This window comes from Daucus carota, chromosome 1 (genome assembly GCF_001625215.2).
Source record: "Daucus carota subsp. sativus chromosome 1, DH1 v3.0, whole genome shotgun sequence".
NCBI classification, from domain to species: domain Eukaryota; kingdom Viridiplantae; phylum Streptophyta; class Magnoliopsida; order Apiales; family Apiaceae; genus Daucus; species Daucus carota.
This window is the reverse complement of record NC_030381.2, coordinates 22,519,070-22,591,158: the sequence shown is the minus strand read 5'-3', so window position 1 is coordinate 22,591,158 and position 72,089 is coordinate 22,519,070. Positions and strand designations below refer to the sequence as shown.

At 35.9% G+C, this 72,089-nt stretch overlaps 4 protein-coding genes across 5 annotated transcripts; 3 read left to right on the top strand and 1 right to left on the bottom strand.

The window, feature by feature from the left end:
- The first annotated feature begins 40,096 nt into the window (after positions 1–40,096).
- LOC108219254 (uncharacterized) lies at positions 40,097–40,453 on the top strand. The gene has a single exon (XM_017392593.1). The coding sequence runs from the start codon at positions 40,097–40,099 to the stop codon at positions 40,451–40,453; it is 357 nt and encodes a 118-aa protein (XP_017248082.1).
- Positions 40,454–42,644: 2,191 nt separating this feature from the next.
- On the top strand, positions 42,645–51,022 carry LOC108205884 (protein TRIGALACTOSYLDIACYLGLYCEROL 3, chloroplastic). The gene is made up of 10 exons (XM_017376005.2): positions 42,645–43,178; positions 43,552–43,680; positions 45,202–45,297; positions 45,433–45,510; positions 45,619–45,680; positions 45,772–45,847; positions 47,562–47,669; positions 47,793–47,968; positions 48,081–48,165; positions 50,572–51,022. The coding sequence occupies exons 1-10, from the start codon at positions 42,972–42,974 to the stop codon at positions 50,608–50,610; spliced, it is 1,056 nt and encodes a 351-aa protein (XP_017231494.1). The 5' UTR covers positions 42,645–42,971; the 3' UTR covers positions 50,611–51,022.
- Positions 51,023–52,044: 1,022 nt separating this feature from the next.
- Positions 52,045–56,241, bottom strand: LOC108205841 (E3 ubiquitin-protein ligase At1g63170). 2 transcript variants are annotated; one of them, XM_017375976.2, is made up of 5 exons: positions 56,028–56,241; positions 54,543–55,378; positions 53,542–53,667; positions 53,170–53,458; positions 52,045–52,599 (listed from the first exon to the last, which is right to left on the bottom strand). In XM_017375976.2, the coding sequence occupies exons 2-5, from the start codon at positions 55,166–55,168 to the stop codon at positions 52,396–52,398; spliced, it is 1,245 nt and encodes a 414-aa protein (XP_017231465.1). In that variant the 5' UTR covers positions 55,169–55,378; positions 56,028–56,241; the 3' UTR covers positions 52,045–52,395. The 2 variants fall into 2 exon arrangements, with proteins under 2 accessions (XP_017231465.1, XP_063949200.1); XM_064093130.1 differs by having other exon boundaries at positions 55,857–56,064.
- Positions 56,242–69,091: 12,850 nt separating this feature from the next.
- LOC135148301 (uncharacterized) lies at positions 69,092–69,751 on the top strand. Its single transcript, XM_064082885.1, has one exon. It carries the CDS (start codon positions 69,092–69,094, stop codon positions 69,749–69,751), a length of 660 nt encoding a protein of 219 aa, XP_063938955.1.
- Positions 69,752–72,089: the final 2,338 nt, after the last annotated feature.

Sequence of the window (72,089 nt, the reverse complement as noted above, 5' to 3'; positions counted from 1 at the left end):
TTATATCTTCTGAACTCCTGGACGTGCCACAAAAGATTATTTGTGCACTGAGGCTTGAACATATTAATGAACTTCTTTCAGTGGTGTGCAGCAGCATCCTGGAATTTATCTGACATATAATTCCCATAAATCATTTGACGTTCTTCGTACGGATTCCGATGACTTGCTATCTACTGAGCTTTCTTATCTGAGTTGAGTTGTACCTCTTTAAATACAAATAGGCCGAACATATGCCTTTCAATCTCCCCCTATTTGTTTGTTAACATAACATGCAAATTTCCTAGAGGATAACTCAACTAACAGATAAGACAAAGATTTAAACATTGGAAAGTAAATAGCAAAAGTTTATGGTTTTGCATTAAACATTAAACCATGATCATTAAATAGATTACAAAAGGATGTTCCTTGAACATATCTAACAAATATCCTAATCAATCTATTTCACTCAGAACGAGTGACTTCTCCTTCTTCTATATCTGACACATGAATGATTGGAGTAGAAGGCTCATTCTGAGTAGGCTCTTCAGCTGGAGTGGATTCTCCACGCTTCTTTCTTTCACGAGCCAGAGCTAGCTGGTGAAGTACTTCCAGTTCCACAGGGTCTTCACGGAAGTCAGATGGCTGAGATTTTGTTACACCCTTCATCCTCCGAAAGTATTGAGAAATATTTCTTCGAGTGCAGTAGGATGAGATTATATCATCAGCATCAGACTTGGCTTTAGAAGCGAAGCCCTTGGTTCTTAGTAAGGTGGATGCTAGAGCCAGACGTTTGGCATGGTACTTTGGCAAAGCCTCTTCGTTTAGATAGACAGTGCAGAGGATTTCCTGGTGAACGAACTTGACACAGTATGGGTTCTTAACAACCTGAGGACTGTTGAAAACAGCACAATCCAACAGTTTGTCACGAAGAAGTTCATTCAAGTTGGAGCAACGCTTGACTTTGTTGCGAAGTACCCAAAGCTCAGATACAGAGAATGATTTGAGAAATTCGACAGATAGTCTGAATGAACCATTCCTCTGTGTGTATACAATCAGCTCCCACTCTTCTAGCAATCCCCTAACAGCAACAGTTACATATTACAGTTCTAAGGCAAAGGCATGCATAAAAACATCCTCATCAGGGTTCACCTCTCGAAGATCATAGATCAGAGATAAGAACTTCCTATCATCGAAAGTTTCCCTTTGAGGTCCATTGAATATTCTTCTTGCAATGTCCCAACCTTTTCCTTCTTTTCTTTTAATCTCAAGATTCTTCTGCTTGATAGCAGCATCATAGATTTTCTGTTTTTCAATCTTGATTTGTTCCTCTGTGATCAACTTGTCTTCCAGAAGTTTCTGATAATCACGAAGCTTACGCTTCCTGGCTTCATTTTCTGCCTTGAACTTCCGGACATTCTCCTCGTGTTCAAGATCAACAGGTTCTTCCTGAAACAAATAACTTTCGTCAAACTTACCTTCTTCTTCAGCCTGACGATAGGTAGCATCGAATACGTCATCATCATCCATGTCTTTGGGATAATCATCATAATTGTCAGTGTTGAAGACATTTTCAGATTGATGTAACTGTTCTTTGCCTTTGGACCTTTCATAGCTTTTATCAGCTTCAGAAGATTCTTTGCCACTTGCTCTTTCTCCACCCTTGTCACTCCTATCAGTATTATCATCCTTATCACTCCTATCATCAGCATCAGCATTGCTGTGATAATCTTTGTCATCCTTATCTTCCTTATCCTTCTCCCCCTTAGTTGAGGGATCCTCTGGAGTAGACTGAGCTGTTGACGGATTAAGCTTTAAGTGATGAACAACTTGAGCCAGAGTTTGCTCCAAGTTGCCAAGCTTTGTCAGACAGAGCTCCTGAGATTTATCAAACTTGTCCATCCTAGAGTGAATACCCTTGACATGAGCATCTAATTCCTGTTTGAGAGAAGAAAATGAAGGATCAACAACCTTTTCTTGTAGAGTCACCAACTCTCCACTTCTGAATCTGGCATTCTCAGCATTCAACCTTGAAATCTCAGCTTTCAGAGCAGCCAATTGTTCCTGTAACAGATCAGTGTTGGTGTGTGCACTCACCTCACGAACACTCAAAGATTTATCACTATCCTCTCGTGCATGTGTTTCGCTCGGTGTTTGCCTGATTTCACTCGTGTTTATCACACCGTCACCAGTACCTGTATATACAACCGTAGTTCCCTGAAATGGAACTGTAGGTTGTGAAGGAACAAATTGTCCTTCAGATGCCTGTGAAGGCTGATGTACTTGCAGGTTGCCAAGTAGAGCCTGATCCAAAAAGAAAGAGTGATCAGAAAGTTTTTCATATGACAATTTTTGAACATCTGTGCTCTCTCTAAGTGAAGAATTAAAAGACAAAGGTTCTACTAGCGTGAGTGCTAGTTGTGTGCTTGACTCATTACAGGATACCGCGGTCGGACGGCCAAATTCAATAAATGCATTCTGTGGAGAGAATGAATCTAGAGACTGTATATTTACCATTTCAGTGTCCAAATCCTTTTGGGAGGAAATGGATGCGGCTGCAGTTGTCTCCGGTTCTGCCACCCTTTGCTTCTTATGAGACAGAGCTGCGGGTTCTCTCGGAATTGCACTACCACTCCATTTCCGGGCTACCTTTCGAACAACTGGTGTATGAGTAGTGTCGGTTGATGTGTTTGACGAAGAATCAGTTGTTGAAATGAAAACGTCAGCTTGGTTATGAACCTGGGTGTTTACAGGTTCATTGCTGGGAGTCTGGAAATCAAATCCAATATCACAATTAAAATCTGCAATATCAATATTAAAGGTATCAGTGAGATTAGAAAGTACCTGAGCTACCTGTAAATCTGTCCTGAAGTCCTGTAGCTCTGGATTGATAGCAGAATCAGCAGGCAGAGGCTGAGAGGTGGATTGTGGTGGAGGAATGGTATGTAGATGTGTAGGTGAAGGTGTTGGTTCAGACTGAGAAGGAATGATGGAGGCTTGTTGGTCTGGGAAGAAGTTGTAATGTGGAGTGGATTGGTTTGGAGATAGTTGAGGAGAGTTGTATGATGATTGGTGAGGTAATTGTTGTGGTGAGTTGTAAGGAGGGTTGTATGGAGAGTATTGTGAGGATTGGCTGGAGGATTGGTAATCTTGTAGAAGTTGAAGTGGTTGGAAGTTTTGAGGAGGAGAGTGTTCTTGAGGTTGTTCTTCTTGAAGTTCAGGTTGAGCTGGTTGTTGTTGATCAGGTTGATATTGTTGCTGTTGTAGAGGCTGAGGAACTTGGGCAGGTTAAAGGGGAACATTAAACTGTTCCAACATGTAGGGAGTCACAACAAGAGGCACATTCTCATGCTTCTTTTGATTAGCAAGTCTTGATTGAATCTTGGTGCAAGTTCTTAGGATGGGCACCACTGCAGAATCAACGTACATGGCTCTATCTGCATCATTCATTTTGTCACTTAAGAATAGCATTAAGAATCTTGGAAAGTGACACTCAACCTTGTCATTGTCATGAATGGATCTCTGAGAGACAGAACCCATTTTTCTGATAATCTCCTTGAGTAATATCTTCCCGAAGTTAATTCGACGATTATAAGCTACAGAGAATCCAAAGATTTGTAGCATGGAAGATATATTGTGAAAATTCTGTCTTGTAGTTGGAGCAAATACCTTTGCCAAGGTATCGAATAAGACATCCCATTCAGCCTTCAATTTTCTTTTAGACATTCTAGGAAGAAAAATCTGTCCCTGGTAGTGGATGTCTTGGAAGAATTGAGTAATCTCAGGTTGGTTCCACTTGAAAGTTGTTCCTTGGAAACCCTAGAATCCGGTTCACATCATCGACAGTTATAACAATCCTTCGTCCATTTGGCAGATCACCAATCAACTTATAATTATCGAGAGTTGTAGAGTTGACGGCATTAGAGTAGAAGTCGAAGAGTGGTTGCACTTGTATGGGAATATCAGCAGTTAGTGCAGTACTGACGAGGCTTTGTTGAGTCAGGAAACGGATCCACTTCTTGAATCTATCAGAACAATCCTCGAAGTTCAGATTAGCACAATAATTGGTCTCATCAATCTCAAATTCTCCAGCCATTTTTTTTAATAATTAAAAATTGAATTAAGCAAGAAATTTACAAATAAAATGTTAATTCTCAATTATCTCGCAAAGTTCAATTATTAATTAAAATTGATTAATTAATTAATAATTCGAAATATTGGAATAATATCGAATTAAAATTTAATTAATTTAAATGGCACTCCCTAATCAAATAATCCAAACTCCAACTAATCCACACTAAGGCAAATGAGTCCTTAAGTCCAATTAATCTTCAAATATCAACAGCCAAACACAGCCTTAGTGCCAAAACCCCCAAATCGAATAAGAACCCTAATACCACCACTGCTGATTTCGTTCTTTGTTAAAACAACCGATTATAGATGATTAAACACAAAACTTGATCAAACCCAGCAGCAAACCACGAAATATGATCGAGATAGCTCAAGAACACACAAACCCAGTCAAGGAAATTCGCGACAAACGGGCAGAACTTCGACTTGTAATCGAACAAATCGAAGGTAACCAACAAGCTTAAGCTTGAAAATAAACACAGCAAGTTTAAGAAACTTGAAAACTATGGTGAACAGAGTTGGGGAAGATGAAGTGTGTGGGCAAGACAATTGAATTGTCTTGCTCGGATTGTCTTGTAAGTATATATATATGCATACAGTAAGACAAAGAGGGAGAGGAGTCTCGGTAAGACAATTTGAATTGTCTTGCCGAGATTCGTGATGGCAGACAAACGATGTGTCAGTAAGACAATTGAATTGTCTTACTGATACTTCTAGTGACTAATGGCAGACTCGGTAAGACAATGGGATTGTCTTGCCGAGTTGTTTGAAAGCAGGCAAAAGTCAGTTCAGCAAGACAATTTAATTGTCTTGCCGAGCCAAACTATAGACAATACCATTGTCTAGCCGAAAAACAAATAATAATAATAATATGATTTTTGATTAATTTAAAAGATAAAACTTTTTGCAATTAAAATCAAAAATCTATAATAAAAACAATATTATATATTACACAAATATTTTGTAAATTTCAACTTTAATTAAATATAAATACTTATGACTTTAACTTTAATTCAAATAAGATGAATTAACTTAAAATCAAATATTTATGCTTAATTAATTTTGAAAAATACAAAATAATTACAAATAATTATCTAAATGCTTAGAGAATATTACAGGGGAGTGTATGAGCACTTAGAAAATTACAGAAAAACTTACAAACATGCATAATTACTCAGAATATTATCAGATAATAAACAGAATATCATATAAAATCTAATAATAAAGATATAATTACACAGAAAATCCACAAAAAATATATAAAAATACATAATACATATGAAAAATATATACAAGAGAACTAGGTCATGTTTAACATCCCTAACTCACAAACCAACTTAGAGAAAGTGGATTCATCCAATGGTTTCGTGAAGATGTCAGCAATTTGCTCAGTCGTGGGTACAAAATGTAACACCACTGTACCATTCATGACATGTTCTCGTATGAAATGATACCTGATATCAATGTTCTTGGTTCTTGAATGTTGAACCGGATTGTTGGAAATGGCTATGGCACTTGTATTATCACAAAATATTGGAATTTTGTTTACTACAACACCATAATCATTCAGTTGATTCTTGATCCACAAGATCTGAGCACAGCAGCTACCAGCAGCTATATACTCAGCTTCAGCAGTAGAAGTAGACACAGAGTGCTGCTTCTTGCTATACCAGGAAACCAACCGACGTCCTAGAAATTGACAGCTTCCAGACGTACTCTTCCTATCAATCCTGCATCCTGCATAATCAGAGTCTGTATAGCCAGTTAAGTCTAAACCAGTATTCTTAGGGTACCAAATACCTAATCCAGGTGTACCCTTAAGATATCTAAAGATTCTTTTGACGGCTATAAGATGTGATTCTTTAGGATCAGCTTGGAACCTAGCACACAAACATGTTGCAAACAAGATATCTGGTCTACTGTTCGGTGAAATCTACACGCAAGCGCACGTGATCATAAGTAATATATTTGTTCGTTCCCACAGAGACTGGTGAATTAAGAATACGCACCTATGCAACAATGTATGATCAATTATCACTGCTAAGACAATTAACAAGGATTTGTTTCTTTTATACTAATACTAAAATTACTAATCAAATTCAGAATAGGAAAACACATGGGATTCTAATTTCATTATCGAATTCATCTAGAATTGAAATTATTGATTAACATGCGACTGTTGACCCTAATCAGACAACACGAAAGTAATACATGTCAACTCTCGTTGCACACATATCATACCAATCAAAATCCACAGTTAAGATAGAAATCTCATGGACACCAACAAAGCTCAGACCCTATATCTCTATAGCGGTAGTGTAAGCAGAGAGGTTTAATAACAAGTCGTCTATCGTGATTACACAGGGTGATAAAAATAGTTCAAGTCTACCACAAATTATGTTTCATTCACATAATCCTATGTTTACATGGCATAGTTCTAAATTCAATCATCCACTCTCGCTTCAGGAAGAATTAACAAACAACTTAGAAGTTAGCTACGCTCCTAAGAAGAATAAGCACGGCTCATGCAAAGCAATCAACATATGTCACAAAATCACGTAATTATAATCGTTACTAGACTACATCGATAAATCCATTAGAATCCCATGAAGGCGGTTAGTTCATAATCGAACTAATCGACATCATGGGTTCTAATGAAAACATGATAGATAAAACAATAAGTAATTGGAATAAAAATGCTTGTATTAATAATAATAAGGATCACACGTTACAGATTTGATGTTCACGATCTTGCTCGAAACTGTCACTTCCTCGCAAAGAACGATCCAATACAACTGATAATGTGTTTGGTTACAAAAGAAAACTAGCTATGATATTGTTCCGATCTTCTAACTACGACTATGAGGCTAGGGTTTTACACACGAGAAATTAAAATGCTTTGACTAGGTCAACCGGGCCTCTGCCGCTGCAAAAATCCATCAGAAAAGCTGTAAAAATCGGCCCGGGAAGCTTCAGTGGGGCGCCACCGCGCTACTCTAGCGCGGGCGCGCTAGTGATGCAGGCTGTAGCGCGGGCGCGCTAGTGATGCAGGCTGTAGCGCGGGCGCGCTACAGGTTAGCGCGGGCGCGCTACTGTCTGTGACGGTGGCCCCGTTTCTTCGTTTCTTGCTCGTTCTCGCATGTATGTCCTTCCTCGCTTCTAGTACCACTTCCGTAGGTGATCACGGTTGCATTTAGCACATGCAACAAGCCCTTTAAACCCCTAGATAGCTCTAGTGGACGAGTGTGCTCTCGTGAGGGTTTGTAGAAGATGTACCCACAAAATCCCAAGTCGCGGTGAATCCACAATTCTCTATTCTTGCAAATAATGCACCAAAACCAACCTAAAATGATAGAAAATCACTTCATCACCTCAACTCGTGACCTGCACAGAAAAACAATAAAAACATATCAAAAGACACTAAACACTTAAGTACAACCAACCAATTTAAGTGGAAATGAAGGCCTATAAGTGTGTATAAATACCACTTATCACACCCCCAAACTTAAACCGATGCTTGTCCTCAAGCGTCAACGACACTATACAATAATACAATGCAATGCATGAATGCAACTACGTGATGAATGAGTGAACTATGAAGTAATTGCCTTGCCAATTATAATACCTCAGATTGTGCTAATGTTCTCGAATTTCATCTCTCTCGCTACTAAGTCAATTACTCTTCTAATTACAAGTGTGGAGTGCCCTTGTGTGCAAGCATGCTCTTTTATTGAGACAAGACAAAAACTACTACTCCCACAGAATCCCCATCAAGAATCGTAAAAGTTTAAAACTAACACCCCATCACTCAAGTCCAACTAAAAGCCAAGGTCCCAAAGAATGTCCACACCCTTCTATTTTATTCACTATATTTTTTTTTTCTTTTTGTCTCTTTTTATTGGTGATTAATTGCTCGGTCTAAGGTCAGAGCGCTTCGCAGTGTAAATGCGTTACGAACACCACAAGACTTCACTCACCAATTATTCACTCTATTTTAGTGGTTTATTTAACCGTGCAATGGTTGAGATCCCTAAAGATTTATGCACTAGTACCCATGTAGCGAGCGTTGTGTCAACAATCCCAAACCACGAAGGGCTTTAGGTTGTTAGGCACAAAGTCCCCTCAGACTTAATTACTCGAGTACTAATGAGCTCAACCTAGTTAATTCTACCACTTATTTTTCTAGTGAATTTATTACTACTATTTTTTCTTTTTTTTTTTTCTTTTTTTTTTTTTTTTTTTTTTTTCGTTTAGAAAGGTATATCTACTCCTCAGTTCCCCCAAACTTAAGATTTACAGACCTAAGCTGAAGGATGCTCAATTCAATCCTAGAATTCATGGAATTTCGTCTAAATCCTATCTCAAGAACATATGTGAATTACAATTTCCAACACAAGCAATTTCCAAGTACTAACCTAGCATTGCAATTGAAACTACTAATCAAGAACTACGCACATAACTCATCATAGGCAATTAACTTGGCTTAACTTCATAATTCATGCAAATGCTCGTGATACTAACTACGACAATAAAAAAAATGAGAAAAATAAAAAAAAATGTGAGAAATAATCAAAGCAAAATAAAATAAACGTGAACTACATGAACTAACTAACACATGCAATAATAAACAAAATTACAATAACATGCTCTTCCTTAGATTACCACCCCCAAACTTAAAATTTTCAATGTCCCCATTGAAAGCGGTAAAAAGGCTAGAGCGAACACGTACCTAATCGGAGTCCTCCCCCTCCTCTGCCGGAGGTGAATCCGGTGGAGGATATTGCTTAGGTTTAAGAAATGGGGTATTCACTTTCTCAAACAAAATCTCGCCACCACAAATAAAATCAAGAGCATCAAATATTGTCTTTGTCCTGTAGAAAGTCTCCAAACAAACGTTAGTAAACTTAATTGTCACTTCAAGAAGTAACCATTGATCGACATTTATACTTTCAGAGAACTTTGTGATAAAACAACGAAAAAATTCACATCCATTAAAGGACCGAACTCCTTCGACTTTCACACAAGGTGGAGGCTCGGGTGGTGGTTTTTCAGAACTCTTCACTTTCACAGGAGTCATAAGAACTTCTTGGCCTTTCATGTCACTGAATAAAGAGATGAAATTGCTATCCTCTTTTTCCAAGAGTTGAAGTGTAAGAGCCTTTTGGACTGGATAACCCACCAGATTTTGTGTAAGATCATCTTGGACAATCATCATGTCAGCTTTAAAACATGTACTCTCAAGTATAGGGGTAGAGGTTGGATTGAAAGCCAAATTTTCAATATCAGAACATGGAGCAACCTTGATTGAGCTAATCCCCTTCAGGAAATGTAATTCAAGCACACCTGGTGTAGGAGAAACTACGATCAACTCGATATTGCTTTTTTCATGCACCTCATCATCGCCCACACGGTCCACAACAACAACTTCATCGATTTTGCCGTCAGCGACACGATCTTCCTCTTTATTAATAGGCACATCATCATCCCAGGTCGAAAAACTATCACAATCTCCATCATTTGCAAGAATGGTAGCATTTATGTCATCTTCAACTTGGGTGGCTATAAGTGGAGAAGAATCGGGTTGTTCGACAGTAAAAGAACTAGCTAACCGCTCAAGTCGAGCCTCCATCATCAGTTGTGTAGCTTTGAGTTCCTTAAGCGTCTTGTTTATGTTTACCAACATATCATATACCTCATTTGTTTGATCAGAAAGCACTTCTACAGTGGGTTGAGGAACCTGTAGATCTTGTACTTGAGGATATTGATACTGTTGAGATTGTGGTTGCTCATATTGAGGCTGATAATACTGTTGCTCAAACTGATCATATTGTTGCATTGGAGGTTCTTCATAACATTGTTGCTGAAATTTTTGTTCTTGAAATTGATGTTGACCATGATATGGGAAATCACCAAAATTGTTGTCCATGTAAGAGAAATCTGGTTGATCCATCCATTCTTGATCATAAGAATTAGAATACTGATTGTACTCATATCCTTCTTGATAATTATATCCATGTCCCGACTGAGTATTCTGAGAGTTGAAGTGGTTATAAGAGCATTCATAACTATAGTGACCCTGAACACCACAAACTTGACAGAAGCTGTATGTTGTAGGGGCAACTTGTGACATCTCATCGACACTCATCGGATACAAGGTCGGCTCTGTAGCTTTCGACGAATATGCCTCAACTATGGAAGATAGAAGTGCAAAGGTATCGACTTCTTCCATTGTAACCCTGTAACAGCACAAACACAGCCAAGAACGCAGTAAAAGCTACCTCACTTGGAACTGAAGTCCCAAGGAGGCAAAGGAAACATTATAAATAACTAAACAAAAACAATAGATACAACAACAACTAAGAAAAGTGAGAAAAGAATCCGAGTCAGTGAATTTTAATGCACACTGATGACAAGTACGTAAACTAATTAATTAACACCGAGTCCCCGGCAGCGGCGCCAAAAACTTGTTCGGTGAAATCTACACGCAAGCGCACGTGATCATAAGTAATATATTTGTTCGTTCCCACAGAGACTGGTGAATTAAGAATACGCACCTATGCAACAATGTATGATCAATTATCACTGCTAAGACAATTAACAAGGATTTGTTTCTTTTATACTAATACTAAAATTACTAATCAAATTCAGAATAGGAAAACACATGGGATTCTAATTTCATTATCGAATTCATCTAGAATTGAAATTATTGATTAACATGCGACTGTTGACCCTAATCAGACAACACGAAAGTAATACATGTCAACTCTCGTTGCACACATATCATACCAATCAAAATCCACAGTTAAGATAGAAATCTCATGGACACCAACAAAGCTCAGACCCTATATCTCTATAGCGGTAGTGTAAGCAGAGAGGTTTAATAACAAGTCGTCTATCGTGATTACACAGGGTGATAAAAATAGTTCAAGTCTACCACAAATTATGTTTCATTCACATAATCCTATGTTTACATGGCATAGTTCTAAATTCAATCATCCACTCTCGCTTCAGGAAGAATTAACAAACAACTTAGAAGTTAGCTACGCTCCTAAGAAGAATAAGCACGGCTCATGCAAAGCAATCAACATATGTCACAAAATCACGTAATTATAATCGTTACTAGACTACATCGATAAATCCATTAGAATCCCATGAAGGCGGTTAGTTCATAATCGAACTAATCGACATCATGGGTTCTAATGAAAACATGATAGATAAAACAATAAGTAATTGGAATAAAAATGCTTGTATTAATAATAATAAGGATCACACGTTACAGATTTGATGTTCACGATCTTGCTCGAAACTGTCACTTCCTCGCAAAGAACGATCCAATACAACTGATAATGTGTTTGGTTACAAAAGAAAACTAGCTATGATATTGTTCCGATCTTCTAACTACGACTATGAGGCTAGGGTTTTACACACGAGAAATTAAAATGCTTTGACTAGGTCAACCGGGCCTCTGCCGCTGCAAAAATCCATCAGAAAAGCTGTAAAAATTGGCCCGGGAAGCTTCAGTGGGGCGCCACCGCGCTACTCTAGCGCGGGCGCGCTAGTGATGCAGGCTGTAGCGCGGGCGCGCTACAGGTTAGCGCGGGCGCGCTACTGTCTGTGACGGTGGCCCCGTTTCTTCGTTTCTTGCTCGTTCTCGCATGTATGTCCTTCCTCGCTTCTAGTACCACTTCCGTAGGTGATCACGGTTGCATTTAGCACATGCAACAAGCCCTTTAAACCCCTAGATAGCTCTAGTGGACGAGTGTGCTCTCGTGAGGGTTTGTAGAAGATGTACCCACAAAATCCCAAGTCGCGGTGAATCCACAATTCTCTATTCTTGCAAATAATGCACCAAAACCAACCTAAAATGATAGAAAATCACTTCATCACCTCAACTCGTGACCTGCACAGAAAAACAATAAAAACATATCAAAAGACACTAAACACTTAAGTACAACCAACCAATTTAAGTGGAAATGAAGGCCTATAAGTGTGTATAAATACCACTTATCATCTACTTGCAGTAAGATAAAGTAAAGAGCCAATCATACCACGATAGCTTGTGATATCAACTTTCTTACCAGATTTATCCTGGTCAAGCTTTGTGGCAGTGGCCATGGGTGTCTTTGCCAGTGAAGAGTCTTCTAGATTGAACTTTCGAAGAAGATCTCTGACATACTTGGATTGGCAAATGAATATTCCATCTTCCTTTTGGCTTACTTGAAGACCAAGGAAGTAGGACAGCTCACCCATCATACTCATCTCATAATTACTCTGCATCAACTTAGCAAATCTCTTGCACAAGTTATCGTTAGTAGAACCAAATATAATATCATCAACATATATTTGAACAAATATCATATCTTTATCATGCAATTTGTAAAAGAGAGTTTTGTCTATGACACCTCTAGTAAAATTGTTTTCAATTAAAAATTCAGAGAGAGTGTCATACCATGTCCTTGGTGACTGCTTGAGTCCATAGACAGCTTTGAATAGGAAGTATACAAAATCAGCAAACTCTGGATTTTCAAAGCCAGGGGGCTGTTCCAGATATACTTCTTCTTCTAGCTTTCCATTCAGAAATGCACTTTTCACATCCATTTGATAAACCTTGAAGTTGGAGTGTGCAGCAAATGCAAGAAATATTCTGATGGCTTCAAGACGAGCAACTGGAGCATAGGTTTCATCATAATCAATTCCTTCTTCTTGTGAATAACCTTTTGCAACCAGTCTGGCTTTGTTTCTCACAACAATGCCATCACCATCTAACTTGTTACGGAAGACCCATCTAGCTCCAATGGTAGATTTTCCTTTTGGTCTTGGAACCAGGGCCCAGACTTCTTGTCTCTCAAATTGATTGAGTTCTTCTTGCATGGCAAGAACCCAATCAGGATCAGCAAGTGCTTCATCTATTTTCTTTGGTTCTAATTGTGATAGAAAACCAGAGAATAGACATTCATTTGTCGTAGCACTTCTAGTCCTTACACCAACATCAGGATCACCAATAATTAAATCAAAGGGATGATCTCTGCTCCAAATCCTTTCCCTTGGAAGATGTGTCCTTGATGATTCAGCAGTATTATCATTGAGCTGAAATGTGTGACTAGTTGATCCATCAGCTCCCCCTGAGTTGTTGCCAGGTTGACTTGATGATCCACCACTGGCACTAGTGGAATCTCCAGTGTTTCCACCATTTCCTCCACCATTGCCTGGATCATTATCATTGTTGTCATCACCTGTTACAACCTCAGGTGGTATATCATCATCTGAATCAGAATCTGGATAGTTGTCAAACTTCAGAGATTCAGATGGATCAGCAGATTGTAAACTTGGTAGTTTAGTGTCATCAAATGTTATATTGACACTAACTTTTACTGACAGAGTATCAATTACAAAAACTCTATAAGCATTATTTGTATAACCAACAAAAATTGCTTCAGATGCCTTAGGCTCAAACTTGTTCAAGTTCTCTTCACCATCCTTGAGAACATAACACTTGGCTCCAAAGACATGAAGATGTTTGACATATGGTTTCTTGTCTTTATACAAATGAAATGGAGTTTTCATATGATCCTTGTTGATCAAAGTTCTATTCTGGGTATAGCAGGCAGTAGACACAGCTTCAGCCCAAAAGTACAGAGGAAGCTTTGCTTCAGCAATCATAGTCCTTGCAGCTTCGATCAGTGTACGATTCTTTCTTTCGACGACTCCATTCTGTTGAGGAGTCCTTGGTGCTGAATAATGCCTTCTAATTCCCTTCTCAGAGTAAAAGTTGATTAGAGTTTGATTCTTGAATTCCGTTCCATTATCTGACCTTACAGCTTTCACTGGCACACCCTTTTCTAATTCAACTGACTTTATATGATCAATCACTGTCATAGGGGTTTCATCCTTAGAAGCTAGGAAGTAAACCCAGGTAAATTTCGAGAAGTCATCCACAATGACTAAGGCATATCTTCCTCCATCAATTGATGCAACATTCACAGGACCAAACAAATCCATATGCAGTAAGTGAAGTGGATTTGTAATGGTATTGATGGTCTTGCCTTTGTGAGATGCTCTCTTCGCTTTTCCTTTCTGACAAGCTTCACAAAGATCATCAGATGAGAATTCCAGGGAAGGCAAACCTCTCACTAGATCTCTCTTGACTAGAGAGTTCATGGTTTTAAAGTTGAGGTGTGAGAGTTTCTTATGCCATAACCAACTATCTTCAGCAGACGCTTTGGCGTAGAAACAGTGAACTTCGTTTCCAGGTCCTGAAGACAAATTAGCTACGAATATATTGCCTTTCCTTATGCCACATAGTGAAGGACGTTTATCCTTGATATGTTTAATAATACATATCTCCTTTTCAAAATGAACATAATATCCCTTGTCACAAAACTGACTAACACTCAGGAGATTATGTTGAAGTCCTTCCACTATAGCAATTTCTTCTATGATGATCTTTCCAATTTTGTACTTGCATATCCCACAGTACGACCTTTGCTATTATCAGCAAAGCTCACTGTTGGGCTAGCTCCTTCTCTTATGTCTTCCAGCAGGGATCTATTGCCAGTCATGTGCATTGACGCTCCACTGTCAAGCACCCAGGTAACACGAACAATTCCACTGGCACCCTGCAAAAGACAACTTGATTAAACATTCTTTGGGACCGACACTTGATTGGGTCCTGCAAACTTAAAGAATTGATTTCTATCAGGTAATACAACAGAGCCTCTTGGACTGATACTTGGTTCAGATTTGACTGAACTTACTTCCTTAACAACAGCCTTATAAACCTTGGTTTTAGGCTTTGGAACATAAGTCTCCTTCCTGACACGAGGAGGACTAGCAGTCTTTGATCTAGCATGCTTATTGTTTGTGTGTTGTCTAGGAGATGTGTTTTCATTTTTAGCATGCAAATTTCTAAAATAAGCAGACATCATATTGAAAGCACAAGTCATGTAATTATCAACACCACAACATTTATGACATGCATCAAAAGCAGGAACAACAGGAGTATCAGTCATAGTAGTAGGAACATCAATAGATTCTACTCTAACCTTGTTATCAGATTTAAAGTTCTCAGTAGAATGACATCTATTGTTCTTGTTCTTACTATTCACAAAATTATTAGGCTTGTTGAATTTAGTTCTCTCAGAGTTGACACCTAAACCAGCTTTAGGCAATCTAACATTGCCTTTCACTTTTATTGGTTTCAGTGATGTCAGGATCTCATCTCTCTTCTCATTACTCTCTTTCAATTTAAGGTCTTCCTGTTTGAGTTCATATCTAATGACAACAGGAGTCTCTAAAAGAGGTTCAGCTTCTGAGGTTTTAAACAAAGGTTTAAGGGAATCTTTTAAAACAAAAGGAATCCCTCTCTCCTCAGCACTCTTCTTAAAAGGAGTAATGTTACTAGCCTTACCTACAGATTTGTTATAGTCAAAACCTATTCCAACAGTTCTCTTGATCTCTTGTTTATCATTAAGTTCTTTGACTATCATGGAGGCATCCTTAAAGGCTTTACATTTCACTTTCTCTTCGTCTAGCTGAAGTCTTAAAGCAATCTCACCTTTCTCTAGAACTTTGACTTTAGCACATTGTAATCCTAAATCCATAGTCAATTGTTCTATTTTAGGTTTTAATACTTTCATCTCATTCATCTTATAAGCATGAATTTCTAAGACTAAAGTATCAATTTTAAGATTAGCAGCTTTCATCTTTTTAATAGCATCATCTCTTTCAAGTCCTAATTGCATAAACAGTTTAGGGCATGTAGGATCTACCTGAAAGCTTCCAGCAGGAGGAGGTGAAGATGATCCAGTATTAGCCATGAAAGCAACATTCCCTAGCTGCTCCTCTTCATCACTATCTGTATCATCCCAGCTTTTGCCTTCTGCCAGATAAGACTTGCTCTTGAAGTTTTGACTTCCAGAAGTACCATGATGCTTTCTTTCTCTTTCCTTGAACCTTGGGCTGCTTGCACTCAGTTGCAAAGTGTCCAGGTTCACCACAGTTGAAACATTTAAATTTACTTCTGTCCACCATCCCAGTCTTGTATCCTCCTTTGCTTGTTGAAGATGAATAGCCTCCCTTCTGAAACTTACTAACAATAGGTTTGTATTTATAGGAAGGGTTCTTCCGGAATCTCATGTTTCCAAACTTCTTGGCAAACAGTGATAGAGATTGATCTTCTAACTGTTCAAGCTCTTCCATTGTATAGAACTCTTCGTCACCACTGGAAGAAGCAGTCTGACCCATCTCAGGTACAACAAATTCCTGAGTAGTCTTAGAAGGAACAACAACATCCTTCTTTTCTTCCGTTGCAGGTGACTCAACAACTAGAGCTCTCGAATGGTTCTGTGTTTTACCCCAGCCATATCTCTGTTTACTCTGAACTTGCTCCAGTTCATAAGTTTTCAAAACTCCGTAGAGTCTTTCCAGAGAAATCTCATTCAGATCTCTACTTTCCCTGATGGCAGTGATTCTGTGTTCCAGATGTTCAGGAAGTGTTAAGAGAAACTTCATGTTGACCTCTTTCTTGTCATAGAATTTCCCATTCAGATTTAAATTATTTATCAAATTATTAAGTCTGATAAACACTTCTGAAATCCCTTCTCCGGGATTGGAACCAAACTGTTCATACTGAGCCATCAGTATCTCTTTCTTGTTTTCCCTAACTTCCTCTGAGCCTTCATTGATAATCTCTAATGTATCCCAGATTTGCTTGGCGTTCGTACAATTTACAACAGCATTGTACATCACTGGATTTAGAGATTCAACCAAAATTAGTTGAAGAGCGTCATCTAAGTTCATCTGTTCACTCTCTTCATCTGTGTACTCAGAAAGTTCTTTCGGAATGACCTGATGAGGTATTAACACACCATCCTCTTCGTGTGCTAATATGACATTCATCGGAGTAGTAACACCTTTGTCCAAAATCCCGATGTATTTTCTGTTTGCTGTTCGGAGGAATAGGAACATGTGCCTTTTCCATAGGCCAAAGTGTTCCTGGCTGAACGGTGGGATTTTAATGCTACTGATCTTTTGCGTACTCATTTTTTAAGAATTTAAAGTGAATAGTGTTTGGAGAGATTTGGATTTTTGAAAGAAAAATATTTTAAATCAAAATTAATTTTTGGAATAAAATTAATTCGAATAAAAAATATTTGGACGTTACAGAGTGTGTATAGGATCTGATACGGAAAATGGTATCAACCGCTCTGATGCCAATTGTTAGGTCCAGATATGATTGTAGAAGGGGGGGTTGAATACAATCGTTACAAAATAATCGCGGAAGTGAATCTGATTGAATATAACTAGTTAATCAGATTATGATTAATTAATATAACAATGTTTGAAGTCATTATATAATTAATATGGTTCAGTTTTAATGTCCACTAAAGTTCGTAGAATAAATTCGACAGGGTATATTCTAGATTTAGTGATTAAAACAACCGGGTTATCAAAGCACAGAAAACTGTGGATATAACGATCAAGCAAGTTACGAACAACTTGAAAGCTTTACAAATGCTTTGAATATCAAAGTGATGAACACTTTCTAATGAAGAAACTAAGCCATATTTATAGGCAAAGCTTTGTACATGAAAGACAATCACTAGACAAGACAATTACAAAGAGGGTATGACAATCTAGGCTTGGGCAAGACAAATCAAGGCAAGGAAAGACAATCACAGATTGTCTACCAAGCTTTAACCAAGTCAGAAAGACAATTAGAAGGGAAGGTATGACAATTTCATTGACAGAAAGACAAACACTACAATCGGCAAGACAATTGAGGATTGTCTTGCACACCTTCAAGCATTCGGCAAGACAAGACAAACAGATTGTCTTGCTGGAAGTGTGACCCTCGGCAAGACAAGACAACAGGATTGTCTTGCTGGATGTGTGACTCTCGGCAAGACAAGACAACAGGATTGTCTTGCTGCCACACTAAGTCCTTCGGCAAGACAATTCAGTTGAATTGTCTTGCACACCATTGAAACACACGGCAAGACAAGACAATTGAATTGTCTTGCGCACTGACTTCACCCCAAGTGGGCAGATCGGTAAGACAATCACTGATTGTCTTGCTGGGCTTGTTTTGGTGATAAAGAATGTAATATTGTAGAATATATAAAATAGAAAATTATTCACTTAATTAAGTTAATCATATAAATTCATAAATTAAATTAATTCGAGAGTGAATTAATTTAATAAATAAATTACATAATTAATATAATTATATGAGAAGTAAAATAATAGTCCATTAAATATTTAATCACCCAATCTTCAGTAGAACTGCTTCCTGTCTTCTATAAACTTTAATAACTTCTTCTCTATTTGTCGAACGAACGAACTACCACTTCTGCTTGACTTCAAATATTTAATTTGAATAACTGATACACAGATGTACTGTCTGGTTCATCTGTATCTAGTTAAATCAAATATTCTTCGTCATATAAACAATAAGAATTTGGATAGTTCGTCGAGTCTTTGTCTTGTACGTACTTCTTCATTAAATGGAATCTTCCGATGAAATAAAGTATAGAAACTTTATATCTTCTGAACTCCTGAACGTGCCACAAAAGATTATTTGTGCACTGAGGCTTGAACATATTAATGAACTTCTTTCAGTGGTGTGCAGCAGCATCCTGGAATTTATCTGACATATAATTCCCATAAATCATTTGACGTTCTTCGTACGGATTCCGATGACTTGCTATTTACTGAGCTTTCTTATCTGAGATGAGTGGTACCTTTTTAAATACAAATAGGCTGAACATATGCCTTTCACCCTCCCCCTCACTTCCTCCAATCACACTCCCCTCAGGTTTGTGCTTCTTAGATTTTACAACAGATGTCTTTTGGGAGGCACCTGAGGTTGGTTTGGAAGATTTGGATTTTGAAGGTTGTGCCACTTGTGTGGACTGTTGATGGGCCTCCTCAACAGCCCTGATGGCAGAAAGCAAAGAAGGTGAGGGTTGAGAAGGAGTAATAGGAAATCCATATACCCCTTTTTCTTTTCCAGCCTCCATGATTGGCAGGTAAACCACCTCTAAAGAAGGATAGGGATTCATCCTTAAGAGGTCCTTGAAGACCCTCTTTTCCCGCACAAAACTTGGAAGCTTGGCTTCCTGGTTAGATATGACTAGCTTATCATCAACATGATTAGCCAGCATCATTAGAAATCTAACATAGTAGATATTCCTAGGTCTATCTACCTTATCACCTAACTTCTCCCCAATTTCATGGATCATCAAAGTACCAAAATTATAATACTCATTAGTTAAAAACATGTAAAGCATCTGCAAAATCTGAGAGGTAATAGCATTAAAATTACTAATTTTACCAGAAAAAGATTTCACAAAAGCATCACACAAATAGCTCCACTCTCTTCTAAGACCTCTCTCTCAATTTTACCTAATGCATCAGTGGGCAAAACATAATTCATAGCATATAACATGTTAACTAACTGAATGTCAGAAGGCAAAGTTGTGACAGTATTTTCAGGAATTTTAAAACATGCATTCATAACATCACAGTTAATTACATGAACAATATTTTTGAGAGAGAAAGAGATAGTGTCATCCTCACTATTAAACTCAGCCGTAGTCCATATCTCTTCCACAACTTCATGGTAGATAGTAGAAGTTGAGAGCATGGCATGAGACAGCTAGCTTGATTTGATGAACTCCATCATCTTGTGATATTCTTTCTCCTCTACTGCCTTAGTGTCCACAAATGATGCGAAGTTGTTCTTCTCATAGATGAAGTTAGTGGGAGAAAAGTATTTCTTCATTGGCGCCATTGCAGTTATAGTAAAAAGCTTGAAGAATATGAAGGTTTTCTTTGCACAGAGAGAGAAGGTGAGTTTGTGAATTCAAAAAAGTGAAGTGAAAAGAAATGAAAATAAATTAAAACACTTAAATACTTTCTCAGAAGATTGCTGTGATTGGCTGAGAAATTACCGTTGAGAAGAATTTAACTCTACAAAAATTACACACACGATCGTGTGTATAAAGCAGGAGAGAGATGAAAGAAATTTCAACGGCTCAGATCTGATAATATTTTCAACGGATGAAATAAGCGCCTCTTTAAACTTCTTATTCAACTGATGATGATCAGTTGAAAGTGTTTTCAACTAGAGTCATCAGTTGAATGAAAAACAAGACAAGAGAGCATTGTTTCAAACATCAGTTGAAACAATTTCACTATTTCATCAGTTGAAATATTACACATTTTATCCAGAATTATAACTAACTAAATTTTGAGAAATCAAAATTAGTCAAATTCAGGCTGCCAAATTACAGAAAAATTCACTATAAATTAGGATAAATTTAACATACCTAATTTACTTACAACCTTGTGAATGTGGATTCATCAAGAGGCTTTGTGAAAATATCTGCAATTTGTTCTTCACTTGGAACAAAATGCATTTCAACTGTATCACCCATCACATGTTCTCTTATGAAGTGATATTTGATGTCAATATGCTTGGTTCTTGAGTGCTGTACTGGATTTTCTGTTATAGCAATAGCACTGGTGTTGTCACAAAATATTAGGATTTTTGAGAGATTTAAGCCATAATCAAGTAATTGATTTCTCATCCACAATATTTGTGCACAACTGTTAGGGTTATACTAAAATATTCGTTTGAAGTATATAACAATTATTTGAGAATCTTGAATGCATGTTTTCACATTGTCTGTATATTATATATTGTAGACAATCTAGTATCAAATGGGATAGCAGAAGATTAGATTGTCGAGTTCCTTATATAATATAATAAATGTTCACGGTCGAGGTGGTGTTAGACAAACCACTGGAACGGCTGAAGTATTATTTGGAAATAGTTTATCTTGACTATTGAATAATACTTGTATACTTTGTGTATATTGAACGTGATCAAAATAGTAGAATAATTGTTTCTTTAATTCTGACAATAAAGAACTAAGATTCTATGATGTTATTAATGCTTAAGTTCTTAATTCGGATATAGTGATTGACACTTGTATTTAATGCACATGCCTTGACTCATAAGTTAAGTAATTTATTTTAAATTACGAATTTATGTATTGGGCAATGACATTATATATAGAGTGGGATATTGACTATAGAAGGAAACCGTGTCCGAAAAATATATTCGGGTGATGATGTCCTCTTGAAAGCTCATAAAGATAATTATGCTTTAGTCCTGCAGGCAGATTTGTTCTTGAATAATTATAAGGTTGAGTGGATGATCAAGGATAAAAGATATTGATTAAATTAATTGTCAGAAATTAATTTAATTAATGGACATGCGATATCTTAAACATGGGGAATTTATAAACAATTAATATGGGAGCCGAATTAAATAATTAATTTACGGAATTAGGAAAGGTAGTGCAAATATTAATTCTTTAGTGGATTGAATTAATATTTAATGACATTGGGCCTGGCCCGGAATGTCATTGGAAGGCCTGACCTAATGGTCCATGATCCATACTGTAGCCTATATATATTCTCGTTCTCCTAAAGCTGAAAGACACACCAAAATGAATTCATCCTAGAGTCAGAGAGAGGCAGACGTTTTTCTCAAGTAGACAGCTAGGGTTTTGGTTTTCGGAGCTTTAAGGAGAGGCACACCTTGGGAGATCGAAGGCCACACTTCGTCCAAGGAGAATCAGGGAATACAGTAGAAGACGTGGATTTGAATCGCTTGCGCCGTAGCGATTAAGGTTAATATTCTGTTCGAACTTTTAATTAGTATCATAAAACGCAGGGCCAAAGTCCGATTGTTCCTACAATGGCATCAGAGCCAGGTTGCGGTTCTGCGTTTTATGATATGTAGTCCATGTCATGATTATATATATGCATGTATGTAGTGGTTCTGTGATGCAGGTTGTTATCCACTATTATGGCCATGTTTTAATTATGTGTTTTGGATCCCACGTGGTTTATCGTGGTTATTCTGTTATGTTTGGATTCCACGTGGTTTATCGTGGCTGTTGTAAATCACGAGGGTTGATCGTGATAGTTTTGATCTTGTAATTCAATTTGTAATTGTTTTAGATTATGATCTGATGTAATAGAATAGGCTGGTTCGTCTGTACAATTTGTATGTAATTGTTTGATCAACGGGGCTGCAAGAAACAAGGATCTTCCGCTGCTGCGATTAGGGTTTCGGGGGTGCTGCACTGTTTTGGCCGTAACTTTTTCATACGGTGTCCGATTTGGGCGAATGAGCACTTTTCGGAGATGGCAGAACGAGACGGAGCTATCCACAACCCAAGGAACCCCAGTTGAGGTGTTTTCGAGGCTGTTTTCAGAAGTTTTCGAGGCATTCTGAGGCAGTTTAGACCTCCAAACGGGCTCTCGAAGTTTTCTGGAATCTTACGAAGGATGAATTCGAAGCTGATTTTTCCGGGGCCATAATAGTGGATGTGTTTTATTATGATTTATATAATTCTTGATTATTGTTGTTATGTGTTTCTTGTCTTTGTTGTTATGCCATGTGATACTAACCCTTCGCATGCTAGAATGACATGGACATAGGGATGTTTTTCATTAATGCTTTAATCATGATAGTATGCTGCCATGTTATGTGTTCTTTGTGTTGCTATGACCATGATAGTATGCATGTGGACTTCGAAGAACTAACATAGGGCGATGCATCTAGATTAAAATCCTCAAAGTAAATTCTAAGTGGGAGAGGGAGTTAATATGATATTAAATCCGGTGGTCTCCATCATTATTTGTATGTAATTTAACATAAAGACGAATATAAATTATGTATACGTCACCCATCGTGGCATGTAATTTATGGTGTCTAGAATGTTATAGATATTACTGGAACAAACTTCTTAAATTAATACCAATAGATACGAATTTTCTTTATCTCTGATTTGGGGCGATTTCTAAGGCTTATGGGTATTAAGTGAGACCGATGTGACTCCTCCACTGCCTAGAAATCAAACCAGACACGAATATTGAATTGAAGTATTCTATTTAAGGAATATTGGAAGGTATACATGCCGCCCATCGTGGCGTACCAAGTTCCATAGGTTTCAGATAATTTAAGATTTGATGATGGTATACACTTAGCTATGAAAAATAATATAGACCATCCCAACGTGGCTTATTCTTTAGTAATAGGACCGAAGTAATGTTTAAACAAATTTAGGTGGTATACATGTCACCCATCGTGACGTACCAGAAACTTATGGTGTTTAAACGTTAGTGCATTTAATTTTAATGATTGTTAGAGGAACCAATAGGTCTTAATTTTTAATGCACCCTTCTTTATGTGTAATGTGATTTTTTCATGCATGATTCTCAAGATAAAATGGGCTTTAATCCACTGTTCACCATACTTAAGCATAACAAACTTACCGGGCCTAACTATAGTGAATGGAAACGTAATTTGGACATTGTGTTGACTGCTGAGGAGTACAAGTTTTGCACTTATGAACCCAAGCCTGAGCAGCCCGCTGCTGATGCTCGTGATGAGGAGAAAAAATATTATAAGCGGTGGATAAAGGCTGATGAGATGTCGCGATGTTACATTCTGGCAGCAATGTCGGGTGTTTTGTAGCATCAGCATCAGGCTGTGGCCACTGCTTCGGATATGCTCTTTAATCTCAAGAAACTTTTTGGAGATCAGAATAGGGCTGCTAGGCAAGTAGCCATGAAGGCTTTCATGAACACTCAGATGGCCGAAGGTACACCTGTAAGGGATCATGTTCTCAAGATGATGTCACATCTGAATGAGATAGAGATCCTTGCTGCTGAGCTTGATGGGGAAACCCAGATTGACATTATCCTTATGAGCTTGCCCAAGAGTTTTGAGCAGTTCCGCTTGAATTACAACATGAACAAGAGGCGGTATAGTCTTGCGGAACTGCTGACAGAACTTCAGGCAGCTGAAGGATTGTTTCGGCAGAGTGTTCAAGTGAATGTGGCTGAGAAAGGTTCTTCCTCTAAGCCGAAAGGCAATAAGAAGAAGAAAAAGTCTCAGACACAGAAAGCTGTGAAGGCAGTGGGAGTTCAAGGTGGTGTGAAAAAGCCTAAGGGGAAGTGCTACCGGTGCAAGCAGTCGGGTCACTGGAAAAAGGATTGTCCTCTTCCTAAGAAGACAAACGATACTGGTATGTCTCTTTCTCTAGTTACAGAAACATTTGTAGCGGCTATATCTACGAGCACTTGGTGTGTAGATACTGGAACCACTGATCATGTTTGCAACTCTATAACAATTATTTGAGAATCTTGAATGCATGTTTTGACATTGTCTGTATATTATATATTGTAGACAATCTAGTATCAAATGGGATAGCAGAAGATTAGATTGTCGAGTTCCTTATATAATATAATAAAGGTTCACAGTCGAGGTGGTGTTAGACAAACCACTGGAACGGCTGAAGTATTATTTGGAAATAGTTTATCTTGACTATTGAATAATACTTGTATACTTTGTGTATATTGAACGGGATCAAAATAGTAGAATAATTGTTTCTTTAATTCTGACAATAAAGAACTAAGATTCTATGATGTTATTAATGCTTAAGTTCTTAATCCGGATATAGTGATTGACACTTGTATTTAATGCACATGCCTTGACTCATAAGTTAAGTAATTTATTTTAAATTACGAATTTATGTATTGGGCAATGACATTATATACAGAGTGGGATATTGACTATAGAAGGAAACCGTGTCCGAAAAATATATTCGGGTGATGATGTCCTCTTGAAAGCTCATAAAGATAATTATGCTTTAGTCCTGCAGGCAGATTTGTTCTTGAATAATTATAAGGTTGAGTGGATGATCAAGGATAAAAGATATTGATTAAATTAATTGTCAGAAATTAATTTAATTAATGGACATGCGATATCTTAAACATGGGGAATTTATAAGCAATTAATATGGGAGCCGAATTAAATAATTAATTTACGAAATTAGGAAAGGTAGTGCAAATATTAATTCTTTAGTGGATTGAATTAATATTTAATGACATTGGGCCTGGCCCGGAATGTCATTGGAAGGCCTGACCTAATGGTCCATGATCCATACTGTAGCCTATATATATTCTCGTTCTCCTAAAGCTGAAAGACACACCAAAACGAATTCATCCTAGAGTCAGAGAGAGGCAGACGTTTTTCTCAAGGAGACAGCTAGGGTTTTGGTTTTCGGAGCTTTAAGTAGAGGCACACCTTGGGAGATCGAAGGCCACACTTCGTCCAAAGAGAATCAGGGAATACAGTAGAAGACGTGGATTTGAATCGCTTGCGCCGTAGCGATTAAGGTTAATATTATGTTCGAACTTTTAATTAGTATCATAAAACGCAGGGCCAAGGTCCGATTGTTCCTACAACAACAACTTCCAGCTGGAATGTATTCAGCCTCAGCTGTAGAGGTTGAAACAGAGTGTTGCTTTTTGCTAAACCAAGAAATCATCCTATCTCCAAGAAATTGACATGTGCCTGTTGTACTTTTTCTATCAATTTTGCATCCTGCAAAATCAGCATCTGAATATCCAATTAGATCAAATCCAGAGTCTTTAGGGTACCAAATACCAAGATTTGGTGTTCCCTTAAGATATCTGAATATTCTTTTTATAGCAATAAGATGTGATTCTTTAGGATCAGATTGAAATCTAGCACAGAGGCATGTAGAAAACATAATATCTGGTCTACTAGCTGTCAGATATAGAAGAGAACCAACCATGCCTCTATAATTAGAGATGTCCACAGATTTCTCATTAGGACTTAACTCTAATTTGGTGGCAGTTGGCATGGGAGTCTTAGCTTCTTTGCAATCCATTAAATCAAAATTTTTAAGTAAATCATAGATGTACTTAGTTTGATTTATGAATATACCTTCCTTTACTTGTTTAACTTGTAAACCAAGAAAGTAGGTGAGCTCTCCCATCATACTCATTTCATACTGACTTTTCATTAGATTAGCAAACTTTTTGCAAAGTCTCTCATCTGTAGAACCAAAAATTATATCATCTACATAAATTTGAACTAAAATAAAGGCACCATTTACTTTTCTGTAAAATAGTGTTTTATCCACAGTTCCTCTGGAAAAATGATTATCTAACAAGAATTGAGATAGAGTGTTATACCATGCCCTTGGTGCCTGCTTTAATCCATAAAGTGCTTTTAATAAAAAATAAACATACTCTGGAAATTTTGGATCTTCAAAACCAGGGGGCTGACTCACATACACCTCCTCTTCCGGTTCACCATTTAGAAAAGCATTCTTGACATCCATTTGATAAACCTTGAAATTTGCATGAGCAGCATAGGCCAAGAAAGTTCCTATGGCTTCAAATCTTGAAACTGGTGAAAATGTTTCATCAAAATCAATTCCCTCAGATTGAGAGTATCCTTTAGCCACAAGCCTTGCTTTGTTCCTGGTGACAACTCCATTCTCATCCATCTTGTTTCTGAATACCCACCTTGTGCCTACAATTGTTCTATTCTTAGGCTTGGGCACTAGCTTCCAAACTTTGTTTCTCTCAAATTGATTTAATTCTTCTTGCATGGCAAGAACCCAATCAGCATCTTTGAGAGCATCTTCTATTACTTTGGGTTCATCCTGTGAAAGAAATGCAATGTATAAGCATTCATCTTGAGTAGCTCTTCTTGTTTGTACAGATGCATTTGCATCTCCAATAATTAGTTCAAAAGGATGATCTCTTGTCCATTTTCTTTGAGGTGGAAGTGATTGTCTTGATGATGTAGCTTCATTGTTATAGTTCAGATTTCCATGTTGAAAAGCTCCCCCTAAATTTGACATCTCATTATTTCTAAATTGATTGAAATTTTGAGACATTCTTTCGACTGATGATCCTTGAGGGGTTTCAACTGAAGCCTCCAATGTAGTTTCAACTGATGCTTCAGTTGAATTTTCAATAGCAGTTGTCTCTTGCACCAAGGTCTCATCAGTTGGAATATTAATTCCAGGATTAATTCCAGCATTCTGAACGGAATCATCAAAATCATCATCACTATCATATAGATCACCTTAACCTTCATTCTCAAATCTGAGATTATCATGAAATCCTTCATCTGTCAATCCTTGAATCTATTTATCATCAAAAACTACATGAATTGATTCCATAACAATGTTGGTTCTCAGATTGTATACTCTAAATGATTTTTCATTAGAATATCCAACAAAGATAGCTTCATCTGCTTTGGCTTCAAATTTTCCAAGATTTTCACCTTGATTTCTTATAACATAACACTTGCATCCAAATACATGAAGAAAGCTAATTGTTGGCTTCTTTCCCTTGAAGAGTTGAAAAGGAGTTAGATTGTGAGGTTTGGTAATTAGAGAAATGTTTTGAGTAAAACAAGCAGTGTTTACAACACCATTTTGCAGCCTCAATGAGAGTTCTATTCTTCCTTTCTACCACACCATTTTGTTGTGGAGTTCTTGGTGTAGAAAACTCATGAATAATTCCCTTTTCTTCACAAAATTCTTTCATCACAGAATTCTTGAATTCTGTTCCATTATCACTTCTTATTCTTTCAACTTTGACATCTGGATTGTTGTCTAATGCCTTGATATGATTGATAATGATTTTCCCAGCTTCATCCTTAGAATGCAGGAAGAAGGTCCAAGTAAATTTTGAAAAATCATCAACAATCACTAGACAATATTTCTTCTTTGAAATGGACATAATATTGACTGGTCCAAACAAGTCCATATGCAAGAGCTGAAGAGGTTTCACAATTGATGAAAGAGATTTGCTTTTGAAAGAGCTTCTCTTTTGCTTTCCTTGCTGACAAGCTCCACACAGACCATCTTTGGAGAATTCCAGCTTTGGTATTCCTCTTACCAAATCCTTCTTCACTAACTCATTTAATGTCTTGAAATTCAAATGAGACAATCTTTTGTGCCAGAGCCAACTGTCATCTGAGCTTGCTTTGCTGAGAAAACAAGTGATTGATTCAGACTTGACAGAATTGAAGTCAGCTACATACACATTTCCTTTTGTTTGTCCAATTAGTACCACATGGCTGTCATCTCCTTTGGTGACAACACAGACTGCAGGAGTGAAATTGACTTTGTATCCTTTGTCACAAAGTTGACTGATGCTAAGCAAATTATGCTTAAGACCAGACACCAATGCAACCTCATCTATGATGACATTCTCTTTTGCTATCAAGCCATATCCCATAGTATATCCTTTGCTGTCATCTCCAAAGGTAATGCTAGGGCCAGCTTTCTCTACAAACTTTGTGAGTAGGGAAGAATCACAAGTCATGTGCCTGGAGCATCCACTATCTAAGTACCACAAATTCTTCTTATGGTTTCCCTGCACACATTTCAAAAACAGATCAAGTTGATTTTGGTACCCAAATTGCTTTAGGTCCAGATTTGTTAGTCTTAACAGCTTTTCCTTCATTTTCAACCTTTTCCTTGGATTGAAGTGATTCAATCTTTGGTTTTGGTTGAGAAATTGGGATTTCAACATTGTTCTTAAACACAGGCATTTGAGGCATGCATACATTGTTTATACGATGCAGATTTGAATGGAATTGAGGCATGTTAAAAGCATTGAAATATGGATTGAACATATATGGCATGCTAGGCTGAGAATATGAATTGTGAGGCAAAAAACCAGGCATGATGTTCATAGCAGATAGTTCATGTGAGGAACAGATGGCATAGGAATAGACAATGATAAATTAGGAGCAATCACAGTTTTACAATTAGCAGATAAGTGATTTACACTACCACATTTACTGCAAGTTTTCCTAGGAGCACTGGCATTGGGTGTGTAATTAGTGTGCTTGTTGACTCCAATTTTACCATTTCTATTCCCTTTCTTCTTTTTAGTCTCTTCTAATTTAAGCTCACTAGCATCCAACTTCTTCTTGGTCTTATTACTGGAATTATGAGTGTTGTTAACACTTTCACTAGTCTCAAAAGAATTATTCTAACCTTTAACACAGTTCTTTTTAACAGGACCATATTTCTTGTTGAGTTTCTTGAGAACTTTCTTGTCAACTGATGAGTTTTTGTTCAACCGATGACTTTCATCAGTTGAAGCTTTACTTTTCAGCTGATGATCATCATCAGTATTCTCATCACTTGAGCTGATCTCAGAGATCTCAAGAGCTTTCTTATTCCTTTTCCATTCATTCTCCATAAAGGTTTCTCTACCTTGCATGTTGATGATATTAGTGGAAACATCTCTCCCAGATTTCCATTTAGCAATAATCTCTTGTTCCTTATCAAGCTGTTTTCTTATGATCTCTTCTCTTTTCAGAACAACCAAGAGATCATCTTTGGCTTTCTGACACTCAATTTTCAGTTTCTCAAACTTAATAAATTGAGCTTGTAGAGCACTATTTCTGTCACTAAGAAAGGTGTTAGCTTCCTTAATCCTACTATTTTCCTTAGTGAGAGATTTTAAAAAAACATGCAAATGATACAATTCTGTAGACATTTCATTTATGGTAGCACTGCATTCATCTTTAGTTAACTCAACTAAGTTTGTAGTGAATACCTGACTACTGCTTCCAGTGTTTTCTTCTTGATCTGTGGAGTTGGCTATTAGAGCAAGATTGACAAACTCCTCCTCTTCATCATAATCATCCCCAGCTGCCCAATCATCCTTTGTAATGAATGCTCTTTCTTTTTGTTTGAGAAGTTCATAATATTTCTTTTTATAGTCAATGTTTTCACTTGACCTCTTCTCAACTTTAGGCTTTCTACATTCACTTGCAAAGTGACCTGCATTCCCACAGTTGAAGCACTTGAATTTTGGTCTGTCTACCATGCTTCTATCAGACTTGGGATTGCCTTTAAATGATTTTGCAGAATTAAAATTCTTTTTGAATTTCAGTTTGGAGAATCTTCTTGACAGGAAGGCTAGGTGCTCATCAATTCCATCACTTTCTTCACCAGAATCAGCTACATCTTTCGCTTTTCCCTTTCCCTTGCTTGACTATGAGCTCTCTTCTTTGACCAACTTCTCAGTTTCTTCAACTTGAGACTTTCCCTTGTCTTTGACAGTATCATCAAGAGATGCAACCAGAGCCACAGATGAATGCCCTTTCTTTTGGCTTTTCTCAATCTCTTCATCTTGTTCCATTTCAAGCTCATAAGCATTTAAAGTTCCATACAGTCTCTCAAGAGTATAGTCTTTGAATTCTTGAGTGTTTCTGAGAGAGACTGTCATAGGTTTCCATTCTTTAGGAAGAGCTCTTAAGAATTTCAAGTTTGAATCCATAACTTGATATACTCTTCCAAAAAGTTTTAGACCATTTAACAGTTTTTGAAATCTGTTAAATGTGTCACTCAAACCTTCACCAGACTTGAAATGGAATGACTCATATTGTTGAATCAGAAGCTGCATTTTGTTTTCTCTTACTTGCTCATTCCCTTCACAAATGGTCCTGATGGTGTCCCAAACTTCTTTGGCACTTGTGCAGCTGATAACACTATCAATCATTTCTTGATCCAAACCATTAAACAGAAGGTTCATGGTTTTCTTATCCTTGTGCACTTCTTCAGTGTCTTCTTGAGAATATTCATGGATAGGTTTTGGAATCATCTTGCCTACCATATCTTCACCATCAGCTCCAATACTGGTACAGACCTTCATGGGGACATGAGGTCCTTTTTCAATGCAGTTTACATAGCTTTCATCAATTGACAACAAATGCAGATGCATTCTCAGTTTCCAGTGAAAGTAGTTGTCTTTGTCAAGAACAGGAATCTTCACTCCAGCATCCTTCTTTCCCTTCTTTCTCTAGCAGTGTTAATCTTCTTCCCTGTTTGTTGGCAACCTCCCTCTGATACCAATTGTTATTTTACACCAACTATAAGAAAGATTGTAGAGGCCGGGGGGGGTTGAATACAATCTTTTACAAAAATAAAAGATTTAAAAACAAACACTTTAAAACAATAAACAGAAAACACCAAGTATTAAAAATACGGGTGGATTGAATGATCCACCAGTGAGATTTTATATTGAAGAATCTGTGGATTGATTACAATTCGCACAGCTGCAGGTTCATCACTTGAATAGTTTCTAACTCTCAGATATTCTCTCAAGTTTTTCGAACAAATTCAACTGATGCTACTAACTTGGTTATATACTCCAAGTTTTACAAATCTTTTAACTAGAATACAAATTGCACTCTAATCTAAAACAATGCTGCACATCTTTGTCTTATGCATGCTTTCTGAGATGTCTTCATCTTTGACCATCATCTTGATTTGATCCAGATTGCATTGTATGAGATAAGAATGTTTCTGCTTCTTCTTTATTTTCCTAATCAGGCTTCCATGTCTATTTTAGTGTAATTCGATCCATGTGATTTGTCAGACTTAAACTCTAGTCACTTTCAACTGCTCTTTGCTTCATCAGTTGAAAGTTCTGGTTACTTTCAACTGCTCTTGACTTCATCAGTTGAGAGTTCTTTCATCAGTTGAACGAATTACAGACTTCATCAGTTGAATGCTATTCCAGTCTCATCAGTTGAATTCCTTAGCATCATCAGTTGAATGCTTTGTCTTCAGTTGAATGCTTGGTTTCATCAGTTGAAACATGACCCAGTGTTCATCAGTTGAATAGTTGCATCTCATCAGTTGAATATCCTTCACTTAGATAAAATTACATGGCATTGGATATTTACAATTAGCCATCCTATTCTACCCATCCGTTGATAATTCCCAAAGACAAGAAGTATAACAATTACAACTGAAATTTGATAAAGATTCTAAATAAAACATGCTACAAAATGTTTATGTTATCATCAAAAATTATTGATTCCTAAAAATATATATATATTTGGTTTTAAATGGTATATATAATAACTTATAAATTCCAGCGAAGATTACTATAATACTAAATATAATCATAACTTTGTAAATTTATCATAATTCCTTATTTTAGATTCATAAGATTTATATAAAAATTACGGTTCTAAATCACACGATTCGTGCTTGTATTCTATGATAATACTGTAATATATATAAAAACTTTTACATCAAGAAATTCCTATACATCTATAATCGTCAAAAACACCATAATCGATATACAAACCTGTTAAAATTAGAATAGGTTGTGAACGATAATTGGCATTCATATATATAAATCAGAGAAGAATTCATATATTATTATATGCTTAGAATTTTTTATTTTTCAATATAAATAAAGTTGGGAAATCAATAATAATAATAATCACTGTATACAATTTGACTAATAAATAGTGTGATAGTTCGATAATATACAGACTGAATTATATTACTGCATACAAAAGACAGGCCGAAATAAAATATATTTCAGCATTCGACAATATACACTTTATATGTATAAAAACCCATATATTATTATATGTTTATATTTTTATGCCTAAAAAGTAAAAGATTCAATTGTTGTTATCACTGTATATGTAAATTGTTGTAACTGTATCCAAATAATACAGATGATAGGACATTGTATAATATAATTTAATAGTATGGACTATATATTTCATATACTGGAAAAATTCATATACTATATTATGTTAATTTTTATGTTCGGCTCGAATATGATTAAAAATTCATATATTGTTATTGGTGTTTGTTTATCTTATTATCAAATAATATATATTCAAAAATTTTAAATTGATAAGTTGAAAATATTTTAATTTACGGGTACAACAAACAGGTGAAGCTAAGAAGATCAATTGTATACACCAGACTGAAGCATTCCACTATTCTTGTTTTAGACAAACCTCTCAACCACCAAGATGAATGTATGTCTCCTCATTATTCCTTCACCGTTTTCAATTTATCGCTTTCAATTGGACTGTATACAGTTGATTACATGAGTTCACTGCGCGCTTGATGTTTTGCCTTTTCTAATTTGCTGGATAGAATTCATCTTTTAACCTCTGTTTTAACTCTGATTATGAATCATTTTATGTTATGGTGTCTGCTTTAATTAGTTGTTGTGTGAATACTAAATGTCAAAACAATGTGTAATTCATATCTGTGATGCTATGTCAAATTTAGGTAACATGCAATCCTGTATTGTAACAAATATAGATATGTGTGTTTCCCTTTTTGATTAAATTTATAATATTCTAAATCAGGATGGAAATAGTCTGGACTCAAGATGGACAAACTTGTGTAATAAGGGTATGTTTTGATCCTGCACCTGATGAAGAGAATTCCGTGCTGATCACGTCTTAATTTATACATGTTTTCGTTGTCAATGTAATTTAGGGAAATTGGATAAGAAATGTAGCTTTCTTGCCGCAAACAAAGAAAGTGACATCTTCGGGGCAGTGGTAATCCATAAATTATCAAAGCTGCTCCTTTCCTTTATTGTGAGTCCCTTATCTATAAAATTCACTTTGTTTGTATGCATTGAATATTGAGGGTTCCAGCAACATTCCACGACAGATATGGTGATTGGCTTCCAAGTCAGTTAGGACTAAAATGTAAAAAATATTTGTGGCCTGCAAAATATGACAAAAAAGTCAGGAAGATTTACGATATCGGTAAAGTCATGAGATATTATGGTTTAACGGTCTACAACATTGCCCTGTTTGAGTACTATGGAGATGGTTTGTTTGAGGTTAGGCTTTTTAGGGACACTGCTGTTGAGTGTCCCTATCCGAAAATGCATCCAAATCAGTTCTTTAAAACCACTAGGAAAATTTATTACGAAGAGGACTATATTTTGGACACGCAATCTCTGGAATTTGAAAAAAGAATATCTTTTTTCTATTTTAATGCTTGCTCTACTAAAATTGTTTTCGTTAAGATGTGTATTGCAGAACAAAATCTTGATCCAAGTCTTCACAATCTAGTGAGTTTCTTTCCTTGCAACATGTACATCTGAACACTTTAAGTTTATGTAATTATATCATGTTATTGTTATTTGTTGTGTTTGTTATATTTTACCGTTTGTTTCAGGAACATACATTTATGTTATATCAGTCCATGATCCTGGTTCTTGAGCTCTCCAAAAGGTATAATTTTTATTTTCTTGTTAAGCGTACTAATTAATAGTATTATCTACATGTGGACACTCAACAACAGGAATTAGATCCTTCCTAGGAGAAGTTTTATAACAAATGGGATGATGGCAGCAAAGTTGTCCTGAGGTTAGAAAGGACGTACTAGGAAGTCCAAGTTAGTTGGCAGAACAATAGGTGTTCGTTTGGGAAAGGCTAGGTTGATTTTGCAAGGGAATCAGGGCTTGAAGCAGGAGATAATTTGCTGTTGTTCAAACACAACACAGACGAAGAAAATATCTTAAATTTCTGCATCTTCAAAGTTGTGGACTGGTCTAATGCGTGTGTTCAGGGTATATAACATCACACTTCTCTTTTCAATCTAAAACTTCAATTCAATCTTCATGGTATCTGACTATATGTGTATTATATGTAATGGTCAGGGACATCCAAAGATGAACATTTATTCTACAAAATGGTGTATCCAGATGCTGAAAAGGAAGTACACTTTGTGAGTTCATCCGCTGAATAAAGTGTGTTAATATTTTCGCACTTATAATATACCTCATTATCCTTAATTTTGATCAAATTCACATGTTCTTCCAAGACTATTTAATAAGAAATATTGCAGTAGGTTGTGTAGAATTAAGCAACTTGAGGTTGATGGTAGAAGCTGGTACCTTTTTTATAATGTGCCAAATGGTTATATCTACAACCTTGAAGATATGCTAAAGCATATCAAGGTCATTGAAAAGGAGGCGATTGTTTTTCCCATGAACAGCAGCAATGTCATAACTGCTAGAATCTTTCAGAAAGATGGGATGGAGATATGTTACAAAAGAAGGATCCGAAGCGCCAAGTACCTTGGAGATGAACACTGGTTTTTCAAGCCAGATCTGAGAACTGATTATGGTACAAACCTAAAATCTTAATATTGTAAATTTTACCTTTATAGCACAATTTGAATCTGCTATCAACAGATTGTACTTCCGACTGTTCTTTCTCTTATGATTTAGAAGATGATAGCGAAGACAGCTCGGAATCTGCTGGAGGAAATGCTGGTGACGATGAAGACATGGAAGAAATGATCTGCAGTTCACCATCACAGTCTCGAGCCTGCTTGTTGATAAGAAAACACATGGTCCTGTATGTATAGATTTGTTCAATGAAGGCTAATAATATATATATTTTGTTGACAATATCTTGAGTAATATATTTTTCATGTTCGTACAATTTAAAAGGATTCCTTATCTCTCCTGTTATTTGTTTCACTCCAGTTTATTCCAATTGCCATCCATCCTCCAAACCGTGCATGGAACAAAGGCGATGAAGTTGAGCTCAGAACAGAGAAGGGTTCTTGGAGATTAGGCATGGTGCTGCACGGCAATCGTGCACGACTGTCCGCTGGTTGGAATAAGTTTGCAAGGGAGAATGAATACAAAGTCGATGATGTTCTAAGCTGGCAACTAATGGAAGAAAACGACACTGATGTGTTTGTTGTGACCAAAGTAGCTCCAGTTTAAGTTTAAGAAAACTTGCAGTAACTGTATAACTTCTATCAGACTTTTGTTTTGGATCCTGGTTTAATCGTTGATAAGCGTGCATTTTATCTTAATATTGTCCTTGTATTTTAGTTATTTTGTATTTATTTGGTTTTTTATTTAATAAATATTAATGTTTTATTGTAGGATGCAAGGAATTCTAATTAGATCTGGATTGGAGTTTAAATGGCAAGGATCGGAGATTAATTCGAATAAAATTCGGATTTTGAAGCTAGTTGCGCAGCATTCACTGTTTGGACCATATCTAAAGTTCTAGAAGTCCAAATCAGGTGATTCAAGAGCCCACGCAAAGCTTAGAACAAGGCCTTTAATTCAGAGGTGGACTTGAATTTTTATCCCAGTCTAATCAGCCCAGAATCAGGGTCCAAAAGTCAGATAAGAATTTCCTCTTTTGGAATTCTATTTTAATTCGGAAATCTCCTTGAATTTCATTAATTCATTAAAAATACTTTTAATATAGATATTAGGGTTTAGTATTCAGACCTGAGAGAGAGAGAGAGAGAGAGAGAGAGAGAGAGAGAGAGAGAGAGAGATACGAAGCAAGAGACAAGAAGCCGCACAAGGGAGGAGGATAAGCCATCAACGGAGAAGATTTCAGCCATTGAAGACATTCAATTGGTTTTGTTTTCTCTTATATTTTATTTATCTCTTCCTACGAACATGTGTTTGTTATTTTGGGATTGTTTTGATACTTTGATTATGAACTAACTGTTATGAGTTAGGATTTTTGTGGAACTCTAGTAAGGGATTGTTGGTATTTAGATAAGAAGTATTATATGCAGTTTGCATTTTATTCATTCAAGTGGATTTCATGTTTAATATTTGCTATTGTTTGGCCAACTCTAGTACATTATTGATTTAATTATAATACCAAGAGGGTTATGATTAATTGACACAAAACTTGAATGGTGCATGATTATATCTTTTGATTATAATTTAGTTGTGGTGTAGACATATATTGTGACCCTGCATAGTCGTGTGAAATTGGTGCTTAATTTGTACTCTGAAAGTTAAATTTGGCTAGACATATGTTAGTTTAATTACAGAATCTAAATCATAGTGATTTCGAGAGAAACCTATGACCATTAAATTTCAAGTTAGTAAACTGTGATTTGTTATAATATGACACTACTTTGTTGCCAACATGAACATATTAGGGGGAAATAATTATCCTGACTTAACTTTTAGTATCTAAACTTATCCAGATGTTTTTGCTAGTATTTTATTAGTTAGTTAATTTAGTTGCTAAATAATTAGTTTAATTAGAAAATCCTAAACCAAATTCTTGTGTTCTATAATTGAATTGTTTGATATTAATTTGCAATTTATACAAATAGACAGTCCTTGAGGAACAATATCTGGTATTCACTAATATATTACTTGTTTGCGATTGTGTACACCTCCACATTAGTATTTTACGCAACAATCGTACGCATTAAGTATTTTTTGTTGGAAATCTGGATAATGTGCACTTTTGCACATTTGATAAACTTACAATGCTTGTGTTTGGATTTTTTTATTTGATTTACAAAAATGCATCTGGACGTTATTGCCTATATTCACTCTTTATTGTCTCACGTCACTACCATATTCAACCTATAGATTGTATGGTTATTAACTCGTTATTTAACTATATCATATATCCCTTTTTCATCTTTAATAAATCCTAACAGGTAAATTAGCCATCAAAATAATGTTTCCCAAAAAGTATTAGACTTTTAATTTAATTAAATTTAATAAAAATTGAAATAGAAATCTGCATTTTGATGTTAAAAATTTAATTATAATTAAGTTAAAGACTCGAGTTGTGAGAGAAATGTACATTAGGGTGCTTGGATCTTTAAACAATCTGGAAGCTCAGTTGCTGAAGATTGCGAAGTTGTTCTAGCAAGAAGAGAGAATGAAGATCCCAAGCTGGATGAAAAGAGAAGAGAAACTTTATATAGTGTCCCTCGAAGAAAATTTTAAGTGAATCGAAATGAAATGGAATTCAGATGTTGCAACAGTGGACACCAATTATGGTTTACTCTTGATGGGGCTAGATATCTCGGTTCTCATGCCCTAAAGCTAAGGATCAAAGAAATTGAAGACTTTATTGAAAATCCAGAAGAAGGTGCTTTGTTTGCCGATCTGAATCTCTTAGTAGGATAACTAAAGAGAGAAGAATAAAAATCCAAAAAAGATAGGAAAGCTCAAAAATGAGCTAAGTACAAATTCTTTCTATCTACTTATTTTACATAAGCATTTACCCCTTATACTGTTTCATTTGATTGATCAATTGCTAAATCTTATGATCAAATGATTCAGTATTTCTTAACAATTTTCAGAAGTAAAGTTTTAACTGTTCTGATCTATGTTAGTTAAGTTGACAGCATGATTAGATTGTAAATTTGTTGTTATTCTCCATAATAACAAATTGGGGGAGATTGTTAGCATTTATGGGTGATAGACAACAATCAGCTTAACACTTTCATGTACTTAGATTTATCTAAGTAAAACATATTATCACAGCCAGAGTATGTCTTTGTAGTGTCTTTTTATTATTGTTCATGCCCCAAGACACGAAGATGAATGACATCAAAAATGAAAGACTGCTACTGTCAAGATGGTTGACAGCAGTACTACACAAGGTAAACAGTTGCAAGGTCATGACAACAAGTTTGTATTTGACAGCAACATTGGCTGAAACTCCGCAGACAGCAAGTTTCCGCTCGCATGACAGCAGAACATTGGCGTTCCTACCTAAAGTGTACTCAGGAAGCCACTGTCATCCCAATCATTGTTTGACATTAAGTTCTAGTGTCCTTACGTCACTGTCGTCGGAGATCTTGGATTAGATTTGATTCCACATCAAGTCAATCGTGTGGCAGATAAAGATGTTCAACCGTAGAATTGCTGCAGAAAAGATGTTTTGTAGGAGACCTACCAAGCCTACAACTTGAAGCTCAAGAATACACAAAATCGTGGATACCTACCTAGAAAGGAGACAAGTCACTATTCATTTACTTCTGTTATGCTCAAAATAGTATGTTCCTAGGTTGCTTTTCATACAATGTAACAACTGTTGATTAGCATTTTAGGAATGTCACATGGGCTGTAATCTGTAAAGTAGTCGCAAAAGAAAAAGTCTACTTTATAGATCTGCAGAACTCGTGGTGGCCAAGTTAGGTTAAACTCTGAGATAAGTATAGGAACCATAACTTGAGCCTGAGTGTGATTGCAAGAAGATCAAACAGAGAGAACACCAAGGGAGTGAAACACAAGTGTATTCCTTGAGATAATCGAAGCTCAAAAAACTTTTTCTTGAGGTTGTAGCAAAACAGCAAAATAAATAAACTATTATTTTGTGAAGTTAAACTACAAGTGTTCTTAGCTTAGTTTGTATCTTTCTTTACTGATCCATTTAAATCTTGAATTAGTTGTTGAATTTAGATTTGAATTTATCAGTATTGCATTCACCCCCTCCCCCCCTCTGCAATACATTCGAGGACCAACATTATGAGTTTCGGAGACAACCCAAGTGGAAAGCTCCTTCAACAAATAATGAAAGCATGAAGAGAACTAAATTAGTGATACTAGAGCCTATTCATCATCTACAAATAATGAAACACCAACATCTACAAATGATGTGGAATCATCTATCATCCCAAAGGTACAAAAGCGACTAAGTGAAAGGGAAAGGGGAAAGTGACAAAGGCATGTGAAGAGTTAGAAATATTGAAGTCCTCTACTTGTAAAAGATTGTCTTTGATGGAGGAATTTGTTAATAACGAACAAAATAATGAAGAAAGAACGGTGAAGGAGCAAGATCTAAAAATCATCATGACGGATACAACTATAATGAATGAGACTCAATAAGAGATTTACGCCAAACTGCTGTAAGACATTTATTCTAGGAGAATGTAGTTTGTAAACTAGCTGTTGAAAGCTAGTAGTGTCTTATAGTGTTTGTCATTTAATATTTGTCATGTTATCTTTGTAAACTAGTCATTAGAAGCTAATCAGTCTCTTGTAGTGTTTGTCATTTAATATTTGTCATGTTATCTTTGTAAACTAGTCGTTTGAAGATAGTCAGTGTCTTGTAGTGTTTGTCATTTAATATATATTTGTAATTTTATCTTTGTAAACTAGCTGTTGGAATATATTCATTTTACCTTCTATATAAGTTGTGACTTATTCCTCCAACATCACATCTCAATCTCACATCACGTGTTTCTTCATTCATATTACATCTCAGCTAAATACTCAATATGTCTGATTCGGATAACTCATCTAATGGAGCTCAAGAATTTATTCAAGAAATTATATTTGATGATTCATTGTAGCAACGTCACTATGAGCTTTATGAGAAAATTTATGGTGGATCATCATTGAAGCCACGAAGAATGATACTTAGAAATCGTGAAGCTAGCGCCGAACGTTTAAAGAGGATTATTTTGCGCAAAATCCAGTGTATCCTCTTCTGACATTCCGAAGTAGGTATCGAATGGGAAGACATCTTTTTCTTCATATTGTTGATGCACTTTCAAATCATGATCCATACTTTCAACAAAGGGTTGATGCATTGGGAAGAAAAGGTCTTTCACCTATACAAAAATGCAATGCCGTCATGCGTATGTTGGCGTATGAAGTATCTGCCAACGTTGTTCATGACTATGTGCGTATTAGCGAGTCGACTGCGGTTGAATGTTTGAAAAGATTTGTCACAAATGTTATTGTGATATTTGAGGGTGAATACTTACGAAAATCAAACTCGAATGATATACACCGTCTACTCGAAATGGGAGAGGCTCGTGGTTTTCAGGGTATTGATTTTCCAAAATGTGGAAAGGGATGTTCATGAACGGTGACAAGGGAGTTCCAACACTTTTACTTGAAGCGGTTGCCTCGTCTCACTTATGAATATGGCATGCCTTTTTTGATGTTGTTGGTTCTAACAATGATATCAATGTCTTAGATCGGTCACCTATATTTGATGATATTTTAGAAGCCCGTGCTCCACATAACATGGGGTATTATTTGGCAGATGAAATTTATTCCGAATGGGCAACATTCGTTAAGACAATCCCACGCCCACAAGGAGAGAAGTGAAAATTATTCTCTAAATATCAAGAAGGACAAAGAAAAGATGTGAAAAGAGCATTTGGTGTGTTGCAGTCTCGCTTCGCAATGATATGTGGTCAGACTCGATTCTGGGGCTAGAATAATGAGAGCATTATCATATTACACAATATGATTGTTGAGGACGAGAGAGACACATATGCTACTCTCTTTGGTCCTCTTCCATTTTACGATGACATGGTGGATGGTTTATCACAACTGAATTTAGGTGAGGAACCTTTTGCTCCTTATGAAGACTACGTTCAAAGTAATATCAGAATTCGTGATAAATCAAAACATCGTCAACTACAAGCGGACTTGGTTGAGCATATCTCGCAGTTTCACATCACCCGTTAATTTATTTAAATTAATGTTTAATTGTATTGTTCGTGTTGTTTTTTATTATGTTGTTCTTGTAATTTATAAAATATAAATGTCAAGATTTGAGAAACAACTTTAATAAGACATACAAGGTTGAAATTCTTAATTAATTGAAGAAAATATATTAATTAGAATTAATAAATATACTTATTTAGATTTATTTTATATATGTGAAAATATAAAATGACCAGGGTCACCATTTTGAATGAGCAGTATGCACTAAGTCACAAAGTCCACCAATCCATCATAATGATTTGAGATTACTATTTTTTATATGAAATGAGCATACATATAAACATTGAACAGTGATCATGCATAACTATTATCCAGATTACCCCTTCGCAACTTAACGATAACGGGAGAACGGATGGAAAAAGTACAACTTGTAAAAGATTGTAAACTGTAGATTGCTAATTGTCACGGTTTGAAGTATAACTGTATAAGTACTAAACTGTGTTTGGTCCAAAGTTAAGGGTTAGAAAATGTAATTAACTCTATATTTTAATCAAATAGGGATAAATATCAAGTAGGTCACTCATTTCGTCCAAATGTATCAATTGAGTCACTAATTCCCAAATTGACTCAAATGAGACACTCATTAGAAAACTTTGTATCAAAATTATCACTGTATCGTTAGTCGAAATTTTGAAATTATTATATATTGAGTTTCGCACTTTTTTTATGAATGGTATTATCCAAATGCAAGATTCCGAGTTCTACTATTTTCGCTAATATTTTTAGATTTTTAAAATTTTATCAACTATTTATGTTTAATCTTTTGATTGTTTTATTTGATTTAAATAAAAATAAATAGGAGATAAATTTTTAAAAATCTGAAAATATTATCTAAAATACTAGAAATCAGAATCTTTCGTTTAGATGTAATACCATTCATAAAAAATGTGCGAAACTCAATATATAATACTTTCAAAATTTCGATTAACGATACAGTGATATTTTTTATACAAATTTTTCTAATGAGTGTCTCATTTGAGTAAATTTGGGAATCAGGGACTCAATTGATACATTTGGACGAAACGAGTGACCTACTTGATATTTATCCCGAATCAAATATAATATTTTTATTGAAATTATTTTTTTATGTTCATATTATTTATTTGTTTAAATTAAATATTATTATATAATCATAAGATATTTAAGATTATATTATAAATTGAAACAAGTATTATATAAAGAAGGATAAAATTTAATGGGACCTATTTGTAAGTGGGAGTGGAATTGTGTATTGGAGTAATGCGAGTATATTTTAGCGAAGTACAGTGTATACTTATTTAAAAGTAAAAAAAACCCACATGTTGGGCCGTAAACCGGAGATGCTCTTGGACCTATGTGAGAGTGAGATCATAGTTTGTCAAAAATTGCCAAATGAATACATATCCACCGAAATGAAAAAATAAGAAAGAGAGAAGATTATACTAAAAAAACAAAAACGAAAGAAAGAAGAAAACGTGATGAATTAGCGGTCGTAGTGACATATACTGTGCTGGCCGGTGGGAGCAAATAATAAAGGACCTGTTTGGCAAGTTGAAAATAATTCAAGATAACATGATCACTATTCTCGTTTTCGATAATACTGTACCAAACAGGGCTTAAATCACCACTCTAACAAACCTGAAGCAACCATTATTCCATTTTTCACACCCCCGTTATCCTTGCCTTGCATCTTTCTTAACTGATATACACACACATTTATACGTATACTGTACCCAATTTCCCTGGGATTAATAAAACCCACCTTTTTATTCTTCTTGAAAAACTGAAACCCAATTGAATTCATGATTTTTGAGGCTCAAATTGATCTGGGTCACCCTCAAAATCCAAACTTTTGATAGCCCATTAGTCCAAAATTGCATAAAAACATGACTACTTTGGTGAATCAGTTGTTTTATCCTATTAAATTGAGCAATATCAGTTTTAGGGCTAATGAGTTACATGGTTCTACTGCTTCTACTGAGCTAAGAAAATCATTTGGTTTGTGTAATTCTGGAAGGAGCATTGCTTGTTCTTGTGTTGTTTCGCCTACGAATTGGAAACCAGCTGATGAATTTCCTGCCTCTAAGAATAATGTAAGGATTCTAAAGTCTGTAAATTTGTAGTAGAATAATTTGTTGTGATTAGTGCATGTTTAGTTTTGCTTGAAATCATGTTGATCAACTTCTTGAATTGTGTCAAGGTGACTTGCATTCTCAATACGAGCTCCTGTTTGCTGTAGGGATATAGCCGCATAATAGTTGTCATTTTCTGGATTTTGCCACCCCTATAATCTTATACAGAAATACGAGTTGCAACTGTTTTAGTTCCAGCTCGTGCTTCATGATAATTTTAGGGATGGCCATTCTAATATCATTAAATAAGTTAGAAGTTATGTTTAGCTTAAAAGAATAGAAAATGCATATAATACATTAGCCCTTACTGTTTTAATGTACATGATGTTTGCAGAACTTACCTCACGGAGATAACTTGAGGTCAGTGCATGAGCACGAGGATGAATCTGATGTTCTTATTGAGTGTAGAGATGTGTACAAGTCGTTTGGGGAGAAGCACATCCTAAAAGGTGTTAACTTTAAGGTAAATTTTGTGTGACAATGTCTTACACAGTGCAGAAGCCTTCTGGCTGGCATTTCAGTAACAATTTTATTCAGCTGTACTTAATTTGGTCTGTCAATCTTATATCTCTAGCATGTATTCTTAATAATGATGTTTACTCTGGAAATAGTATTCCCTTTACAGTCACAATTATATTCTGTTACTTGATTTGATCATTAATCGTATATCTCTAACATGTATTGCTTTGATAATAATGTTTAACACTAATATATGTTCCTCTTAAATGTCAAGATTTAAGTGCACTGACAATCAGTAAACTGGTATTGTAGTACTGATAGTCGAGGGATAAAAATAGTCAATTATCTCTAACTTTATTAATTGTTTCCTACAATAAATATAGAATTTTAGATAGACACTATTGTTGATGTCATTTTGATCTTAGTAGAGCACAAGCATTTTAACAAAATTTAACAGCTATAATCACCTATGAGAAGGTTGTCTATAGTTATCAGATTTATGTTGTTTTTGCCATAGAACTTTTATCAAATCTTCTATTAAAGAGCCTGATACTTGTTTGAACATTGGATCAAACTGATACCTGTGTAATTGGACGGACCTTGTATGGTAAAGGTTAGCCATTTCCCATCTTTAAATATGCTTTCTAGCTGAAAAAATAGAGTACGGAGATGAAATAATGAAATTCTTACAATTTAACAAATAGTAACATGGACAGGATATAGTGGACAAATAATACCATCCTGCAATAGAAATTCCACTCTTGCCAAAAACTTAAGAAAGACTTTTTCGTGAAGTCAGCAGTCTCCTAGTCCCATTTTCGTACCAATCTGTAGCAGTAGGGACCAATGTCTCCAGTACTGCTGTATTTCTCACTCTCTCCTGCATTTATAATTTGTGGAAATGGACACATATTTACAGTACACAACCTAGTATATTAATAACATGCCTAGGTGGGTTGCTTGTGCTTGGTATGGAACAATGAACATTGCTGGTGGTGTTATATGCTGGTGGCAGCACTTTTAGTTAATTAAATATTGTGCTACTTTTACTTTTAATTCTGGTTCAGTATTTTTTTTTATAAATTTGATCAGTTAAAATTTACTTGCATATGGATACTTTTCATATGTAGATATGTGCAGATACAGTGGCATTTGTTAACAGTAAAATCAGTTAACCCTAATATGCTTTGTGAAATATGATATAAGATTCTATATAGCTCTCCTTCAAACACCTTGAGGTTATTATGAGGCTAGTAACTCGATACACTTCATTCCATTAATAGCAGTTCCTTATTAATCGAATAGAATTAGTAAATTGTTTTGTTCGTCTACAAGTTTTTGCTAACTGAGAATACCTAGACACCCATTTTCCTCTCAACAATGCTTCTAAAGGGTATGGAGCGATACCACTAGACTAAGAGCTCTTTGGTGAAAGAATCATATCTATTTTAAGATTTCATTAAGTTTCAATGAGTGCAGTTATTTTTCTTGGCACCGTCTTCTAACGCTATATACCTCTTTACAGATTAGGCACGGAGAAGCAGTTGGAATAATTGGACCTTCTGGAACTGGAAAATCTACAATCTTAAAGATTATTGCCGGACTTCTGGCCCCAGATAAGGTTTGTATGTTTATCCAGAATGATTTCGTGTAATTGGATTGTTAGAGACTTGTTTTAGGCCTGGTGTGTAGAATTTTGGTCACCTTTCTGCAGTATCTGGGTGTTGTTTTGTTACCTGTTGTGTTTGGTTTACAGGGGGAAGTGTTTGTTAGAGGACGAAGACGGCATGGTTTAATTAGCGATGAGGAGATATCTGGCCTGCGAATAGGCTTGGTATGTTGAGTTTTTATTACTTCATATGTGGTGGCTTTGTTATATCTTATTTTTATAATCTAATTATATTAGTCCTCTCCCTTCTCAACTTATCTCTCAAAATAACAGGTTTTCCAGAGCGCAGCACTTTTTGATTCTCTAACTGTTCGTGAAAATGTTGGTTTCCTACTGTAAGACACTCTCAAGATTCTTTATTTTTATTTGGGAAGAATTAGGGTTACAAAGCATGAAAGCAATTTATCGTACCTTATACTTGCGCAGGTATGAAAATTCAAGCATGCCTGAAAAGGAAATTGCAAAGCTTGTTACAGAAACTCTTGCTGCTGTTGGGTTGAAGGTATGCTTTGTAACAACTCTCTGTACGTAGTTTTACAGGAACCAGATTACACTATTCAGTAATATGGCAGAGATTCTCAAGATTGAAACATGTTACTAATATCTATGACAATGTGAGGAGTGTTTACTAATACATTAATTATAATTCTAAAAGCAGTTGTGGAACAAAAGCGAACATAACAGGGTATTTATGTGCAGGTTTTAATTAGTTTGAATTTGTTTCATGTAGATGGAAATAATGTATTTATCTATATGTTTTATATGTGGGGCTAAAAGTATATCAAATACATGGATTAATTATAATGAGCCCAATTATTTACAGGCCTTGGTCTATTAGGTTATTTTAGAAGGTACTCGATTATCTATATACTGATGTAATCTCCATATATCACATTAGACTTGGTTAAGATATTTATTGAATTTAGTCTAATTGTTGGCGGCGATACCATAACTTTCGTCCCTTATGTGGTTGGGAACCCTAGGGGTAGTGGGTTTTGTGTGGGTAATCCGTCCAAGTTATATTGTTTTGTTACCATATATGTTAGTTCTCATTTTATTTCATGCATCAAAAGCGTTCTTCATTCTCTCTATGTAAAATTACCATTTGTGTTCAAGAACTTGCAAAGTTTAGGAGGTGACGCAGTGTCAGGTGATCAGACTTCACTAATATTGGTGGGTTTCAAGTATCATTTTGTTGCCTTAAATCTTGACCTTGACGATGAGCTGTCTGTGATTGTGGGATTTACCTTTGGTTTGGGCTGTTTGGCATTGTGAAGAGGAGGTGAAGATATGCATTGACAGATTTGTCAATTATTTTGATAGAGATACTAGAGATATCCTAACAGAAATTTTTTTCAAAAAAAAAGTAGTAAAAGTGTAAAATATTTGGTATGCATTAAGGATATCACTATATTTTAGTTTAATATTCTTTTTGCTATATTGACTCACACTCACCCAAATCTATCTTGTGAGACTTGAACGATAGATCAAGAGAAAGAGCCGTCTCAATTCCACGCATGGAGGTCTATTTCATTTTTTTTAAAATACTTCCTCCGTCCCCTCATTTTGTCCACAATCAGAAATCCACCTTTTATTGATTCACATTAAATAAGCTGATAATTACCAAAAAGTTGTATTGTTTTTCAAAAATATTAACATAAATAATACTTAATTTACCATATTTACTAAATATGGATGATATTTTTGGGACAAGAAGAATAGGAAAGGAGGACACAATGAGTGGGACGGAGGGAGTAAATGAAAGAGACTTTGGTGGTTGAGTATGTTGGCTTTCCAGATTCAGCCAGAATACTGGGAATGTTTGATGAAATGATAATGCTTGAATTTTTTGCCCAAGGAAATTTTTTGTTATCATGATTCATATGGGTATTTCCATGTTCTTCAGGTTTTTTTTTTTTTCTAAATCGAGACATGCCAGAATGTCTTTAACATTAAATGTCTTTATAACAAAGAATATATTACCTACAGATAAATTAGCTCAAGTGGGACAACGATTCCTATGGTCGAGGGACTTAAAAAATGATTTTGTTTTTATTTAAAGAAGATTTTAGTGGATTGTTTAATGGTGTTTAGTTTGTGGAGTTCAACATGACATTTGGGATTGACATCCTGGTTTATTTAATAAATTTTTCTTGCCAACATTGACCTTTAGCAGCGGCCATGTTTTATCATTTTCTTGTATATATCTTCTATAGGGAGTCGAGGATCGATTGCCTTCGGAGTTGTCTGGTGGGATGAAGAAAAGAGTTGCATTGGCACGGTCAATTATTTTTGATACCACAAAAGAAACCATCGAGCCAGAAGTATGCATACTAATAATATGATATCGTCTTTAGTGGACTTCTAACTTGGTTTCTTTCATAAATCCAAATATTTTTACACCATTACATTTCTCTGATGCAAATTCTTTACAACTATGTGAAAAGGTCTTGTTATATGACGAACCTACAGCTGGTCTTGATCCAATTGCATCTACTGTGGTTGAAGATCTCATCCGCTCTGTTCACTCCAAAGGTGAAGATACATTTGGGGAGCCTGGGAAGATTGCATCATATGTTATTGTCACACACCAACACAGTACCATTAGAAGAGCAGTTGACAGGTATAGCTTAGTCTTTACTGAATTCAGGCCTGCTGGTACAGGGACTTCAATTGTGATAAGTAGGATATAATATAATCTTAATTATATGTTTGATGTGTAATTTCTTTTGTAGGTTGTTATTTCTCTACGAGGGTAAAGTTGTATGGCAAGGAATGACTCACGAATTCTCCACATCAACAAATCCGATTGTTCGCCAGGTTTGCCACTGAACGTTCATGCGTATAAATTTAATTTCAGTAGAGATTTGGTTCTTGATTATCATCGCACATTGTTAATAACTGTTCATTATGAACAGTATTCCTAAAACTAAGGCGTGTAACTGCTGTTTAATGACTATATTATTTCTTTATGTTTAGTCTTTAATATTTAAAAACTTGGTGCTGACTCATTAATAAACTGATTAAGATACCATTAGACCTGGCAATCGTGTCGTGTCGTGTACTTTCGTGTCGTGTACTTTCACGTTTCGTGTACTTGGAGGTGAAACCCGTACCCGACCCGTTTCGGATTCGTGTACCTAATTTCAAACCCGTACCCGTTTCGAAACGTGTCGTGTACTTTTCGTGTAGTTTTCGTGTACATTTAATATAAATATAATAAATAAATTTAATTAAAATATATTAAAAAAATACATTTTTATGTATTATTTAATGAAATATATGCATTTTTATGTATTATATAGTGAAATATATATTAAATCTTTATATATATATACAATTGTGTACAAATTTGTACATGTGTATATATATTATATATAAATATATGTATTTTTACACGAACATATACTTATTTTTTTAAAAATATATATATATCGTGTACATTCGTGTACTTTCGTGTATATAAAATGAAAATCCGAACCCGACACTAAATTCAACGTGTATTTTCGTGTTCGTGTACTTTCGTGTTCGTGTACCGAATATTGAAAACCAAACCCGAACTTTTCGTGTCGTGTTCGTGTCGTGTTTTCGTGTCGTGTACCAAATTGCCAGGTCTAGATACCATTATTGCCGTAAGTTGTAAGAGCAAGTCCAGTAGGTAAGCTTAATGAGCTCCTTAGCTAAAATTGTAAGGAATTTGGTACTCCTCTCACCTAGAGTCATCCCCTTGTATTGTTTTTATCAATAAAATATTCATTTACCTTCCTCTCTGACTACTTTTTTTTTTCCGTCAAGTACATAGTTGGAGTTCAAATTTATGATTAATTATAATAATGAGGAGCAACTGAGCAAGTTGCAAGTGTAAGGGTTTTTGTTGGACTTGATATACTAAAAGTCATCCTAAATCACTAGAATCCTATTATTTATAATATTATATATTATATATAAGAAAACACCAGAACGTTGTTGGAGTTGCTCTAACGACCACGAATTTACCCTAGTACTGAATAAAGGCGCTAACTAATTGATCGCTACTTAAAATTTTCTGTCAAATTTTTTTCCTGCAAATTATTTGAACCATTACTCTAAAACACAAGATATATGCAACTTGATTTGTATATCTGTAAGAATAGAAACATGAAAATAGTGCTAATCTGGAACCATATATATACATGCTAAAAACTCGATTCTGATATATAGATTGCATAATCAAAGTTGAATTAAGAAATTCACCCATATTCAAATGTAAACTCTTTTTTGAGAGCATTTATATATAAACTATGTATCTAATTAGACGGAAGAAGAAAGATTACCGAGACAGACAGAAAGAAGGGGAATGGCAGAACCGTAAGCTGGATGGGAGGAATGAAGTCATAGGAGAAAGGAAATTGGGGGGAGGTTTATATATTTAGGTAGAAAATATACGCATACGACACGTACCTGTCCACGCATCCACGTTATGTATTTGCCACGTTGAACTCCCGCTTACTTGCCACTTTCGTGTCAACTTTTTATCTTTTGTTCTTTATAATAATATAACTACTATTTTTATTATTATTGATACTTTTTTTTTTACTACTTCTGTTTGTCCAGTGCTGTTTTTGTCCAAAACCTCCCATGTACATCTGGTACCTAAACCAAAACCTGAGTCAACATGCCACAGTTCACGTGGCATTCATTATTAAACTAAAAATTAATTATTATCTTGTCTTATATTTGTATGTTAATAGGATTATAATTTATTAGCTATAGTTATTACTAATATAATAAATAATAAATTTGAATCAATAAGTTAAGTACTATGATAACATATGTGCAAGGTAATACAGCAGCATTCAAAAATTGCAATGTTGAAATTACATTTTACATATATATGGTTGCATAAAGAAAACCGCCGATCTTTCTTTTTCCTTTTTTTTTTCTTGTCATGAAAAACCGCGGATCTTAACTATCATGAAAGTCACATTAAATTATTATTTCTATAATTTAAGAAACCTGGATGCACTAGGTATGACCCTCTTAATTGCCGCAATTTCTCTCAGTAATTGATACCATCTAGTAACATTGTTCAAATAGACAATGAATGGTGTCTGATCATAATTAGTTCCACTTAACAGTTAATTGTATTTGTATTATATTTTCCCAGCAAAGCCTAGTTCTAGTTTCTTGCATGTCAGAATTCTTGTTTAGGAATCTAAAATTGGTATGTTTTTCCATTTTTTGCAGTTTGCCTCTGGAAACCTGGACGGGCCCATTAAATATTAGTATACCAGCATGGTCGATTTGTGCCAAGATCTATGATCCGGGATTAGATCATTGGCTTAAAATTACTTGGGAAGTGGAGGGTTCTTGGCTGAGTATCTCTAAAACATTGCTCTCTTATCAGAGGTCATGAGTTGGGTTTTTTTTTTTGCGTAAAAGAAATGTTGTTGCTGTTCAGCTTTTAATTACAGCATTGCTTCCAAATTAAGCACATAGAAAATGTTTTCAAGATTTCAGTCTTGCTAGTAATTATGTCGTCTAGCTACAATAGATATAGAGTCTGATTTGGACTTGTTTTTAGTTTTTACACCGAAAAATGCGAAAATAACAGTAGAGAGATGATAAAATAAAACGTTGTGTTCTGCCAATTGTAAGAAATCTTTGTAATAGAAAGATGAAAATGTTATTATGTTGCTGTTTTTAAAATGTTATTATTATGTTGCTTGTATTAGTTTTTAATATAAAGAGATCAAGCATAAAATATATGTGTTCAAACAATATCCAACAACCGATATGTTTTATCACCATTGACATGAACAAAATCAGATTTAAAATTAATAGTATTTGTAAAATGAAAAGTCTAAAAATGGAAACTGAAAATATTCTTAGAATTAATGAGTTTAGTATTAGTAAAACTCGTACGAGTTATAAACGAGTATCATCTAAAAGTAATAGTGCTAAACATATGTGATGATTCACGGAGATAAGCATAAACAGAAGTAATCCAATAATATACTACAATTAGTGCTAAACATATGTGATGATTCACGGAGATAAGCATAGACAGAAGTAATCCAATAATATACTACAATTGACCCTAAATTTTAAGCTGTTTGTCTTGACGGGTAGGGGAATAAAAACCAAACGTATTAACATATGGGTTTGTCTATTGTGTGTCATGGGCACATGCTAAGCACTAAATTCTATAATTTTGGGACATTTTAATTGGTGTGGTTAGTGCATTTGCAGGGGGTCCACCATTATTAAGAAAAAAGAACCAATCAAAACGAAGCAAACTTATAATTTTTAGTGCTTAGTATGTGCTCATGGGCACACACTAGAAAATCTGTTAACATATTAGATAACCTAATATTAACATATTGGAGCTCATCCCTCTTGTCGGGTGTTACTGAGGTTTATTTGTACCCAGAAAACCAGCTCCTGGGATGACAACATTTCTTGGACTCTTCCAGCCTTTGATGTAGACCTAGCAGTTTCTCTTAAATTTGGATATTTAGGTCGAATTTAACAGATTTACAAGTAATTGGCCAACATCAGACTAGGATTTTCACATGTTTCTCTCATCTACTTATGCCAGAAGTGCCTGAAACTCGAATTGACAATCACTGTAACCACCAATGATGGAGAAAACGGACCAGAAACATAGGCTCAACTTGATCCCATCACATGCACAAGAAAAAGTCAGGAAGAATAGACTACAATAACAAAACTATATCTTCATACATAACGATATTGTCAAGTATATATCTCCGCTTTATATATATATTTTCTAGTCGTCCAGAATTATCATTCTCATTCAAAGAAGCTCCAATATACAATCTTTGGCCACAAAACAATCTTTACTAACACATATTTAACATTACAACTCTAAGAGCTGTCAAATTCTTGCCCAACCGAGCAACCAAATGGAATCGAAAATATCAAACTTGAATAACCCCATGGTGTTCTAAACATGACGTTTGGGAAACCTTTCCATCAGCACGGACATGAAAGCTAAAACAGGAAGTTTCGCATAGACATGTCAATGACGGTCAATAAATAACCAGTTCATAGCACTGCATTCATTTGTGAGTTGGTATTTTCCCTAGAGAGCGTGCTTAATATTTTATCACCAACCTCGCCCTTACACAAGGGACACAATGCATTGATCTTGAGCCACTTGTCCACGCATTCTTTGTGAAAAAAGTGAGAACATGGCAATTCCCTGAGCTCATCATTGTTTGCATACTTTGAAAGGCATATGCAGCAAACCTGGAGCAGAATAAAACATCAATAAATTGATAAATCAAAACTGTAAATATTGTCTCTGCAAATTCAACTAGGAGATGCATTGGAATAACTTGTACCAGTGTTCTACTAACCAACTCAAATAAAGTTGAGACAATAGCAATATAGATGTAGTCAAACGCATGCTACAGCTTCAATGACTAATCAAGTTCTCAAAAATATGAGAACTCTGATCTTTTGCTTAAAACAACCATTTTCACAGTGGAAAGGTGAAAGTATTTGGTTTTCTATCGACTTTTATTAGTTGCATTAGATAGTATAAAGATAATCAATACCATCGTAGGCAAATCTTCAAACAAAGAATTTGACTGTCTCAGCATGAAATTTCAAATCGTACAATTAAATTATTAAAATTTGCTGCATGAAACTGTATAAGAGCACAAGTAAATTTTTCAACAGGAAACATAATGGTAGAATAGCAACACAAATCTTATTTGGTTGGTGCATGTAATTACACTATAGAGTATAAATTGATGCCCGAATAGTAACTGGAACTATAAACAATGGAACCTTATAGAAAAGAAGATGCCTTACCGCATCTTCTCCAGAGATGACACGCTCCTTCTCTGTACCTGCAGCCACGATTCCTTCATTGCTACCAGAATTGGTTTCTCTATCACTCCCAACTCTGTTTTTCTTTATCTTGAACTTGTAGGTTGGAAGAGAATTTATTGATTCTGGAGTGGCTCCCCTATTTTGATTTAGCTCCTCTCTAAAGCCCAGCACAGAAATAATGCAAGGTAGGCAGCAGCAGATAGTAGCACATAGTATAAATGGCATTGCATACCCAATACAGCTAAAAGCAAGAAATACTATACACAATCTGCAAATTTAAAACAAAAATTGATTAAAACTGCAGGAACTAAATCCACATAAACCATAAATCTTTTGCATTTAATATTTCACCTGTACAGGTTTGGAGCTTCAGTGGAAGATGAGTGACCCCCAAAAATCCAAACATTGCCAACTACGAACCATACAGCAAAGAAGCAATCCAGAGCCATCTTTAAGTACTCCATGAGTACCTTGACTCTACAAGGAAAGAAACATTTGAGACCGGTTTTTGATACCAGTAAGGTAACTTTATTTAGCTATTGATTTGGAAAAATAGGAAACAAATGAAATCTCCCCACCTTCCATACCCTCCCCATATAAACAAAACCACCTATATTTTAAGTATTTTTTCCCTTTTAGCGCAAGTTTGGCACAAGTACGAAAAATAACAGCCGAGTAATTAGAGGCAAAATCTGTATGAGACGAGCTTTTTTTTGTGTACCTTGATTCCACTGACACCATTTCCGAACACATAAGCGAGTGTAAAAAAGCCTAGGTACTTGATTGGTCTTGCTTCAAATAGATGTTGGCCTATGGACTAACCGAAGTGATAATGATCACATACTGTCATACTTAGCTATCATAGACTTGTGACGAGGTGACAATGTTCAATGTGGGTTAAGAATAGAAAATTTAGCATAGAAATGATTCAGACATATTCAGTCTGATGATAAGACTACCGACCAACCGACCAGGCGACCAGCATGTGTACAATTGTGGGAAATGTTACAGCTTATAGACCATTCATATAAAGATTTGCAAGTGTAAAAAAAAAGTACACAAGATCAGAAAACTGGGAGTTCAAAAAAAAAAGAAAAAGAAGGAAAGTATACAATGATTCCATTTGGTAATATTCTCTTGCTTTTTGTCTAGATTAACATATAACTTGTCTATAGAATATATTAACCAAATAAAAGGAGCAAATTAAGAATTCTGATAAAAACGGTAAACGATGGGAGCAGTTAACATTACAATTAAATAGTACCAGTCCAATGCATGTCCATGAAGTCACAAAGTGTAATAAATCAAGGTACAGAATGAGTACCGTACAAGAGCATAATATAATGTCCTACCTTGCATTCAGAATTGTACCACCTTGAACACTTCCAGAAGCAGCAATCGTCTGGTGATCTTCATCTTCCATGGTTCTAGTACCTGAAGATAAACTGTAAGAATTTGTTCGTGCTGTAATGTTACTCTCGGGAGAATTCTGACGAGGCTGAGATGAATCTTGCTCTGATGTTTGATTACGATGATGATAACGCCAATAAAGAAGAGGAAGTGTAGCAACGCACCCAGAAGCATACCCCAGAATCCATTCACGCAGCGGAGCATGCGGACTTTCATCCCTGAACAGGGACAAAACAATGATGGAGGCAATAATTTGGCTCACGGTTATAACTAATTCAACAGATATCCATAATCCAGAATTAAGTGGACTTCTACGGCGACCATGCCCATTCCCATTCCCATTCCCTCTCCTAACTGATGAAGAACTTCTTGAGATTGACCCATTAGCTATAGTAAAGGAAGGTTGAAGCACGGAAGGCCTCACACTTGTGGAAGGTTGTTCTTCAATCCGCCGTGTATCTGATCCATTTTGTGGTCTATCTTGGGTGGAGCTAGAAGAGGATGGTCCTCTGTTACTTGTAATGTCAATAACATGTTCGCGTTCGTTTTGGTGTTCTGTTCGCTCCATAGACAGGGAACTTGCTATTTGGCTTTAACTATGCAATCCCAGAAAGGAAAAGTAATCTATGTCCACCAATAAACAGGATATGAAGAACACATGGGATGTAAAATTCTAAGGCAGCACGTAACTTTTATCTAAGGCGACACCATTCACCCTGTCACGCGAAGCAACATACACACTTCAAATTACAATTTAACGAATGCTCCTCCTCAAACTCTGTGAACAAAAGATGTCATATCAGAATCTTCGGCAAACCATATAACCGCCAAAATAACATAATGAATTACACAAGCCTAAAAATATCATCTTATATAAGAAACGCTTAAAAGAGCAGCAAACCAGAAGGTTATGCAGAAAACAGTACTGATATTTAATAGCTTCTGCCGTGAAATAATAAAATTATAACACTAACAAGTTGACAATTCAAATACAACCATACCCAAAAAAGCATTAGCCCTAAAAAACAAAAATTCCCAATTATAGAAATCAACTATATCAGACATATCCACTAATTCGACATAATTTCACTACCATAGAGTTCCTCCAAACTCAATCACTCATTACCATTACTAAAAACTACATCTTTCACATTTTCAATATATTCAAATAAGACCATATTAATAAAATATAACAAGACAAACAATCAACAAGCATCATATACCCATGAAAAATCAATAACACTCAAACCCCATACCGTTGACCAAAAAATCAAGAATCCTGAAACACCATATTCTCAAATTAAGGCCTAAAAATCAAATCAATGCAAGAATCGATCAAATGGGCAATTGGGCACTTGATCAAATTGAATAAAATTGAGAATCGAACCACGAATCAAGAAATAAACTGATGAAAAAAGAGTACTAACCAGATAATATATGTGATATTATAAACGATAAAACAGTAGTTGAATCAGTGGATTGATCTTATTTTATTCTGGGTCAGCTTGGGCAGGAACTGAATTGCTTCACTAGTGAATTGGGTGAGTATGTGTATGTATACGTGTGTATAGGTGTGTATATAAATACGTGAGGAGAGAGATAATTCTTGTGCTATTTTTTTTTTCCTAGGTAATGTAACCTGGACCTAGAAAATATACATGCAAGGGTCCAAATAAGTATACTGATAAATATAATATAAAATATTAAATTTCTGCCTATTTGGGAGCCTAAATTTTTGGGGAATTATTTTGTATACTGTTTTTTCAATCTTATTTTCAAAAATACTACTTTCTCCAATTTTATTTTCAAAAGTACTACCTTCTCTAAAATATTTTCAAAAATACTATCTTTTTAAAAATATTTTCCAAAAATACGGTGGTTGCATATGCAACCATATATGCAATTGAATTCCTGATTTCAAATTCCAGTTTTCAAATATCATTCTCCAAAGATGAGGTCGAAAATTACATTTGAAAACTGGAACTTGAAATTAGAAATTCAGTTGCATATATGGTTGCATTTAGTTGCATATGAGATTGCATTCAGTTGATTCTATTGCAATCTAATGGCCCCGCCAAGGGCACGCATACATCAGTTGTAACTTACAATTTTCAGTTGCATTTAGTTGCATATGAGGTTGCATTTAGTTGATTTTATTGCAATCTAATGGCCCCGCTAGGGGCACCCATACATCAGTTGCAACTTACAGTTTTCAGTTGTATTTAGTTGCATATTAGGTTGCATATGAGGTTGCATGCAACTTCATATGCAATCTCATATGCAAAGGAAAACTGTAAGTTGCAACTGATGTATGGGTGCCCCTGGCGGGGCTATTAGATTACAATAGAATCAACTGAATGCAACCTCTTATGCAACTGAATTCCTGATTTCAAGTTCCAGTTTTCAAATGTCATTTTCGACCTCATCTTTGGACTCGATATATGGAACTTGAAATCAGGATTTGTAGTTGCATATATGGTTGCATATGCAACCACAGTATTTTTGAAAATATTTTAGAGAAGGTAGTATTTTTGAAAATAAGATTGGAGAAGGTAGTATTTTTTAAAATAAGATTGAAAACGTGGTTATGAATAAAAAAAGTCCTAAATTTTATTTGAAATTCTAGATTTGATCAAATAACTTGTTTGAGAATTTGGATTTGGATTTCATATGAAATTCACACATTCAAGTATTAGTAAATTTGAGAATTTGAAATGACAACTCAAATTCTGTCATTCGAAATCCATCATTTAAAATGAAATGCATGTTTCCAAACGGCCCCTTAAATTAATACAAATTTAAGAGCATTAACTTTAACAATATTTTTTATACTTGCTCTTAAATTTAAATATTATTTTTGTTTGGACTTGTATATGACAAAAGTTTATATGCAATTTAGAGGGAATGAATATTTTATTATAAAAAATAAGTCAAAAAAAAAAAAGAACTATATAGTGGCTCTTAACTTTGAAGAGAGAGGAGAGGGAAACAAGAGGCTCTTGGAGCAACAAATTTTTTTGTCCTTCCTTAAATTTCAATTTAAAAAATCATTTAAGAGTGATGCTCTAATATAATACACCCTGGTCCGATCATGTTGTTTAATTTCATTATTTACCCGTAGTATTTTAAAAAAAATTATAAAAGTTTCATAATATTTTTTAATTGTTTTTCTAAATAATAATTTAAACCTCAAGTTTTTATTCAGGATAAAAAATTAAAAAAATATATTACTTAATTATTTTTATAGAATACTCAAAATATGTGCCAAAAAACTAAGGTAAAGAACCTTCTGGGACAAAGAGAGTGTAATAATAATAAAGCTTTGAATGTTTTTAAACTTAGCTTATGAAATACTCGCTCTCTCCCGTTTTAGTTTCACATTTGCAAAAGAAATTGTTTCTAAATAGTTGTCTCATTCTTATCCCAATACATGTTTATACACATTTTTTCATATTTACCTCTTAAATGTTATTTCTAATATTTGACTTTGCCACCAATATACACACTTAGAACTTGATAATATAATAAATAAGAGCATACATGAAAACAACTTATAATATTTAATTTTTCTTAATATACGTGTTTTGGGCAAATATGATATTTAAAAAAGGACAGAGGGAATAACAACTTATTTTTACTGTTTGTGTAACGGATTTATAAGTTAATTTTTGACTTATAAGTTAGAGACTGAGAAGTTGAAAATTCTAGATTTTTGTAATGTTTTTTTATATTTTTTATAATTTGATTTTACAAAAATATACATGATCACTTTAACATATAATTTATTATTATATTGATAATTTTTATACCAAATAAGTCATAAATACCAAAATATTTATCCAAAAATCAATAAATTACTTCTCACTTATAATTAACATTTCATTTATAAATAATAAACACTTCTTTTAAATTACGCCAAATGATCCCTTTACGATAACACTATTTATGATAATATTTTGATTTGTTTTTTTTAAGGAATTTTGATTTGTTGATACACTAGTTGCTACATCTTGATTAACGAACGACACCCATTAAAATAAATATTTCAAATTCACACTATTATCTTGAAAATTTTGTTATATATGATCGACATCATGTGCTTTATTATTTTTATTATGATATTATATTAACCAACTTTTTTTGGTAGTTTTTATATATCATATATTTTCGGAACAAGTAATTCTAATATTTAACAGGTTACGAGTGAAAATGTTTGGCACTTAATCTTTATAAGAAATTTATAATTTATAATATGTTATAATGTATTATATGTATTATATTTGTACTAGTAATATGCTCGTAGTTTGCACACGTTAATTTTTATAATTTTCTAAATTTAAAAAAAATCATAATTTACATATATTAGTCAATAATGTCAACTTGTGTCAGATTATCATTCAACTTGTAACTCAGCTGAATTAGTTTCTAATAAGATATAGAAGTAGATAGAAAATAGTTTAGCTGGAACAGATCAAGAATGTCAAGTAGATACAAGAATCAAAATATCAAAAGAATTCCTAGATAAAAGTTACAAGTCACCGGAAGAAGTTCATTTCATACGATCAAGCCTCAGTGACAAATAAATTGTCAGTTCAAGGAGTTCAGAAGGCACTACTAGAAAAACAGGATTAGACATCACACATTAGACATCGGTTGGAAAAACCACCGATGTTTAAACCCTTTTTTACATCGAATTTATAAAAACCAGTGTCTATTAAAAAATTAGACATCATCTTAGTGTACAACTGATGTATAAAACATGTTTTTAAAAAATTGGCCGCGCTTCCCCGCTGCTTTTCCTCCCTTAGCCAATTTTTTCACAAACAAAAACCCCCGCTGCTGTCTATTAAAAATACCCCATGTGTGCTGTCTGAATAAGACATCAACACCTGTCTTTGAACATAAAATTAAAAAAAAAATACATAAAACTAATAAAACTACTGAAATTAAATCATTTGTCCAAAAGACATTCTCTCTCCCTATTCCTCCCCCTTTCACGGCGAGCGAACCCTAGGTTTCAATTCGGCCGATTTCATCCTCAAATTTGTGCGCTAAAGGTTTATTTGTCCTCTTAAACTTATGTTTGTTCGATTACAATACTCATTTACTTATTTATTTCATTTTTTCAACAGATCTCGGAGTTCAGTTCGAGTGCGGAGTTTGTGCGTTTAGTGTGTGCTCGGAGTTCAGTTCGAGTTTGGAGCCTGTGGGGTTTAGTGCGTGATCGAAGTGTCTATTCAAGTCTGTTTAAGCTAGCTCTGTTCGAGTTGGAGGAGGTAATTTCTTTTTTATCACTTGAGTTTGGGTATGCTTGTGGTTGTATGTGTATGTATATATCAGTTTGTGGTTTTGAAAAATGAGATAGTTTGTAGTTGCACTACTAGAAAAAGGAGAATAGACATCACACTTTAGACATCAGTTTGGATTGCCACTGATGTCAAAAGTATTTTTTACATCGTTTTTAACATAACCGATGTCTATTTGAAAATTAGACATCAGTTATTTTATGAAACTGATGTTGTTTTCCAAGTTAAAAAAAATTAGCCCGCGTTCCACCCGCCCCCCTTTCCCTACCCAATTATTTCCCTCCATCTGACTTATAAAATTTTCGACATCTCCCCCCTCTTTTCAACTTTACAGAAGAAAAATATATTTAAATAAAACAATAAACTTAAAATCTAAAAACAAATAAAAATCTAAAACAAATTAAAAACTCTCGAACAAAAACTCACACAACCCTCGAAGCTCACACAACTCACACAACTCTCTCGAAGCTAAAGACCCTGTCGCCGACTACAAGCTCTGAAGACCCCGTCGCCGACTACAAGCTCTGGACTACAAGCTCTATGTTCTCACCAGCTCTGGACTTCAACTCTGTGTGCTCGAAGTCAGAGGTTATAAATCAAAGTTGGAGGTTTTAAATCGAAGTTGAAGGTTGAAAAGCTCGGAGATTGAAGAGGTCGGAGTTCAATTGAAGAGGTCGGAGGTTAGAGCTTCAATTAGGTAAGCTTTAAATTGGGGGTTTTAATTTGAAACCCTATTTTTTTAATTACTTGAGTCTTTGGTTTTTGATTTTTAATGTTCGAATTGAGCATGTCTGTTTCTTGCACGTCAAATAGATTTCAGCCTTGTACTTAATTAAGGATACAAAAATGAGAGATGCTGCTCCGCTGAGCGGTGTGGACTCCAAAACAACTGTTGGTGGTGGTGTTGAAGATGTGTATGGGGAGGATAGTTCTACAGAAGAACTGTCTATGACTCCTTGGACTGTTTCTGTTGCCAGGTAACATATTAGTCGTAGTCGGTTGCTTTCAATTTGACTCGATTGTGGTTATATTGAATTATCTGGATGTTGAACTTATTGTTTCATTATGCATATTTTCATATGTTTCCTGGTGAACAATATACTGTGACAATTGTGCTATAAATGGATTTATATGTTTAGCTGATAAAAATGAATTTATACGAAGTATGCATTATCAGCTATGTTACTTGGGATATTTGAAAATTTGGAGACTTCCGGAGAACTTACAAGAATGATTATACATAATTTAGCAAGGACTCTTAAATTACAAATACTTTTTTTTTAAATCTATTATATTGAATTTATGTTATTAATACACGTCTTTACTTAAGAGGAGGTGTCTTCTTATAAAAAAATAATCCAAAAACTCATCATGTCAAAGTGTCTAAATTTTGGTCAAATGTTTTCACATAGAATGAGTGTCATTCTGTCATTCCTCGACACAGTTATGCCAATCAAAACCGAAGATTCTGAGTAAAATAGCTCACCATTAGAGTTCAGAGACTACACTACTAACGTTAGATGGCATAATTAAATTAGTCATATTCAACTCGTTGGTTTCTCTTGTTCAATTGCTATTTTATGACTTAGAATTCAGTAATTGTAAAAACTAATGTGTTTCTTACACTTTTGTTTTTCTAGTGTTCCTAAACAGGTGATCAATTTCACAATTTGTCTAGTTCGTCTCGGACTGAGAAAATTCATAATTAAAATGTCTAGCTGATTAAATTCATTATTGATTTTTGTAGCGGGTACTCATTATTAAGAGATCCTCATCATAACAAAGGGCTTGCTTTTAGTGAGAAAGAAAGGGATTCCTGTTATCTTCGGGGACTTCTTCCCCCAGTTGTTGTCAATCAGGACCTTCAAGTAATCACCGGTGAATTAAGAGGCACAGGGGCAGCTTTCGTAGTACTTCCCTACTTACTCTTTTGTGTTATCAATGTTGCATAAGAATATTTCTTCTTCTGTAAATCAGGTCAAGAAATTGATGAACTGCATACGACATACGTAATTATCAAGTGATTTTTCAGAAGTACATGGCCATGATAGATTATCAGATACATTGTCTAGAAGACCCTTAAGTCCTTTGTCAACTGTCTTTTAATAGAAAAAGCCCACCAAAATATATAAGCGCGGTTTATAGGTTGGAGCAGTCCTTGTTAACTGTATGCTGAGCTACTAATAAGTTATTAAATCATATATAAACATGTTTATATATTGCACCAAGATTGCCTTGAGTCCTTGTGTTGAACCATGAAACTAGCAACTGATGTTTTTGATGTGCTCAAAATAAGATTTTGAAATAAATCGCAAGCGCACGATCTCGTTTTAGTATTTTTAGATTCGAACCACAGGGACTAAAATAATTTTCACGGAAACTTAATTTCTAACTTAATCGAATTAGACCAAATTAATTTTTGAAGGGATTATATTTTTCATCTAATAAATAAGAAAAAGACACCAATTACAATTTTAGAAATCTCAAATTATTTAAAAAGAAAATTATACACAGAAACTTCGATCAAAATGACAAACTAAAAAAATCAAATAAAAAAAAATATGGCAATGACAGTTTAGTCCCTGGCGAAACAAACAGAAAGGAAGATGTTTGTAGATAAAAAGTAAAATAATATACACGTGATTAACACGCGCGACTATTGTGATAAAACAAAAAATAAACACAGCGACTGCGAACACTAACTGTATAATCTTAGCGCAAATACAAAAATAGAGCAGAACAGTTCAGGTCGGAGTCGCGCCGGAATTCATCGAGGTCGCCGGAATAGTCTAAATTTCGCCGGAATAGTCTAAATTTCGCCGAAAAATTGATTTTACCAGAAAATCTAGCTATTCAAATTATAACAAATAAAAGCCCACTAAACTCTAAACCAAATTCAACAACAAATTTTACACTAAATAGCCCCTAAACTACCCATTTTTTAACCAAAACAAGACTCAAATCAAACCATATCAACTACAAACTACACCAAATTTCAAATATAGCCTAAACATAATATTTTCAACATAAACCCACTAACCTCAATTCAGAATCATAAACTAAAATTTCTACCAAAAAGCCCACAAAAATATCAAAATCAAGAACAAGAACAACACCAAATCAAGCCAAACTAACTCCAAATCAAACAAAATTTCAAATCTAACCTATATAACATATTCCAAACAAAACCCCATCAAACGTCAACACAAAACAACAAACCAAAATCTAAATTAAAAATGCTAAATCATTGAACCCACTAATAATATTGAGAACTAAAAAGGGTTCAATCTAAATACTAAAAATGTAAACTCAAAACACAAAATAAAGGCTCTTCAACCCACAAGTGGTTGGCATAAATGTCACTTTATCCACTTGTTGAAAAGAAGGTTGGTCATGGCCATAAATTTCAACAAGGTAAAGATGTGGGAGATAAAGAAACTAAACTTGAAATTATATTAACTAGAAAGTGTTTACAATATCTGAGAGATTGCAACTTGAAATGGGAAGCTATTCTCGATGTAGAAAATGATAAAGGAGGCTACTAACAACTAGGTAAAAACTATGCTAGACTAAGTTGGTGGCTAAAGAGAGAAAAAAAAGTTTATATAGGCCTAGATTAGGGTTTTAGGGGTAGAAGAGTCTTTGTGTCTTGATTTTCTTTTTCTTTTTTCTTCTTTTTTGTTTCTTTCCTCTTTTTTCCTTCTTGCACCTTTTTGTTCCTTTTTGTTCCTTTTTCTCTTGATTTCTTGAATTCTTTATTTATCTACAAATTCATGAAAATAAAACAATTAACTAATAGAAATACGAGAACAAACAATTAATAGGCATTAAAATGTGCAAAAATATAGACTTATCAAACTTCCCCATACCTATCTTTTGCTCGTCCTCGAGTAAAAAACAAAAGAAAAGAAAATAAACTAAGAAAAGCAAATGCAGGTCCTAAGCTCCTTTTCGTAGGCGTGACGGGTGATTTTAGGTTCACCAACCCGTTAAACTCGTAGACGATCTCTACGAGAGGAGTGTTGTCTCTTAAGGGTTTACAGAAGATATACCCATAAAATCTTTGAGACATTCTAACAAGCGTCTTACTCGACTTTAACCTAGTTTCGTTGGTGTTAACAAAAAAACGTTTTTAAGGAAAATACGACTCAAAGACTTTTCTACTAATAATCAAGATACAATTGTCTCTAATCTACTTGAATAGACGCAAAAATTTACACGAAATCCAAGGAGTGTTAGTTAATTTAAGGCCTTAGATGGATCCTAATCGCCTAAGGACATTTTCTCTTTTTCAACCAATATTGAACTTACCCAATCTCTATCGAAACAAATATCTAGCCAAACTTCACAAACTCTTATTCTTCCTATTTTTTATTCTTTCTTTTTTGCATTGACTTTATTTTGTCTGTTTTCTTAGGTCAGTGACTCCCAAACCAAACGGTCTTAGGGCACTAGGTTTTGAAATCTCCCTACGGACTTTATTGCTCGAGTAACAAAGGCCACAAAACGAGACTAGTCAATCTACTTTTGCCCATTTATCTAAAGATTTTATGTAATAAAGACCAATGGGTATTGAAGTAGTTATTCCTTTTCTTTTTCTCTCTTTTTTTTTTGCTCTTTTTTTTCTATTTTTTATTCGCAAAGGTTCGATTCGACAATGTTTCAACATGTGAGCTCTCTCTCAAGTATCGAATAACATCACTAGACAATCTCTCCATTAAAGGTCTTGTGCAAAAGTGTGTGCCATCTTGGAATTACGAGTATAAATCGGTCGATACAAGTTTCAAAAGGACAACCTTACTCAACTACGTTCGAATTATCTAAAAGACACTATATATATTATACTTTTGTGAAAACATGCTAACACCAACTACTCCTAAAGTTCAAGTGAGGGAAAGACAACTTAGCTAAAACATCTCTATTTTTAGATTTTTTTCTATTTTTTCATTTTTTAGGGTTTTCATTTTTTAAGAACTACACTAAAGCCCTCCCCATACCTAAATCATGCATTATCCTCAATGTATGAATAAGATAGAATCGAAATGAGAGAGTAAAGATAAAAATACCTGAAATGGATATGAAGGGGATTTTTATTAACGAATGAAACACTAACACGACCCACACACCCACACATTTCCTTCCTCATACTTGAACTTCATGAGGGAAGGTTCGAAGAGGGAACTAAATCAGCCAATTCCGGAAGGAAATATGGGAGGAAGCTTCGAGAAAGAGTCAAAATGTGTGCGAAAAATTTTAGGCACAAAGACTTTCTCTAGCATGTGACCATCGTTTACCCCTATAAGACAAGTATCACTAATGTTTACCATAAACCAACTTAATGCTTCTTTATTATCAAGCAGATTAGAGACTATGAATTGTTGGTCATGGTATGAATCACTAGGAATGATGTAAGAAACAGTGTCATCTTTTCCTAAGGCACTATGTGAATGATGGAACAACGAGTCAAATGTCGGTGGTTCACCTATATGACTCTCAAAATCGGGCCTAGGGCTAACACTAACCATCTCGGGTGGAGTTTCCCATTTTGAACAAATATCGTTCAATTCTCCTAACAACTCCTCCAAAGTCAAGTCCTTCAAAGACTCATGATATTCTCTATTGTTTTCGTGGTTGACCTTGAAATCCTCATTAAGAAGAGACTCAATCTCACTATCCTCAAAACTAGACCATGTGACAAAATTGTTGACCACATTGACCCCTATAGGTTGCTCATAAAGCTCATTGGGTTCTTTTCCTACGTTGAAAATGTTTAAATCAATGGTCATGTTTCCAAATGTGAGTTTCATAGAACCATTGCTACAATTAATTAAGGCATTTGATGTAGCAGGAAAAGGTCGTCCTAAAATGATAGGAATTTGGTTCTTAGGATTCGAGACGGGTTGAGTCTCGAGAACAACAAAGTCAACAGGAAAGATAAAATCACCGATTTTGATCAAAACGTCCTCAATAATTCCCTTAGGCATTTTAATAGAAAGATTGGCAAGTTGAAGGGTCATATTGGTGGCCTTGAGATCCCCTAAACCTAGGGCTTGATAAACCGAAAAAGGAATTGTATTATTTGGAGTATGTAGAGACCTAATCCTGGCCATCCAATCATTAAACATCCAATGACTGCATATATTTTGTCATGCACATTCGTTTCTCTCCTTATCCTGTCATGCACTTTTAAATAAGTGAACAACTTCTAAATCCTGAAGAACATAAAATAATAATTCCATAATATTGGTGTTCAATCACCGAAATTCTAACAAATAAAAATAATAATTACATACAAAACAAAGATTTAGGTGGACATTGTTATGATTTGCACTGAACTCATAGTCGTTGTCCTGCAACGAATTGAATTTGTTATGCATCTTGTTTTTTGTTCTGAGCTTAGATTTATCATAAATTAGTTTTTTTATTCTAAAACGAATGGAATCAAATCCTTTCAATTTTTTTTAGGAAAGTAGTTAATTAATTTATCCTGCACTTCGATTTATCATAAATGTACAAGACAAAATAAGATGTAGATATATCACAAATATGCGGGATGAATTATTAATATTAGATTACTAGAAATGCAGGACAAGAATAGTGTAAACTATAAAGATAGTTTTGAATTAAAAACTAAAACTCATGTCGATGATCTTGTAGCAATTAGCTATTGTTGTTTAGTAGAAATGCAGGACAATAATATTACCAGAAATGCAGGACATGAATATTTAATCATGTCTATTAATTGCCAGATTATTTCAACGTTAAATCTTGTAGTCTCTAAGGACTCCAAAATTTGTGGTCTCTGTTGTGCCATAAAATCTCCCTGGGCTTATTTTATAGCCCATCATAGTATTTGGGCTTTACTTGGGCTTACTGGAGTTATTTGGTGAATGGTATTGGGCTTCACCATGGCTGGATGAACCACTGAGGACATACAAGAAGGTATGTGGACTTGCTTTGGAAACATAATGAAGGCTACCATCAGAATGGGGTTGCACCTGAAGGCGCTTTAGGGGTTACCTCTGCTTGGTGTTACCACTAAATGCATCCTGGCTTGCAGCTACAAGGCTGCAGTTAGGGGATGCCGCTGGCAGGGCTTCCGCCGCCTGGGCAGAACGGCAGACAGACTCCAAGCAGGACTCTTCTTCCTTGCTTCTAGGAGGACGAATTGGAAGTATATTGGGAGTATATCTGCTATCATTTATCTATAAATTAAGGGATAAATACGTGTATTATAGAGATAATTACAATCGGTGGAGATAATTCATAAGTAACTCAGATATATATTGAAGATGAAGGCTTCAAGTGACCTGCTTGGAGTGGGATACCGCTAGATAACCACAAGAGGAAGTTGTTTTATCCTAAACTAGAGGGGATAGGAGCTTATCTCTTCAGAGTCCTAAATCGAGAACTACATGGGCTTGATCCCTATAAATAGGGTATGTAGGCACCTTGCAAAGGGACGGATTCAGATTCATTACTCACGAGTTCTACACTCTAAAGAGAGGCACGTGTAACCTTTGTGATGTACATTTCCGGGCAATTGCAGGATGGAATTCCACAATTCCGGAGTCGTTGTTCGGATCTTTGCCATATTTAGTTTTTCTTTAGTTTATATTAACGGTAGCCCCTAAAAGCTAGCCGTATTTTACGTAGTTATAACGAATATCCCTATAATTGTGATGTACGGTTCTGGGGGTGTTGTATCAATTGCTCTCACAACACTTTTTGGCGCTAGAAGGAGGGGATTACTGATCTTAGAGAGGAGAGATGTCAGAAATTCCCGAAAACCCAGAAAATCCCAATATGCCGGAGGGCGCTACGCAAGATAAAAGCGACGTTCCGACCAGGGAATTAACACGCGAGGAAATCAAGGCAAAAATGAATAGAATGAGTCGGAGGATTGCCTCCTTGAAAAGAAAGTCAGCAGGGTCGAAAAAGGCTAGCAAGGTGACTCCCACCAAGCTAGATTTTGATGGAGAAAGCGGTAGGAAAGAAGATGGCAACCCTGGGAACAAAGTTAATCCCGAGATGGATGATGGAGAACACTCACAGGCTGCTAGTGTGTTCGACCGCCTTGGAAGGAAACTGACCGAGCAAGACTTGCGACACAGGCTTGGCAACAAGGCCCCTAACGGGGATGAACCTGAAGGCTGGCAACTCAGGGCTCCTCCCAGCCAAAGACAGGAGAAGCCCGTGTCTGAGCTCGGTCAAAGGATAAAAACCAAAGGCTGTCGAAAGTTATCTCCATTCGTGATGATGAGGAAAGCTCAGGGTCAGACAATTATGAGGAAGTAAGCAAGAAGAAAGATCAGCCCCTGGATGGTGACTATGAGATTGCACTCGATGATGGGGATGATAAGTGCAAGATGGAAGATTTGCTGGAAGCCCTAAAGAAGGTGAAGGCCGATAAGAAGTCGAAAGCCGAGCTTACCGTCAAGTCACCCTTCACTAAGAGGGTTAGGGAGTCACCCCTACCACGTATCTACAGGGGGGTTGGCGACCTGTGATTTAATGGAAACACGGATCCCGTGGAGTATCTTAGCCGGTTTGACACTGAGATGGAGGTCTACCATATTTCAGACCTCACAAAGTGTCGCTTATTGGCTGCGACCCTCGGAGATGACGCTCACCACTGGTTCAAAAGGCTTCCTACTAATTCTATCAGCTCTTGGAGGAAAATGAGTGAGCTATTTGTGGGACAATTCAGGGATTCTGTTACTTATACCCCACTTGCCAACACTCTGGCTAATATTAAGCAGAAGGAACATGAGACGTTAAGAGAATATTTCAAACGCTTCAACTCAGAGGTACCCCGAGTTAGGCCAACATCAAAGGAAACCTTGAAGAATTTCTTGATAGCAGGGGTTAGACCTGGAACAGATTCCAGGAAGGAGTTGCAAGGGCGGGAGCCCGAAACCCCAGCTGACTTCTTTGCTAGGGCAGAACCCCATAAGGTGATCGAGGAGTCACTAGCTAAGCTGAAGAAGGAGTCAAAGTCTGAAAGCCGTAGTAGCTGGAAAAACAAGAGAGATAGGTCTTACAGCCCAGAAAGGAGGAACACCTATAAGAGGATCCCCTACACAAGGCCTACTGGTGAGAAATCCTCGAGCCGACACGACAAGACCTCACCCATTACTGTGAATACAACCAGCACGTAGGGCTTCGACAAGTCAAGGCTAACTATGAGAAAGACGAGAGAGCCAAGGTACCATGAATATACGCGTCTAACAGCTCCCAGAGATCATATTTTTGAGGTTGGAGACAAGGCGAGACTCTTCCGGAAGCCCTTTCGAAGTGGACCCCCTGGAAAGAAAGACCAGGGGAAATATTGTGCTTTCCACGACTTAAATGGGCATGACACGGCAGAATGTGTACATCTTAAAGACCATATAGAAGACCTTATCAGAACTGGGTACCTGACGGAATTTGTAGCCCAAGAGGCTAAAAAGTATAAGGAAAAGAAGGCCGAAAGGGCAAGTGACCAGCAAGCCAACCGTAACGCCCGGGCTGGCAGTGTACGAATGATCATCGGAGGACCCTTCGTGGGAGGCCAGGGACGTAGTGCTATGAAGAGATATGTACGGGAAGCCCGAGGGCCACCGATAACCAATGTGTGCCATCTGTTCGAAAGGCCTCCCAAAATGTTTAAAGGGGAGACCATGGAAATTACCTTTACTGAGGGGAATGCACGCGCGGTACACCATCGTCATAGCGATGCCCTGGTGGTAACAGCCGTGATTGGAAATGTCAATGTGCACAAGCTTCTCGTCGACAACGGAAGCTCTGTCAATATCCTGGCCTACAGTGCATACCAAAAAATGAAAATGGCAGACAAAACATGATGGCCTGGTACAATTAATTGTATGGTTTCATAGGAAATGCTGTCCAAATTGTTGGAAGGGTAAGGCTCCCGATCACCCTTGGAGTAGAACCACTGGCTACCACTCAAGTTGCGAAGTTCATGATAGTAAATGAGAACATCTCTTATAACGAGATCCTGGGCAGACCTATCCTAAGAGACATGCGGATCGTAACCTCAATCTACCACTTATCAATGAAGTTCCCAACCCCCAATGGAGTAGGATGTGTGTGAGGATGTAAGGCTGACTCCCGAGAATGCTATAGCAGGGCTTTAAAATCCGCAGTGAAGGCCTGCAAAATGATCCAATTAATGGACGGAGACATCCCCGAAAGCTGTTACAAGCAAGTGGACATAGAGGAGGAACCCAAAACTAAGGCTCAGGGAAAAGTTCTGATAAAATTTGTGAAAGAGACCTGCAACATGGTGATCATTGTGCAACATCCGGGGGAAGACTCATACCTAGAAGCCTCACATGCCATGCATGGAGGGCTCACTCTCACGAATTCACCCCTGGTGGAGAATATTAATACAGCTGAAACCCTGGTTGAGGGGATTGTGGAAGATGTTACCGACAGTGATTCCGAAGGGGCTAGTCGAAAGCAGCCCCAAAATAAAACGCAAGGAAATGAGTGCGAGGCACCTTGTGACTTCAACAGTGCTATGGTAACCTATCGACTTGGAGACCGGACACGGCTTCCCGTTCATGAAATCGCGGGTACGCAACCCCAAGAGGGTGACAACAAAAAGGTTACCGTTGAGATCGACGTCGACCCAAGGATGCCGGAAACTCAGGTGAAAACTGGAGCAGCTGGGGATACCCTGTCCATTTTGGTGGATGAGTCTGATCCCTCTAAAGGATTAAAGGTTGGGGAGGAATCGGGGCCGGACCTAAGGGAAACCATGGCCGTATTCTTAAAGAATAATCTGGACGTTTTCGCTTGGGACCATTCGGATATGATCGGGATTGACCCAGAAGTCATGTGCCACCACCTCAATATTGATCCGGACAGAAAGGGAGTCAGACAGAAGAGAAGGCCAATTAGTGGGGAAAGGGCTACTGCTCTTCAAGAAGAGGTAGACCGACTACTGAATGCAGGCCTAGTAAAAGAAGCTTTCTACCCTACATGGCTAGCAAACCCAGTGCTGGTAAAGAAACCAAATGGAAAGTAGAGAACATGCATAGACTTCACTGATCTGAACAAGGCTTGCCCTAAGGATAGCTTCCCGCTTTCTCGAATTGACCAATTGGTGGATTCCACTGCGGGGCATGCACTGTTAAGCTTCATGGACGCTTACTCGGGCTACAACCAAATCCCCATGTTCGAGCCAGATTAGGAACATACCTCCTTTATCACCGAAAGGGGGCTCTATTGCTATATTGGGATGCCGTTCGGTTTGCTGAATGCTGGGGCTACTTATCAAAGGCTGGTCAACAAGATGTTTAAGGACCAGATTGGGAAAACCATGGAAGTATATGTGGATGACATGCTATTCAAATCAAAGGAAGCTTATGATCATGTGACACACTTATCTGAGATGTTCGACATACTAAGGGACTATAGGATGAAGTTGAATCCCCAAAAGTGCGTATTCGGGGTTGAATCTGGCAAGTTCCTAGGCTTCATTGTCAATCACAGGGGAATCGAAGCTAACCCTGCGAAGATCAAGGCCTTAATTGAAATGAGGTCGCCTAGGAATGTGAAAGAGGTGCAATGCCTTACAGGCCAGATTGCCGCCCTAAACCAGTTTATCTCGAAGTCCTCGGACAAATGTAGAGAATTCTTTGCAGCCATAAAAAAGGGGCAAAATTTGAATGGACGACAGAATGCGAGACTGCCTTCCTAAAGCTGAAGGAGCAACTTGGGAGCCCGCCACTGTTGGCAAAACCAACGGGGGGTGAAGCCTTAATCCTTTAATTAGGGGTTTTCGAGTTCTCAATTAGCGCCGTCCTGATCAAGGAGGAAGAGCAAGCCCAGCAGCCGGTATATTACGTGAGCAAAAGACTACTTGACGCTGAAACCCGCTACTCGAACATGGAGAAGTTAGTCTGCGCATTAATCTTGGCTTCCCGTAAGCTGAGGCCTTACTTCTAGGCTCACAAGATTGAAGTACGAACATCTTTCCCTCTCAGAAAAGTCTTACACAAGCCAGAAGCCTCTGGTAGGATCATGAAATGGGCAGTCGAGCTAGGCCAATTTGATATAGAGTACAAGCCAAGAACTGCTATTAAGGGGCAAGCATTAGCTGACTTCATCCTGGAATTTCCACCCACTTTTGAAGTTGAAGGGATGGAATGCGTACCTGAACCTCAGTCTCCA

Bases quoted from the DNA above. Each gene is read 5' to 3' on its own strand.
- LOC108219254 (XM_017392593.1), top strand. From the start codon at position 40,097: ATGGGAAGACATCTTTTTCTTCATATTGTTGATGCACTTTCAAATCAT.
- LOC108205884 (XM_017376005.2), top strand. From the start codon at position 42,972: ATGACTACTTTGGTGAATCAGTTGTTTTATCCTATTAAATTGAGCAAT. The intron at 45,298-45,432 runs GTTTGTATGTTT...TTTGGTTTACAG, and splicing joins GACTTCTGGCCCCAGATAAG to GGGGAAGTGTTTGTTAGAGG. The intron at 45,848-47,561 runs GTATGCTTTGTA...TATCTTCTATAG, and splicing joins TTGCTGCTGTTGGGTTGAAG to GGAGTCGAGGATCGATTGCC.
- LOC108205841 (XM_017375976.2), bottom strand. From the start codon at position 55,168: ATGGAGCGAACAGAACACCAAAACGAACGCGAACATGTTATTGACATT. The intron at 53,459-53,541 runs GTGAAATATTAA...TTAAATTTGCAG, and splicing joins GAAGCTCCAAACCTGTACAG to ATTGTGTATAGTATTTCTTG. The intron at 52,600-53,169 runs GTAAGGCATCTT...ATTCTGCTCCAG, and splicing joins TCATCTCTGGAGAAGATGCG to GTTTGCTGCATATGCCTTTC.
- LOC135148301 (XM_064082885.1), top strand. From the start codon at position 69,092: ATGAGAAAGACGAGAGAGCCAAGGTACCATGAATATACGCGTCTAACA.